The sequence below is a fragment of the Triticum aestivum genome, chromosome 3B (assembly GCF_018294505.1).
Source record: "Triticum aestivum cultivar Chinese Spring chromosome 3B, IWGSC CS RefSeq v2.1, whole genome shotgun sequence".
Lineage (NCBI taxonomy): Eukaryota > Viridiplantae > Streptophyta > Magnoliopsida > Poales > Poaceae > Triticum > Triticum aestivum.
In genome coordinates this window covers 685,081,134-685,153,222 of record NC_057801.1, presented here as the reverse complement: position 1 = coordinate 685,153,222, position 72,089 = coordinate 685,081,134, and the positions used below count along the sequence as shown (strand labels likewise).

The following is a 72,089-nucleotide window of genomic DNA, read 5'->3' as shown; positions in this document are numbered from 1 at the left end:
AAAATACGCAAGAGTAATAAGTGAAATTGAGATAGTGATGAAAGTGATGGAAACTACAATGGAGATAAATGTGTTCTTGGGAGTCCGGAGTTACCACTAGTATTTATGTTTATTTATTTACACGAAAGCACAATTCTTGATGTGGATATGTAATCCTCGTTATACGTATATAGTGTGGGTGAAGCCAATAATAAGAAAGGATGTCACATGAAAGTTTCAGAAGGAGGGCAAATACTTAATGTGAGGAGTGAAACGGGGAAAATGAGCATACTAACCTTGTTCACATGCATTTGGAAATCACTTTCTATACGACACTCCATATGTTAATCAACTATATATGTGTTAAAATTCTTTTAAAAATAACATATATACATGTTTGCAACAACCTATCTATTTTCAGAGTTTGGTGGAAAACATGCTTTCTTGCACCTATGGAAAAGGAGTGATTTAGGAACACATAAGGTTGTTATTTTAGCCATTTGTTTTTGTCTTCTTTCTCATGGGAATTTATAGGTACTTTGTATACTATACATACATGAGTTAAAATCTTCAGCTTTTGTTGAAACTATAAAATGCACATTTTGATTTTATTACTAAAGAGTGTTGACAAGCTTGGAAAAAGAGACCATTATGGTTCAGATATTGTAGGACTCGGATAAGCGCAGAGCGCACTTCTGCCACAACACATCATATTGTGAGGGCATCAATAAGACATATGTTATTAACAAAACGGTGGGGGACTCTTTAGCGCTTTCCCCTCTCCCTCCTAGGCCTCTCATGCGGGGGGCTTCGGAGGAGCAAACCCTAGTTCCATGAGCCCCTCCTCCCTCCAATTCCACGGTCACCGCCACCGGCAGTGGTGGCGGCGGGCGAGAGCGGCGCGCCCTGATGGGCCTCCCTCCTGCGGGGGAGCGATGTCAAGCGGGCGACACGGGGTGGTCTATTCCGGGGCGGTGAGACGTGCACATGGTGAGGCAGAGGACGACCTCGAGCTTGCAGTGGAGGCTCTCTGGTGGCGCCGGCATCGGAGGTGGTGGATGCATCATGACCCGACCATGGTGGCGACAGAGTAGTGGATCTCGGCCAGGAGCTACGGCTGGGAGCCGCTACGGTGGCTGGGCGTGCGGGGTCTCCTATGCTGAAGCTGGCATGGAAGATGGCGTCGGAGCCGTGGGAGATGGAGGGGTGCGCGGATCGGATCTAGACCGGTGGTGCCACAATGGGTGATGGTGTTGGTGGCGCTTGGGGCCGGGAGTGAGGCTTGGTGTGCTCATCTCCGCTTGCAGCGGTGCGTCTGGCCTGCGCATCATGGAGGATCGCTTCTTATGAGTTCCCGGATTGTAGCTGCTGCATGACTGTCCACCAGAGTATTGTGACTAGTTGCTGCTTGTAGTGCCGGCAATTCCTGGTTTTGTCGCAGTTGGAGAGGGGTTGAAGCTACAGTTTTTGGCCGTGCAAGAGGTGGAAGTTTAGTTGTGTGCCCTCGGCCGTGTGGGGGTGTTGGTGTTCTGCAATGTTATGGGCTCGATGGCGAGGTGCTTCCATGGCAGTGGTGTGACCCAAGAAGCCTTGGTCCATGCCGGATTGGCGATGACGGCGTCTTGGCGTCGTTACTCTGTTCGGAGCATCGCGTGTGGAGAGCTGCCTCGGAGTATGTGTGTTATGGTTCTCCGGTGCTCGCTGCTGGCCCACCAAGTTGATCTTCATGGACGCTATGTACGCAACTGCCGGGGAGTCCAAGACGGTGGCTTTCTCGGGATAAACGGGATAAACCGATTCCCGCCATCCACCCATCGCCTCCTCTTAGGCATTCAAGGGTGATGGTGTGCTGGCAAGGAAAATCCAGTTGAAGATGTTGCTCTTCGAGGTGATCGGTGCTTTTCGAGACGCGGCTTGAGGATTGGTTTAGGGCAGGCCCTTTATGTTGTGTTATTAATAGTTGTGATGGCTAATCATTTGGTTAGTTGGGTGTGGTGTTTGTGGTCTTCAAACTACACTTGTTGTTCGCAACAAGTCGTAGTGTTTTGTACTTATCTTCTGCCTTTTATAAAAATATGATACGTTATTGACGTACTCTGAAAAAAACAACCCAACACGCAAAGAGGAAACAATGCATCTGCGTCCGTACTAACAAAGCAATATGAGCCGTAAACTCATGGAAAAAATGCACTGCAATTAAGGCAGTATATTTACAGCACACAAGGCAGTATGATAAAAATAGCAATTACATTAATATAAAATGTCATCGAAATTCACCGGAACCTATCAACTATGGATCTAGTTATGTAAAGCTCGTCATGAGAAACACAACGGACTGTAATTTAAGCATTCGGGTCAACAATTTGTGTAGTCTTAAAAATTCAATCTACCAAAAATTCGAATAATTCCACCATGCACGGATGCACCCTTGAACGAGGGCCCTCTGCTCGGCATGAGACTTGTCTTATGGGGAGGTTCCCAACTCCCGCGGAGAAGGCGGTCACTCGAGGCACTTCACTTGCCACAAGGAGAGGATCCAAAAGTTGAGCTTAGAAAAGCGTCATTTTCAAACAAATCGCAATTTCAAGGTTGTGCTCTTTGTTTGATTCTTTTTCAACAAAATGAAGTTGAGCTTAGAAAAGCGTCATTTTCAAACAAATCCCAATTTCAAGGTTGTGCTCTTGGTTTGATTCTTTTTCAACAAAATGCTCTTAGCGCTGATTGGGGCAAAACACTGTTGAGCTTGTTCACATAGCAGAGCCTCAAGAACTTAACCATTCTTCTCCGGGGCAGTTGGGGCATCTAATGTCAAACTCTTTTTTAGTGGAATCTAATACCCAACTTGGTATTTCTCCTCGCCAATTCGGTTCCAATGCCATACTTGCGCAGCCGACACGCCTAGCATGAATCTTCTTTTCATGGGTCTTCATTTTATCTGGGGCTATAATTTGAGCCATCCCTCGTGTTCTTCAGGAGAAGGTGCTGAAGTTCCACCATTGCAGTCCCGGTGAACAACACAACACCTCCTGGCTTTATATGCTGATTTATCTATCTTTGACGAAAAAGCAACGGCATTGCGCTTCATCGATGAATTGCAAACTGTGCAAGCCCAGAAGGAGCGAAAAGAAGCATTTCAAACTCATCAGAGTTTGTAAAAAGGCCAAGCTTGGCGCTTGAGCTAAAAACAACAGTAGGAACTAGACTAGAATGTGAGCTCAGCCTGGGCCCTCTGCATCTGATCTGAGATTTCAGCTGCCGCTCTACCCTTGATGTTTCTAGAGGCAGGCAGATGAGGAGGTTCAGTTTCTTTTCTGCTGAAACAGAGATTACAGGCGGGGCGGCAGCCTCTCTTGTCTCAAACGCCTCTGCCCTCTGTTTTCCCGCTCCTCAGCCCAGATCATCCCCTCCCTCATAAACCTCTCCCCAGTTGGCTTCTCCTCCATCCACCTCCAGCCCTCCCCCAAATCAACTCGCCCGAATCCCCGGCCCTCCCCGAACCGCACACATCCCGTCCCCAAATCGCATCCGCCCGCCTGCTTCTCCTCGCTCGCTCTCGGAGGCGATGGACAGCGACGCCGACGAGAGCAAGCCGCTGCTCCACCGCTCGCCCGCCTCCACCTCGCCGACGCGGGATGGCCCCTCCGGCAACGACGACCTATCCGGCGATCGGACTCGGCGCTACTCGCCCCCTCGCTCTCCTTCTCCTCCGACCCCGTCGCCGCTCGCCAAGGGGCGGTCGACCTCGCCCTCCTCGACCTCGCCGCTCGCCAAGAACCCGATGGCCTCCGACGCCGACAAGCCCTCCAACGGCAACAGCACCAGGGGCGCGGCCTCGCCTCGTCGTTCTCCGACGCCATCGTCGTCCGCCGACATAGGGAAGCAAGGACATGAGCCGCAACCGGCTCCCAAGGCGGAAGAGGAGGCGGCGGCCGACTCCAGGTCCAAGAACCACAAAGAAGAGCGAGATAAGGCATCTCCTGGCGAGGAGAAGGAGAAGACGGCGGAGGCACCCGCTGCTCTCAGCGAGAAGGAGAAGGCGGCGGCGGCACCCGCTGTTCTCAGCGAGAAGGGGAAGGCGGCGGCGGCACCCGCTGCTCCCAGCGAGAAGGAGAAGGCGGCGGCAGCACCCGCTGCTCTGAGCGAGAAGGAGAAGGCGGCATCCGCCCGCAAGAAGGCGGAAATCGCCGGCTGCTTTCCATCCCCCTTCCCCGGGGTGAGCCGTGAGCACCAGGGAGGAGGGAGGTTGCTCCAAGGGCCAGAGCGTTTCCAATGGCGTCAACCACGTCGTCGATGTCGATGGCCCGTCGGTCGATAACTCGGAAGCGGAGGGGAGGGACTTGACGGCTCTGATCCGCCGCGCCGAGGAGCTGTCCCACTACTTCGTCGGGCATCACATCCTCGCCGATCCATCGGCGGAGGTTACCGTGGCGCTACGTACCTTCGCCGCAGCTGCAGACGCGACAACAGCGGCCGCGCGGTGGCTGGAGGAGGCCGCCGCCGCATTGGATAAGGTATCTACGAACCCAGAGCTCGACGTGGTTTTTGCAAGCGCTGCGAAGCTGCTGGCCTTGGAAGCGGCGGGGGCATTGGCGGCCCACCGGCGGGGGCAGGAGCCCGGCGTCTCCGGTTCAGCAGCACCGGCGGCCGGTCAAGCGCCGGTTTCGGGCACCTCGAATGAGCTGCTATGGGCTGCAGTCGGAGGTTCGCTCGGACTCCTCCCCTACTTGCACGACCTAGTTCCGAAGGACAGTCACTTGGTGGTTGCCGGTCTCTTTGGAGCGGTATTTTGTGCAGCTTCAATTGGAGCAACGATGACCGTCAGGGATGTTCACTATGCCACCATTGTAGGAGCCTTCTCTTTTACTGCATTTTCAGTCTTAGTCGTAGCTTTCCTCTCATTTGCTCTTGCACAGGGGAACATTTGGTTGACCTGTGCGTGCACAGCGATTCCATCTCGTGGTTTTTTGGATGAGCAGGAAGTGAGTCCATTTGTTTTGGTATTCATCGTGAATGGTGCAATGGAAGGACATCATTTGTAAAATGTAATCCAAATTCTGCTTTGGATAGATGGTAGTGTTGAATTGCAAATTTTGGAGTATGAACATTATACTTTGATGTACATTGTTCAAGTTGAATTCTCCATAGAATGGTTTATCACTTTACAGTAAATACAACATTCAGACAAACGTGGAAAATTAGTCTGAAAAATTGCCTAAACAGCAGCACTTTGTGTAATCAAAATGTGACAGATAAAACTAATCAGAGCCTGAACTTCCTCCATTCAGCAAAAAAGTCTTGGGCTCTCAAGTTTGACAAGTACTCCATATAGCTTACACGGGCGCTGAGATGCAAACTCCATACAACCTAGTTGCTTTTAACATGACATATTCCAACTGTTAATACAAGAAGGCCTACATCAGTACATCATCATCTCGGAGTCAGAGCACTCCTGTCAAGCTGTAGATCGAGTTCATAATCCACACCGCCCATCAACTCCTCAAAGGCTTCACAGTTAAATGCCTTACAATTAGTGCACACAGGAGGAAATAAAGGTTTGAGTGAAGATGGCAGTTGTTGCCATCGGTGAGGGCACTTAGGATTACTACTGATCAGCAAGTTGAATATGATTGTTACTAATCAGCAAGTTGAATAGGATCATTACCGATCAGCAAGTTAAACGATTCTCTGATACACATTTGGGTAATCTTCAGCAATTATCTTCAATCGGCAGAGCTACCAATACCTCAAATACCTTGTAAGGAGCAAGAGACATAAATCAAAATTCGTGGTGGTGCGTTGGCATGTATATAGTAAAAGACTACCTCGTTACAAGCTAGGGTTACAAAAACTATCACTTTTTTATTTTTCAAAATACTACCACTATTTTGGTTTGTTGTTCCAAAAAACCCAAATGACCATGTGATTTAGAATTAATCCGGTTAGCAATTCGGAACGCAAATTGCGTTCTAATACGTCTGACTATTCTAATTTTTTAGAAGAAATGGCTTTTATTATTTCTTTTTTATGGGGTTAATAAATATTAACCAAATTTAATTTAATAAATGAGGTCGGGCTGCTCCTGAACAAACCGTTTGTTGTTAACTTACATATGGGTCCCACATGTCAACGCTCTCCTCCCCTTATCTTTCTTCTCTCCCTCTTCTTCCTTGATCTCTCTCCCGACCCATCGCCGGGCAGCAGCACGGCTGCCGCAACCAGTACCACGCCCAGTGCAGCCACGGCCGCCGCCGCCAGGGCCAGCCACCACCACGACCGCCACCGCCAGGGTCGGCCACCACCACGCCATGGACACCGAGAAGAGGGCGGCGGATTGGCAGCTCGAAGCGGCTCGCCGGTGGTCGGAGTCGAGCTCGTACTCAGCCATGGCAGCACCAACGGGAGGACAGCGGGGGCGATGGGGATCTGCAGGAGAGAGGAGGAGGAGCTCCGCGCCATGGTGAGGCCCGCACCGCGGCCTGCTTAGCCCCGCGCCCGTTGACGCCTGAGCCAGACGCCACCAGGATGCGCCGCCAGCCGTCGCAGCCGTCGACCAAACCCAGCTTGGCCACGAGCTCGAGCACAGGCGGTTCCGGCCCGCCGCCGTTGCTGCTTCCCGCCGGCCATGACTAGAGCAACGCTACCGGCCAACAAAGGTCCCTTCGTTACAGCGACTCACCGCTCGACACGCCTCATCGAGCATCTCTCTCTATGCTGATGACGTGGTCATCTTCTGCCATCCCTCAACCCGCGATCTCCGGGTCATTCGGGAGCTGCTACGTGTCTTTGGCAAGGCGTCTGGGCTCTGCACGAACTTTGCTAAGTGTTCGGCAACCCCAATCCGCTGCGACAACCCCATGCGAGCTACCATCGGGAACGAGCTCGCATGCGCTGTCGTTGACTTCCCTATCACCTACCTGGGAATCCCTCTCTCGCTCCGGAAGCCGTCCGCCTCATCGCTCCGGCCGATTGTGGAGAAACTTGCCAAGAAGCTTTCCTCTTGGCGCGCGATGCTTCTGTCCCGCGGCGAGCGCCTTGCCCTCGTCCACCATGTGTTGTGTGCGATCCCCTCCCACATCATGGTCGTCATCGCTCTCTGCCCGACGATTCTCAAGCAGGTGAACCAGACCATTGGAGAGTTCCTTTGGCACGGCAATAAGGAGACCCGCGCTGGCCACGGACCGGTAAACTGGCAGCGCGTCTGTCGGCCCCTCCATCTTGGCGGACTCGGCATCCTGGACCTTCACCGACAAGGGATCTCGCTCCGTGTTTGCTGGTTATGGCTGCAGCGCACCGACACGGCCAGGCCATGGACACACCTGCACCTCCCCTCCGACACCGACTCCTCCTCCATCTTCCATGCGCCCACTTCTTGGGTACTCGGGGATGACAGGACCCGTCGATTCTGGAAGGATGCTTGGATTCCGGCCATATTGGATATCGCCCCTGCCCTTCTTCCCTCAGTACCCCGTCAACGGCGCAAGCGCTCCGTGGCAGATGGTCTCCAAGGCCGCAGCTGGATCGTGGATCTGCATGGCGCCCTCACGCCCACTGCGATGGTGGAGTACGTCCAGCTCTGGACAAGGCTCTGTCACCTTCACCTATCCGGCTCCCCCGAGTGTCTTATCTGGCACTAGACCGCGGATGGGAAGCACTCCGCTAGGTCATGCTGCCGAGCCCTCTTTGCTGGATCCACGTCCGCTCCCTTCTGGCGCCTGACTTGGAAGTGTTGGGTGTTGGAAATATGCCCTAGAGGCAATAATAAAATGGTTATTATTATATTTCCTTGTTCATGATAATTGTCTATTGTTCATGCTATAATTGTATTGATCGGAAATCGTAATACATGTGTGAATACATAGACCACACCATGTCCCTAGTGAGCCTCTAGTTGACTAGCTCGTTGATCAACAGATGGTCATGGTTTCCTAACTATGGACATTGGATGTCATTGATAACGGGATCACATCATTAGGAGAATGATGTGATGGACAAGACCCAATCCTAAGCATAGCACAAGATCGTGTAGTTGGTTTGCTAGAGATTTTCTAATGTTAAGTATCATTTCCTTAGACCATGAGATTGTGTAACTCCCAGATACCATAGGAGTGCTTTGGGTGTACCAAACGTCACAACGTAATTGGGTGACTATAAAGGTGCTCTACATGTATCTCCGAAAGTGTCTGTTGGGTTGGCACGAATCGAGACTGGGATTTGTCACTCCGTATGACGGAGAGGTATCTCTGGGCCCACTCGATAATGCATCATCATAATGAGCTCAAAGTGACCAAGTGGTTGGTCACGGGATCATACATTGCGGATCGAGTAAAGTGACTTGCCGGTAACGAGATTGAACGAGGTATTGGGATACTGACGATCGAATCTCGGGCAAGTAACGTACCGATTGACAAAGGGAATTGTATACGGGATTGCTTGAATCCTCGACATCGTGGTTCATCCGATAAGATCATCGTGAAACATGTGGGAGCCAACATGGGTATCCAGATCCCGCTGTTGGTTATTGGCCGGAAAGCTGTGTCGGTCATGTCTGCGTGATTCCCGAACCCGTAGGGTCTACACACTTAAGGTTCGATGACGCTAGGGTTATTAGGAAGATTTGTATGTGATTACCGAATGTTGTTCGGAGTCCCTGATGAGATCCCGGACATCACGAGGAGTTCTGGAATGGTCCAGAGGTGAAGATTTATATATGGGAAGTTGTAATGTTCGGGGGCATACCGGTATTATACCGGGGCCACCGGAGGGGTTCCGGGGGTCCACCGGGAGGGGTCACCTGTCCCGGAGGGCCACATGGGCTGTAGAGGGAAGGGAACCAGCCCCTTGGAGGGTTGGGCGCCACACCCCCCCTTGGGCCCATGCGCCTTGGGTTGGGGGGAAACCCTAAAGGGGGCGCCCCCCTTGTTTGGGGGGCAAGACCCCTCCCCTTGGCCCCCCTCTAGATCTCATCTAGAGGGGGCCGGCCCCCTCCCCCTTCTCCTTATAAATAGAGGGGCAAGGGGAGGGCTGCAACACTACATCCAAGGCGCAGCCCCTCCCCTCCCCAACACCTCTCCTCCTCCGCAAGAGCTTGGCAAAGCCATGCCCGAGAACTGCCACTCCATCACCACCACGCCATCGTGCTGCTGCTAGAGCCCTCTTCCTCAACCTATCCCTACTCCTTGCTAGATCAAGGTGCAGAGACGTCACCGGGCTGCACGTGTGTTGAACGCGGAGGTGCCGTTGTTCGGCGCTTAGATCGGAGTCCACCGCGATCTGAATCGCTTCGAGTACAACTCCTTCATCCACGTTCTTGCAACGCTTCCGACTCGCGATCTTCAAGGGTATGAAGATGCACTCCCCTCTCTCTCGTTGCTAGTTACTCCATAGATTGATCTTGGTGATGCGTAGAATTTTTTTTAATTTCTGCAACGATCCCCAACAGTGGCATCATGAGCTAGGTCTATGCATAGTTTCTATGCACGAGTAGAACACAAGTTTGTTGTGGGCGTCGATATTGTCAATTTACTTGCCACTACTAGTCTTATCTTGTTTCGGCGACATCGTGGGATGAAGCGGCCCAGACCGACCTTACACGTACGCTTACGTGAGACAGGTTCGACCGACTGACATGCACTAGTTGCATAAGGTGGCTAGCGGGTGTCTGTCTCTCCCACTTTAGTCGTATCGGATTTCATGAGAAGGGTCCTTATGAAGGGTAAATAGAAATTGGCATATCACGTTGTGGTTTTGTCGTAGGTAAGAAACATTCTTGCTAGAAACCTATAGCAGCCACGTAAAAACTTGCAACAACAATTAGAGGACGTCTAACTTGTTTTTGCAGCTTATGCCATGTGATGTGATATGGCCAAAAGGATGTGATGAATGATATATATGTGATGTATGAGATTGATCATGTTCTTGTAATAGGAATCACGACTTGCATGTCGATGAGTATGACAACCGGCAGGAGCCATAGGAGTTGTCTTAATTTATTGTATGACCTGCGTGTCAGTGAATAATGCCATGTAATTACTTTACTTTATTGCTAAACCGTGAGCCATAGTAGTAGAAGTAATAGTTGGCGAGACAACTTCATGAAGACATGCTGATGGAGATCATGATGATGGAGATCATGGTGTCATGCCGGTGACGATGATGATCATGGCGCCCCGAAGATGGAGATCAAAAGGAGCAAAATGATATTGGCCATATCATGTCATTATTTGATTGCATGTGATGTTTATCATGTTTTTGCATCTTATTTGCTTAGAACGACGGTAGCATTAATAACATGATCCCTCATAATAATTTCAAGAAAGTGTTCCCCCTAACTGTGCGCCGTTGCGAAAGTTCGTTGTTTCGAAGCACCACGTGATGATTGGGTGTGATAGATTCTAACGTTCACATACAACAGGTGTAAGCCAGATTTACACATGCAAAAACACTTAGGTTGACTTGACGAGCCTAGCATGTACAAACATGGCCTCAGAACACAAGAGACTGAAAGGTCGAACACGAGTTGTATAGAAGATATGATCAACATGAAGATGTTCACGGATGATGACTAGTCCGTATCACGTGATGATCGGACACGGCCAAGTTGACTCGGATCGTGTATCACTTAGATGACTAGAGGGATGTCTATCTAAGTGGGAGTTCATTAAATAATTTGATTAGATGAACTTAATTGTCATGAACTTAGTCTAAAAATCTTTACAATATGTCTTGTAGATCAAATGGCCCACGCGAATGTTGTCCTCAACTTCAACGCGCTCCTAGGGAAAACCAAGCTGAAAGACGATGGTAGAAACTATACGGACTGGGTCCGGAACTTGAGGATCATCCTCATAGCTGCCAAGAAAGCATATGTCCTTGAAGCACCGCTAGGTGAAGCACCTGTCCCAGCGAACCAAGACGTTATGAACGCTTGGCAGTCGCTTGTTGATGATTACTCCCTGGTTCAGTGCGACATGCTTTACAGCTTAGAACCGGGGCTCCAAAAGCGTTTCGAGCAGCACAGAGCATATGAGATGTTCCAAGAGCTGAGAATGGTTTTCCAAGCTCATGCCCGGGTCAAGAGATATGAAGTCTCCAACAAGTTCTACAGTTGTAAGATGGAGGAAAATAGTTCCGTCAGCGAGCACATACTCAAAATGTCTGGGTTGCACAACCGCTTGTCTCAGCTGGGAGTTAATCTCCCGGATGACGCGGTCGTTGACAGAATCCTTCAGTCACTTCCACCGAGCTACAAGAACTTTGTGATGAACTTCAATATGCAGGGGATGGAGAAAACCATTCCTGAAGTATATTCAATGCTGAAATCAGCGGAGGTGGAAATCAAAAGGAACATCAAGTGTTGATGGTGAATAAAACCACTGAGTTCAAGAAGGGCAAGGGTAAAAAGGGTTTCAAGAAAGACGGCAAGGGAGGTGCCACGCCCGGCAAGCAAGCTGCCGGGAAGAAGCCAAAGAATAGACCCAAGCCTGAGACTAAGTGTTTTTATTGCAAGGGAAGTGGTCACTGGAAGCGGAACTGCCCCTAGTACTTAGCGGACAAGAAGACCGGCAACACCAAAGGTATATGTGATATACATGTTATTGATGTGTACCTTACCAGTACTCATAGTACCTCCTGGGTATTTGATACCGGTGCGGTTGCTCATATTTGTAACTCAAAACAGGAGCTGCGGAATAAGCGGAGACTGGTGAAGGACGAGGTGACGATGCGCGTCGGGAATGGTTCCAAGGTCGATGTGATCATCGTCGGCACGCTACCTCTACATTTACCTAGGGGATTAGTTTTAAACCTCAATAATTGTTATTTAGTGCCAGCTTTGAGCATGAACATTGTATTGGGATCTCGTTTAATGTGAGATGGCTACTCATTTAAATCCGAGAATAATGGTTGCTCTATTTATATGAGAGATATGTTTTATGGTCATGCCTCGCTGGTCAATGGTTTATTCCTAAAGAATCTCGAACGTGATGTTACACATATTCATAGTGTGAATACCAAAAGATGTAAGGTTGATAATGATAGTCCCACATACTTGTGGCACTGCCGCCTTGGTCACATTGGTGTCAAACACATGAAGAAGCTCCATGCAGATGGACTTTTGGAGTCTCTTGATTATGAATCATTTGACACGTGCGAACCATGCCTCATGGGCAAAATGACCAAGGCTCCGTTCTCTGGAACAATGGAGCAAGCAACCAACTTATTGGAAATCATACATACTGATGTGTGCGGTCCAATGAGCGTTGAGTCATGCGGTGGCTATCATTATGTTCTCACCCTCACTAATGACTTAAGTAGATATGTGTATGTCTACTTAATGAAACACAAGTCTGAGACCTTTGAAAAGTTCAAGGAATTTCAGAGTGAGGTCGAAAATCAACGTGACAAAGAATATTTAAGTCACGAATTTGGCACACACTTAAGGAAATGTGGAATCATTTCACAACTCACGCCGCCTGGAACACCTCAGCATAATGGTGTGTCGAACGTCGTAATCGCACTCTCTTGGATATGGTGCGATCTATGATGTCTCTTACAGATCTACCGCTCTCATTTTGGGGCTATGCTTTAGAGATTGCCGCATTCACTTTAAATAGGGCTCCGTCGAAATCCGTTGAGACGACATCGTATGAATTATGGTTTGGGAAGAAACCTAAGCTGTCGTTTCTAAAAGTTTGGGGATGCGATGCTTATGTCAAGAAACTTCAACCTGAAAAGCTCAAACCCAAGTCGGAAAAATGCGTCTTCATAGGATACCCTAAGGAAACCATTGGGTATACCTTCTACCTCAGATCCGAAGGCAAGATCTTTGTTGCCAAGAACGGGTCCTTGCTACCTCTTGAGCAAAGCGTTGGATTTCGCCGAAGAGGAGAGGATGATGCAGCAAAGTAGCGTAAGTATTTCCCTCAGTTTTTGAGAACCAAGGTATCAATCCAGTAGGAGACCACACACAAGTCCCTCATACGTACACAAAATGATAGCTACTCGCAACCAACGCGATTAGGGGTTGTCAATCCCTTCACGGTCACTTACGAGGGTGAGATCTGATAGAGATGATAAATAATATTTTTGGTATTTTTGATAGATAGATGCAAAGTAAAAAGTAAAAATCAAAGTAAAAGCAAAGCAAGTAAATAAAGCGATAGAGATTGATATGATGAGAATAGACCCGAGGGGCATAGGTTTCACTAGTGGCTTCTCTCAAGAGCATAAGTATTCTACGGTGGGTGAACAAATTACTGTTCAGCAATTGACAGAATTGAGCATAGTTATGAGTATATCTAGGCAATGATCATGTCTATAGGCATCACGTCCAAGACAAGTAGATCGAAACGATTCTACATCTACTACTAATACTCCACTCATCGACCGCTATCCAGCGTGCATCTAGAGTATTAAGTTAAAAACAGAGTAACGCCTTAAGCAAGATGACATGATGTCGAGGGGTAAATTCATGCAATATGATAAAAACCCCATCTTGTTATCCTCAATGGCAACAATACAATACGTGTCTTGCAACCCTTTCTGTCACTTGGTAAGAACACCGCAAGATTGAACCCAAAGCTAAGCACTTCTCCCATTGCAAGAACTACCAATCTAGTTGGGAAAACCAAAAAGGATAATTCAAAGAGACTTGTAAAGATAACTCAATCATCCATAAAAGAATTCAGAGAAGATTCAAATATTTTCCATAGATAAGTTGGATCATAAACCCACAATTCATCGGTCTCAACAAACACACCGCAAAAAGAAGATTACATCGAATAGTTCTCCACGAGAGAGGGGGAGAAAATTGTATTGAGATCCAAAAAGAGAGAAGAAGCCATCTAGCTACTAGCTATGGACCCGAAGGTCTAAAGTAAACTACTCACACTTCATCGGAGGGGCTATGGTGTTGATGTAGAAGCCCTCCGTGGTGGATGCCCCCTCCGGCGGAGCTCCGGAACAGGCCCCAAGATGGGATCTCGTGGATACAAAAGGTTGCGGCGGTGGAATTAGGTTTATGGCTCCTGTTCTGATCGTTTCGGGATAGGTAGGTATATATAGGAGGAAGGAGTACGTCGGTGGAGCAATAGGGGGCCCATGACGAAGGGGGGCGCGCCCTCCACCCTCGTGACCACCTCTGCCACTTCTTGGAGTAGGGTCCAAGTCTCCTGGATCACGTTCGGTGAGAGAATCATGTTCCCGAAGGTTTTATTCCGTTTGGACTCCATTTGATATTCCGTTTCTTCAAAATACTGAAATAGGAAAAAAACAACAATTCTGGGCTGGGCCTCCGGTTAATAGGTTCATCCCAAAAATAATATAAAAGTGGAAAATAAAGCCCAATATAGTCCAAAACAGTAGATAAAGTAGCATGGAGCAATCAAAAATTATAGCTACATTGGAGACGTATCAGGCATCCCCAAGCTTAACTCCTGCTCGTCCTCGAGTAGGTAAATGATAAAAAAAGAATTTTTGATGCGGAGTGATACTTTGGCATAATTTCAATGTAAATCTTCTTAATTGTGAAATGAATATTCAGATCCGAAAGATTCAAGACAAAAGTTCATATTGACATAAAAATAATAATACGTCAAGCATACTAATCAAAGCAATCATGTCTTCTCAAAATAACATGGCCAAAGAAAGTTATCCCTACAAAATCATATAGTCTGGCTATGCTCCATCTTCCCCACACAAAATATTTAAATCATGCACAACCCCAATGACAAGACAAGCAATTGTTTCATACTTTAACATTTTCAAAACTTTTTTAATCTTCACGCAATACATGAGCGTGAGCCATGGATATAACACTATGTGGAATAGAAGGGTGGTTGTGGAGAAGACAAAAAGAGGGAAGATAGTCTCACATCAACAAGGCGTATCAACGGGCTATGGAGATGCCCATCAATAGATATCAATGTGAGTGAGTAGGGATTGCCATGCAACGGATGCACTAGAGCTATAAGTATATGAAAGCTCTACAAAAGAAACTAAGTGGGTGTGTGAGGGAGTCCTGGACTAGGGGGTGTCCAGATAGCCGGACTATCATTATCGGCCAGACTCCAAGACTATGAAGATACAAGATTGAAGACTTCGTCCCGTGTCCGGACGGGACTTTCCTTGGCGTCGAAGGCAAGCTTGGCAATACGGATATGTAGATCTCCTACCATTGTAACCGACTCTGTGTAACCCTAGCCCTCTCCGGTGTCTATATAAACCGGAGGGTTTTAGTCCGTAGGACGAACAACCATTACAACAATCATACCATAGGCTAGCTTCTAGGGTTTAGCCTCCTTGATCTCGTGGTAGATCCACTCTTGTATTACCCATATCATCAATATCAATCAAGCAAGAGTAGGGTTTTACCTCCATCGAGAGGGCCCGAACCTGGGTAAAAACATCGTGTCCCTTGTCTCCTGTTACCATCCGCCTAGATGCACAGTTCGGGACCCCCTACCCGAGATCCGCCGGTTTTGACACCGACATTGGTGCTTTCATTGAGAGTTCCTCTGTGTCTTCACCGATAGGCTTGATGGCTCCTTTGATCATCAACAATGACGCAGTCTAGGGTGAGACTTTTCTCCCCGGACAGATCTTCGTGTTCGGCGGCTTTGCGCTGCGGGCCAACTCGCTTGGCCATCTGGAGCAGATCGAAAGCTACGCCCCTGGCCATCAGGTCATATTTGGAAGCCTAAACTTCACGGCTGACATCCGCGGACACTTGATCTTCGACGGATTCGAGCCACAGCCGAGCGCACCGCACTGTCGCAATGGGCATGATTTAGCTCTGCTGCCGGACAGTCCCCTGGAGGCCGCACATGAGTCCGCTCCGACCCTTAGTTCGGAGCCGACCGCGCAGATCGAGGACGGGTGGCTAGACACCGCCTCGGGGGCTGCAACTTCTATGACGATGGAGCCAAATACTGACCTTGTCCCTTGTAAGGCTCGTGACTCCGAGGTGCCGGACTCCTCGCCGGACTCCGAACCTCTTGCGCCCCTACCAATCGAATCCGATTGGGCGCCGATCATGGAGTTCACCGCCGCGGACATCTTTCAGCACTCACCCTTTGGCGACATCCTGAATTCGCTAAAATGTCTCTCGTTGTCAGGAGAGCCCTGGCCGGACTACGGTCAGGACGGTTGGGATGTGGACGACGAAGAAATTCAAAGCCCACCCACCACCCACTTTGTAGCCACTATCGACGATCTAACCGACATGCTAGACTACGACTCCGAAGACATTGACAGTATGGACGACGAGGCCGGAGACGACCAACAACCAGCGCCTACGGGGCACTGGAAGACCACCTCAACTCATGACATATACATGGTGGACACACCAAAAGGAAGCAATAACGAGGAACAACGGGACACGGCGAAGGATAATTCCCCCGAAAAACAACCAAAACAGAGACGCAAGCGCCGCCTGAAGTCCCGCCTCGACAACAACAGCACCCATAATGACCCAGCTGTAGAGCAGGGCAAACTAGTGGACGACAAACATGCAACCACGCAACCATCCGAACAGGATGAATCGGACAACCAACCTATCCTCGGCGAAATAACAGTCCAGACGATCTTGCGCCGGACACACCACCGGAGCATAAGAACCTTCACGAAAGGCTTGTCGCCACTGCAAGAAGTTTGAAGAAGCAGAAACGGAAGCTCAAAACAGCGGAAGACATACTCAGAATGAGGTGGAGTAAAGTACTCAAGACCGCGGACAAATACGGCAATAGCCACCAAGCAAAGAGCTACCCGAAGCGCAAGCTGCTGCCCGAATTCGACGAGGAGGCCATAGAGCCCCCACAATCAAAAAGCAAAGAGGCTGCCTGGCCGGATAGACGACCAGATGACAGGCCAAGAGCGGCAAGCGGAGCCGCACACAAGCCGGCACATGACACACATGAAGATCCTCGCAAAAAGGATGGCCCGGTCAGGTCCATTTACGGGCCAAAGAAGAGGGCCCTAGGAAGCAACACAACACGCCGAGTGTTCAAAGATAACGGCACACATAAATACAGGGGCGCCGCACACCCACTATGTTTCACCGATGAGGTGCTGGATCATGAATTTCCAGCGGGATTCAAGCCCGTAAACATAGAAGCATACGACGGAACAACAGACCCCGGAGTCTGGATTGAGGATTACATCCTACACATACACATGGCTAGAGGAGACGATCTCCACGCCATAAAATATCTACCCCTCAAGCTCAAAGGGCCAGCTCAGCATTGGCTCAAAAAGCCTCCCAGAAAATACCATTGGAAGTTGGGAAGAGCTCGAGGACGCGTTTAGAGCAAACTTTCAGGGGACTTATGTCCGCCCTCCAGATGCAGACGATTGAAGTCACATAACTCAACAGCCTGGAGAGTCAGCGCGCAAATTCTGGAACAGGTTCCTCACCAAAAAGAACCAAATAGTCGATTGTCCGGACGCCAAAGCCTTAGCAGCTTTTAAACATAACGTCCGAGACGAATGGCTCGCCAGACACCTAGGCCAGGAAAAGCCAAGAACAATGGCCGCGCTAACGAGACTCATGACCCGCTTTTGCGCGGGGGAAGATAGCTGGCTGGCAAGATGCAGCACCAGCGACCCGAGTACATGTAAGATCAGAGATGGAAATGGAAAATCACGGTGCAGAAAGGATCAGCGCCGAAATAAAGAAAATGGCCCAAAGAACACGGCGGCCAACACCGGATTCAAAAGCTTGCGGCCGAACAACAAAACACTGCCTCTTAAGGACAACAGTGACGAGCTATCCAACCTCAACAAAATTTTGGATCGGATATGTCAAATCCACAGTACCCCCGGGAAGCCCGCAAACCACACCCACAGAGATTGTTGGGTCTTCAAACAGTCTGGCCGACTCAACGCCGAACACAAGGGGCTCGACACACCGAGCGAGGACGATGACGAACCGCACAAGCAGAGCGCCGGACAACAAAAGAACTTCCCGCAACAGGTCAAAACAGTGAATTCACTTCAAGTGATAACAAGGAAAAATAGGACAGCACCTGCCAAAGTGCATACCGCACGGTCCACCCCAGCGGAATCCCGAGATTGGATGTCAAAACCAATTACTTTCGACCACCTGGATTACTCCAGAAGTATTTGAAACACAGGCTGGACTGCTTTGATATTGGATCCTATAATCGACGAACTACAATTTACACAAGTCCTAATTGATGGCGGCAGCGATTTAAACCTGCTATATCCGGACACAATCCGCAAGTTGGGGATAGACCCTACTAAAATTCGCCACAGCCGCACTTCCTTCAAAGGAGTGACGCCAGGCCCTTACGCCAAGACCACGGGCTCCTTACTACTAGAAGTTGTGTTCGGTTCACCCGACAACTTTTTTCGCGAAAAGCTAATCTTCCACGTCGCCCCATTTAAAAGTAGCCATCAAGCACTATTGGGACGTGAAGCTTTCGCCCGCTTTAACGCAATACCGCACTATGTGTCTCTTACACTTAAAATGCCCGGTCCACGCAGCATCATCTCCTTACAAGGTCGCTCAAGACCCCAGACACGGCTAGGTGAGTCCGGCACAAATAAACCAGGGGCTTCCTAGCCGCACACCCCTTCACAAGGGGCTATGTGTATGAATGATAAGAGCCAATAAAAGCTCAACTTTATTCATTTATTCATACTCCGTTTTAAATACATTTTTTGCATGATTTCTTTCCAAGCTAAGTTCCTCTCTTTTACAGATGAACAGCGTGTACACCCGTCCAGGATACGGCACAACGGAGACACAGGCGCAGACGTGCAGCAGGGACCCGTGGCAAGGATTCTTTTCAGATTAAGACCCTGCGTAACCCTTTCTTACTGTCTCTTGTTGATTCACATCCCCCGGTTTTTTACCATAACCGACGAGGAGGCTGGCGTTTTGGCATCGGCCGCGTCAAAAATTTTCACCCGTACCTAGACACTAGGGGCTTAGGGCATTGTTCTGCCTGTTATCATAAAGACCGAATACCTTAGGGAGTGTTCGGCGTCTCGAGTTAGGCCTCATATGCATCAGCTCCGAATCATGTCTTTGGTCAAATGTTGGGTTTGCCCGGCTCCTGTGTTTTGCTGCCTTACGTTCCGTATCATCGGCTAACGCGGCACCAGGAGAACTACTGCGATTGTGCCCCGGTTCAGCCGGGCGAGCACCTCAGTAGAGAAAGCCGAAAACTGACTGTCATGATACAGCGAGAGACTGGTCAACCACTCGATCGACTACCGAAATGTCTAGAATTCCTCCGCTTTGATGAAGGACCGTTTCCCGGTCAGGCACATACACGCCCCGAATTCGGAGAGCATGGTGCCCCTAGGGGCTATATCGTAGCCCCACCTTCGAACTCCTATGGCTAAGTGAAAGTGATAAAGCATCATAGTCCGGTTGCCTCGTTTGCTATGCTACCACCTCCTTCACAGGACCAAGACGTTGGATTAAGTGTGAAAATGCGCTATTTTGCAAACACCCCCGCACCATGTGTGTGGGGGCTTGTCGGTGTACTAAAGTAGGGGTACCTTAGTATCCCGAACTTGTGCACGGGCAGTCGCAGCGCCCCGCGGCAGGGCTTGCCGGACGTCCGCCAAGATCCTCCGTAGCTCTCATTGGTGCCATTCAAGAACAAAGTGTTTTAACTAAGAAGACAAGGCCCCGGCAAGAGGAGCTTGCCGGGAAGGAAAAGGCCCCGGCAAGAGGAGCTTGCCGGGAAGGCCAACCAAGGCATTTCAAGAAACTTGCCGCGACGCGCCGCGCGTCTCGGCAAGACCCGGCGAGCGACAAGCTTCCGGGCGCGACAAGACAACGACCGTGGCAAGGCACTTGCCGCGGCGAAGCCACCACTCTGTGCCTACGCTCCAGCGCATCCGTCGACGTGTCGCCGCAGGACCGTTCCAGGCGCACGTGGCGGGAAGCTGTGCAGCCAAGCGGTGCGAGGTGGCGAGCGGAGATGACGAGAAGGCCATCGTGGCAAGCGGTGGCGCCCCAAACGGTCGTTTTCTGCACTGTTTGGGCGACCGGACGGGCATTAAATGCCCTTGTCCCCTGCCGTCAGAGTTAGGTAGGGTGCACTGTAGATAGCAGTTGTACCAACCCCTCTTTTTACATTTGTACCCCTGTCTGCGTTGCCACCTGTCGGTGACCCCTTTAGCCTATAAAAGGAGGCCCATGCGCAACGTAGAGGGGGTTCGACTCATTCGAAACTACAGAACGCTCACGCTCTCGAGCAAGAACACAATACAAACACAAAGCAGCAGTAGGAGTTTTATCTCTCCGGAGAGCTCCGAAGCTGGGTAAAATCCCTCGCGTGCTTCGCCTCGATCTGCTCTTCGTGCGCCCTCCGCTCCCTGCCGGACCGAGAAGGGGCCCTGCCCCATAGGTGTTCGTTTCCCACGACATCTTTGGCGCGCCAGGTAGGGGGCGTCGAGGTTGTGCGAACCTGATCCGGAGTTCGCGCGCGCTACATCATCATCTTCATCGACATGCCACCGAAGAAGAAGGCTTCGGAGGTGGTTGGTCCGTCTGCGTCGATTCCACCGCCACCGGAGCAAACGGGCGGTGGGGTAGACGCCGGCGGAGGAACGGGCGCCGACGGGGGAGCTCACATTGTCACCAGATCCAAGGACAAGGCCCCGGAAACTTCGGCGTCCGTACATGCACCACGCCCCTCTCAGGAGGTGCGGGATCGACAACGCCATGGTGCTCCTAGCACCGTGCTCGCGTTAGAACAAGGCCAAGCTGGTGGATCGCGGGACGCTCAAGGCCAACATGCACGCCAACATGTTGGCGCGAGCGCGGCACGGTCGCCTGGACGAGATGTTGCTCCTTCTAACACTGTTAGAAGTTTGAGCATATCCCGCTCCTCGCGTCGTTCGCCCCCGCCGCCGAAAACCCCAGAAGAAGCGTTGGCTCGAGCCCAACTGCTCCTAGACTACCCTCCAGCGCCGGACAAGATCGACGACTGGAGGATCACCATTCAGAGCCTCATCGGCTTCGCCAACGGCGACACTCCCCGGCAACCGAGCACTTCGAAGCCGCGGCAAGACGCCCAGGCGCAAGCCGGTGGCGACAAGACCGGTGGGGGTGCCACCACCGTGCACTCCCCGCCCCGAAGGCCAAGATCGCCGACTCGCCGGGTCAACCTCGACACCGACTCCACGGCGTCGTCAGATCCACGAGTTCGTCGTGATCAGCGCCAAGTTCTTCAAGAACGGCAGCAAGAGGACGCTCGTACTCGAATCGAGCGTCGAAGAGAAGCGCGGCGTCAATCAGAACAGCGCGCTGGACCCACTGTCGACATGCATGCGCCAGGGGAACCAGGCGACTTGCCGTACGCGGTAGGTTGCCCTGCGTTCACCCGTGAGCTGCGGCAAGTCCAGTGGCCCAGTACCAAGAACTTCAAGCCAGATGTACCCGAGAAGTACGATGGCAGGATACATCCGTCGGAGTTCCTCAGCGTCTACACCATCGCGGTGCAGGCTGCCGGGGGGCGCGACGAGAAGATCCTCGCCAACTACTTCCCGCTGGTGCTCAAGCCCAACGTCAGATCGTGGCTCATGCACTTGCCGGACAACTCCATCTCCTCATGGGCGGATCTGTGCCATCAGTTTGTCGGCGCCTTCACAGGCGGCCACAAGCCCCATGGCCAGGAAAGCGATCTTCATCTGCTCGCCCAGAAGGAAGGAGAACCCCTGCGCAAGTACATTCAGAGATTCAGCCAAGTGCAGCGCAACATCCCAGACGTCCACCCTGCCGCGGTCATCAGCGCGTTCCATCAGAACGTGCGAAACCGCAGGATGAGGGAGGAGATGGCGATGTGCAAAATTAGAGACGTCAGTGAGCTATATGCCCTGGCCGACAAGTGTGCACGTGCTGAAGAGGGGAGGAAACTCCCCGGAGAGAATGCAGGAGCAGAAGGGTCTGACAGTGAGGATGCCGCCCCGGCAAAGAAAAACCGGCGGCGGAACAATAGAAAGAGGAAAGCTAAAGATGTGCTAGTCGTCGAGCAGTCCGGCAACGGAGGTGGCGCCGAGAAGGCCAAAGCTGGTGACTCCGGCGAGGCTGTGGTGGCCGCCGACAAGCAGGACGGCTCCGGCAAGCAGTACTGCAAGATCCACCGCACCAAGGGCCATGATCTCCAGACCTGCAAGAAAGTTGACCAGCTTGTAGAACTGCAGAAAGCTGAATACGAGCGACGCGACAAGGAGAAGGCCCAAGAAGGTGGTGGAGGATCCGGCAAGAAGCGTCCCGGCCGGGGAGGGCGCCGCGGCAAGGCCAAGCAGCGGCAAGGAGACAGGCCTCCCCGCGGCCGCGACAAGGACGAAGACGAAGACGAAGATGAAGAGATGGATGAGGATGAGGCCGACGAGCAGGAGTTTCAGAAAGCAACAGAGGTTTTGTGCGTCGACGGCGGTGCTTCTCTGCATACTTCGCACCGCCAGCTCAAACAGTGGGTGCGGGAAGTTAATGCAGCAGAACCGTCAGTTGAGTCGCGCAAGCCTCTGAAGTGGTCCAGCACGCCCATCATCTTTGATGTTGAGGATCACCCTGATCGCATAACTGCGGTCGGGTGCTTGCCGATGTTGGTTTCACCAACTATCCGCAACCTCAAGGTCACAAAGATGCTGGTTGACGGCGGGGCTGGCTTGAATCTGATCTCCTCCGCGGTGCTCAAGAAGCTCCAGATCCCCGACAGCGAGCTCGAAGAGACCGGCACTTTCCAAGGAATCAACCCGGGAAGGAGCAAGCCGAAGGGGAAGATCACACTGCCAGTGACATTTGGCAGCGAGCTGAACTTCAGGACAGAGAAAGTCACCTTTGACGTTGCTGATTTCCCATTGCCCTACAATGGGATACTCGGCCGTCCAGCGCTCGCCAAGTTCATGGCAGCCTCTCACTACGCCTACAACGTGCTCAAGATGCCCGGTCCGATAAGTGTCATTTCTGTCCCTGGCGACAAGAAAGATGCCCTTATCTGTACCGACAAGATCTACCGGGAAGCAGCAGCCGCAGCAGATCGCAAGACACTTGCCGCTGAAGCTCCCGGGGGGAAGAAGAAGACCAAGTCCGGCAAGAACAGCTCTGATGCCCACTCCGGCAAGTGCACCTCTTCGGAGTGCTGCGCTACCGTCGAGGACGCACCATCGAGCTCCACCGGCAAGTGCAAGAAGGCAAAGACAGCTTCACCAGAGACCAAGAAAGTGGCCGCCAAGGAGGACGGCACTGGTGGTACCTTCACCATCAGTGCCACGCTTGACCCTAAATAGGAAAGCGCGCTCGTTGCTTTCCTGCGGGCGAATGTCGATGTGTTTGCATGGCAACCATCTGACATCCCCGGTGTTCCCAGGAAAGTAATTGAGCACCACCTTGCCGTCTGCCCTCACGCGCGGCCCGTCAAGCAGAGAGTCAGGAAACAAGTAGTGGAGCGACAAGAATTCATTGCAGAAGAGATCAAGAAGTTGGAAGCAGCAGGCCTTGTCAGAGGAGTACTCCATCCCACGTGGTTAGCCAATCCTGTAGTCGTGCGCAAGGCGAACGGGAAGTGGAGGCTTTGTATTGACTTCACTGATGTTAATAAAGCTTGTCCCAAGGATCCATTTCCCTTGCCGCACATTGACCAGATTGTCGACTCCACGGCAGGATGTGATTTGCTTTCATTTCTTGATGCATACTCATGATATCATCAGATCTTCATGGCAGAAGAGGATGAAGAGAAGACCGCATTCATTACTCCATGTGGCACGTACTGCTTTGTACGGATGCCTTTCGGACTAAAGAATGCTGGTTCAACATTTGCAAGAGTAGTCAGTCATGCTTTTGAGCCACAGTTGCACAGAAATGTAGAAGCTTACATGGATGACATAGTGGTCAAGAGCAAGGACAAAGCAACTTTGATCCAAGATTTGGACGAGACCTTTGCAAATCTGCGCAAGATCAATCTCAAGTTGAACCCCGAGAAGTGCGTGTTTGGAGTTCCCTCCGGCAAGCTTCTCGGGTTCTTTGTATCTCAGCGGGGGATTGAAGCCAATCCCGACAAGATCAAGGCCATTGAGCAGATCGAAGCACCGAAGCGCGTCAAGGATGTGCGAAGGCTTGCCGGCTGCGTTGCTGCTCTCAGCAGGTTCATCTCTAAGTCTGTTGAGCGCGCCCTGCCATTTTTCAAAATTTTGAAAAAGGCAGGTCCAATGAAATGGACTCCGGAAGCGGAGGCTGCGCTGCAGGACTTGAAGAGATACCTGTCCTCCACTCCAATACTTGTCGCACCTAAGCCACAAGAGAAGTTGCTGCTGTATCTAGCGGCAACCAATCAAGTGGTTAGTGCTGCGTTAGTAGCGGAAAGGGAGGCGGATGATGAGCCAGCGACCACGGCAAGCGAATCCAGCGACAAGCAGGGGGCTTCCCCGACAAGCTCTGGTCCCGACAAGGATAGATCTGTGCAGCCACAGGAAGAGAAACAAAAGAAGATGGTGCAGCGCCCAGTTTATTTTGTCAGTTCCCTTCTGCAGGGGGCTAGGTCAAGGTACTCTGGTGTGCAGAAGTTGCTTTTCGGCCTTCTCATGGCCTCGAGGAAGCTGCGCCATTACTTTCAAGCACATGAGATCACAGTTGTCACTCGCTTTCCGTTGAAGAGGATATTGCAGAACCCAGAAGCAACAGGCAGGATCGTCGAGTGGGCACTGGAATTGTCAAGCTTTGGCCTCAAGTTTGAGAGTACTTCAACTATCCAGAGCCGAGCATTGGCAGAATTCATAGCAGAATGGACGCCAACACCTGATGAAGAAACTCCAAAGACGAGCATCCCCGTCAAGGAAGCAAGCAAAGAATGGATCATGTACTTTGATGGTGCCTTCTCGCTGCAAGGCGCCGGTGCGGGCGTGTTACTTGTCGCACCCACCGGAGAGCACCTCAAGTACGTGGTCCAGATGCACTTTCCCAAGGAGCAAGCAACAAACAATACTGCAGAGTATGAAGGCTTGCTTGCGGGACTCAGGATCGCTGCAGACCTTGGGATCAAGAAGCTCATTGTCAGGGGTGACTCGCAACTTGTCGTCCGCCAAGTGAACAAAGATTATCAGAGTCCGTTGATGGAAGCTTACATTGATGAAGTGAGAAAGTTGGAAGAGCATTTTGACGGCCTGCAGATGGAACATGTTCCAAGAGCCCAGAACGATATTGCAGACGGCCTGTCAAAGTGCGCCGCACTCAAGTTACCTGTGGAACCAGGAATTTTGTGCTCAAGCTGACTCAACCATCTGTAACACCATCAACTGGACAGAGCAAGAAGAGGAAGTTGATTTCTGGTGACTATTTTCCGGCAGAGCTCCCCGAAGCCGCCGCCAAGAAGGTCCCCAAAATCAACACAAAGAGTGCTGAGGGGCAGTCTGCTCCAACAAGCCCTAGGGTTTGTTCCGTTGAAGCAGACGCCCCCGACAAGTTTTGCTCCGGCAAGCTTGCCGGGGAACATCAAGCTCCGGCTGAACCGCAGATTCTTGCCGTGGAAGCAGATGTTCCCGTAGCAGGATTTGCGCCTTTAGTCCTTGTCGTCGAGCCACAAGCTCCGGCATGGGCGCAGCAGATCGTCCGTTTCCTTCAAACAGGAGAACTCCCCGAAGAGCAAGAAGAAGCGGAAAGAGTAGCCCGGCAATCAAGTATGTACCAGTTTGTCGATGACATACTGTACAGAAGAAGATTCAACGGAGTGAAATTGAAGTGCATTCCCCGGGAAGATGGACAGGAGCTGTTGGCGGAGATACATGGAGGCATATGTGGTCACCATATTGGCGCAAGAGCACTTGCCAGCAAGGCATTTCGGCAAGGTTTCTTTTGGCCCACAGCCCTCCAGGATGCAACTGCACAAGTAACCAAGTGTGAAGCGTGCCAGTTCCACTCCAAGCAGATACATCAACCAGCTCAAGCTCTCCAGACGATCCCTTTATCCTGGCCATTTTTGGTCTGGGGGCTCGACATCCTCGGCCCCTTTCCCCGAGCTGTCGGGGGCTTTGAGTACTTGTACGTGGCAATCGACAAGTTCACAAAGTGGCCGGAAGTGGAAGCAGTGAGGAAGGTGACAGCACAGTCAGCAGTCAAGTTCTTCAGGTCGATTGTTTGCCGTTTCGGAGTCCCTAACAGGATCATCACCGACAATGGCACACAATTCACGAGCCGCACCTTCATGCAGTACGTCCAAGATCTTGGCGCCAAGATCTGCTTCGCTTCTGTTGCTCACCCGAGAAGCAACGGTCAAGCGGAGAGGGCAAACGCTGAAGTGCTGCGCGGGCTCAAGACCAGAACTTTCGACAGGCTGCACAAGTGCGGAAGAAATTGGATCGAGGAGCTGCCAGTGGTTCTTTGGTCGATCAGGACGACGCCAAATCGAGCCACTGGCCAGACACCTTTTGCTCTTGTCTATGGAGCAGAGGCAGTTCTCCCCACGGAACTCGTATACGGATCGCCTCGAGTGCTCGCTTATGATGAGCTTGAGCAAGAGCAGCTGCGGCAAGATGACGCGCTGCTCCTTGAGGAAGATCGTCTTCAGGCTGCTGTACGAGCTGCTCGCTACCAGCAAGCTTTGCGTCGCTACCATAGCCGCAAAGTTAATGCCAGAAGTTTCGAGGAAGGCGACCTTGTTCTTCGGCGCGTTCAATCCGCCAAGAATTCCAACAAGTTGACGCCGAAGTGGGAAGGCCCTTATCGGGTGAAGCGAGTCACTAGGCCCGGCGCTGTCCGCCTTGAGACCGAAGATGGCTTTCCGGTGAGCAACTCCTGGAACATAGAGCATCTTCGTAAGTTTTACCCATAAGGCGCGGTTGCCGGAACCTGCTGTCCGGCAACCACCTTTTGTACAAGCCTTGCCGCTGTTGCATGTAACCCTTTGTACAAAGCCGGGCGCAGATCCCATGCATAAATAAAGATCATATGCTCTGCAAAAGATGTCAAATTTCATGCCTTTTTCTTTTTTGCATGTATTATCTGACACTTTGTGCAGCACTTACCCCCGGTAAGCAATAACGAGCCTTAAGGCTCCATATCTTTATTTTCTCTTCTTTCTTTTTCTCAAAAAGAAGGTTCCTTCGCCCACAAGTTCACCGGGGGGGAAGGAGAAGATAATGGTGTGGACCAGGCGTCGTTCAAAGAAGTATAGCCTTGCCGGGAAGCAGACCACAGAAAAGCTAAGTTGCCAAAGTTTGAGCACAATCAGTTTTAAATTTTTAAGTTATCTTCCTTGAACGACCGTGCTTTGTATGGAAAACCTGTGCGCGGAGGAACCAACTCGTGGCTAGTTGCGCCCTTACTTTGTTTCGAGTCCGCTCAACAACGTAAGTGTGCTGCGACTAGTTCCGACAAGGTTTCTTGCCGGAGGCAACACCGCCAGCAGGCTGCTGATGTTCTGCACTCAGCGCTCGCGGCAAGGGTGCCTGCGCCGGCAAGTTCCCTAAAAGCGTAGGGTAAAAACATACAAGGGAGGGAATCAAGTAAAGGAAATAACATAGCAAATACTACCCAGAATAAAGTTATGTTACAATAATAACTTGCCGTGCTTTAATAAGTTGTTCCCATAACATGTCTAGCAGCGGCAAGAAAAAGGAGAAAACACGCGGCCTAATCTACACGATCGCCGTCAACCCTCCTGACTTCATTCACCTTGTCCACAATGGGTGCGACAAGGGCCTTGAGTTCTTCAAGATCAGCACCCGCCGGCAGCTTCTTGAGGACGTTGGTGAGGTTGAGGCCCGGATTGCGGAAGAGCACCTTCACCAACACCTTCTCCAGGACTCTGGCGCAGATTGCGCGCGACTCGTCAGCCAGCTGCTTTGGGATCCTTTCCCGGAGCTGCTGGAGAGCCGTCACCACGCCCTTGAAGAACAGAGTAAGCTTGGCGCTGGGCTAGAGGTTCTCGTCGGAGGAGTACCCGAAGCCCGCCAAGTCTAGTTGCGCCAACTCCTCATCGATGATTGCAGCAATGTTGACGAGGCCCTCCGTCCAGAGCTCCACCGTAGCCCTGAAGGTGTTTTGAGTCTCGGCGGCCCTCGTTAGCAGCTCCTCGTTGTCCTTGATCTCTTTCTTCAAGTCATCCTCTCGCTTCTTGGCGCCGTCCAGCGTCTCAGTCAGCGTGACCAGCTTCAGCTCCAGATCAGCATTTGAGTCCTTGACGGCGTTCAGTTCCTTGACCTATCGGCGAGTTGAACTTGCAGATCACCATGAGCGAGGGCATCCTTCTCACGTTCGCGCTAGAGCGCGGCAAGCTCCTCATCCTTCCCTTTCAAATCAGCCTCCAGCTGCGTCATTTTCACCTCCAATTCCTTCTTGGCGGCCTCGGCAGCTGCGGCAGCATCCTTCGCTTCCTTGAGCGCCCCGCCAAGTGATTGCTCGCGTGCGGCGAGCTCCTCCTCGTAGCTGTCCAGATTGACTTTCCGCTGTGTCAGTTCACCTTCCCGGGTGGACATCTCTTCAGCGGCAAGCCTCTGTTGCTCCTCAGCTTCTGCCTTCTCGAGGAGGAAGGCCTTCCGCGCCTCGACAAGCTGCGCCCTCTCCTCCGCAATGGACCGAAGGGCCTCTTGGTTGCGGCTCTGGAGCTCCTCCGCATGTTTCTCTATGTCAACTCCCGCCTGCGCGACAAGCGCTTCCCGGGACTCCAGCTTCGCTTGTCGGGCGCGGTAGAGCGACACCAACTTCCGGAGCAGCTGCTCCTCTTCAGACTCGCCGCTGCTGCTGCTTGGCGCGTCAACCACTATCATCCCAGCAGAGGCGAGCACTTCCCCATCAAATGCCTCTCCTTCGATTGGCGCCCTGGAGCTCGACGCCCAGGGAAGCTTGATGAAGACACCCTCGCCGGCCTTCAAGTAGGCGCCGGGCTGGGGCTCTTCGGAGCCCGGTGCTGCATCAGCAGCGGAGGGGTCGGCGGTCGGTGTAGCGCTTGCGCTCCTGCGCCCTCAGGGTCGTCAGTGCGATCGCCGGACCCCTCACCAGCTCCTGCGCCAGCAGCCTTGGCGGCCTCTTCGCCGGCGGGATCGTCAGCGCCGGCCTCTTCCTCGGTGGCGGCGGCATCATCAGTGTTGCCGCGTACATCCTCCTCGCCGGTGGCCTCAGTATCCATCGGATCTGTGGAAGGGGGATCTGAAGACAGGAAGAGGAAGAAAAAGTCAAGCAAATATCCAAAAAGAAGATCAGAAGAAGAAAAACCCAAGGGAAAAATTTCCGACAAGGAGGGTTACCTGTGCTGGGCTCTGTGATCATGGGCTCCGCCACTGAAGGATCGCTGGTCCCGTCCCTTGCCGGGGAACTGCCCCTGGCTGGGGACCGCTCCCTTGCTGGAGAGCGCTCCCTTGTCGGAGAATCGCCCCTTGGCGGCGTAGTTGAAGCAGATTGCACCTCTGGAGCGGCTTCTGGTTGCTCCTGATGGGCCTGTTCTGCTCCTACACAAGCAAGTCAACAATCAAGATATTAGCAAAGAAAGAGCACCCATGCGCGCCCCATAACAGGAAGTGAACAAATACTTACGCTGGGGGCTGTGCTAGGGGCTGCTTCGAGGAGAGGTTGCCAGGTCGTCAAGGTGGTCTCGGACGCGTCCTCTACCGTCACAGCAGGATCGTCCTTGATGACAACCACGAGGACCTTGACCCTCTTCGCCGCTCTCTCGGCCAGAGTCCTGAAATGGAACGAGGTTCAGAGGGAAGCAGATCCGATACAAGACAGGAAACAGCAAGAATCGAAGAAACATAAGTACAACAGGAAGAAAGTCTTACTCCTCCTCCTCTTCTTCCTCCTCGTCGGAGCTGAGCGCGGAAAGGTCGAAATCCGGTACCCTTTCTTCGCGACGAGGCAGAGGAGTAGGCTCCCTTGGACGCTTGGCAGGAGCTGCGGCAGGATCAGGAGCAGCGGCTCGAGAAGACCCCGCTCTAGTTGCCGGCGCAGCATGAGATACTCCCGCGGCAACGGTGCTTGTCGCGGTGGAGCGTGTTCCGCGGCGCTGCGGCTATTGGCCTGCCTGCCGCCCTGCTGTGTCTCCAGTCCTACGGAGGCGCCTTCTTGGTTGAGCTGGGGGCTGCGCTGGGGGCTCCGCCCGCGGCAAGCTGCTCGAAGAAGGCTGGCCGCTTGCGCCCCCGGCGGGCTCGCTTGCTTCGGCTTCGGGCTCTCCTTCGCCAACGACCTCCCCGCGAAGGTCCTCTCGGTCGGCAAGGCTTGCCGCCTCGGCCGCCTCTGACTCCTCCAACGTGAAACCAAACTCGCCCGCGGCGGCGGCTGCTGCCGCTTCTTCCGCCCTGGTGGCGATGTACCGCATCTCGTCATCAGTGGTGTCGCGGGTGAGGAGCCTCTGCTCGTCGGCACGGACCGCTACCTCCACCAAGCCGTCGAAGAATTGCCGCACGACGTCGTCGGAGGGCTCCTGCCAAGTTGGGATAATCCCGTGCGAGTCGCACTCCGGCATCATTGCGCGGATGCGATCAAGCTGGGAGTTGTTGCACAGCGGGACGACGCCCTGCGGCAGCCTGAACCACTCCGGATGGTTGGGGTCGTGCTTGAACAGCTCCTTGAGCATCCCATCCAACTCCAAGACAGTGAAATTAAAATTGAGGCCTGGGCGCAGCCTCATGATATCCGCCGGGCCCCCGAACAGCCAGGCGGGCCTCCCCCTCTCCTGCAGAGGGGCGATGCGGCGGCGAAGAAAGTCCGCGCCAACAGCCCCCACAGTGAGCCCGGCAAGCCTGAGCCGCAGGATCCAAGTGGTGGCGATCTTCAGCTTAGCATCATCCGCCGCCAGAGCGCTCCAGTCGCCGCCGCGCACTACTCGGGCTTGGCGCAAATTGGTGAATGGCTGCGGATCTGCGTCAACAATCCAACACCATTCGGCCCTCCATTCATCCCATTTGCTGTGGAGCTCCCCCTCCAGATAGACCTCCTTCTTGCGGTCCTCGAGATCCAGGCGATCCCGCCAGACAAGGGCTCTCCTTTCTCGACCCGGGGCATGAAATAGTGGCGGAAAAGGGCTACGTTGGGGTGGATTCCGACGAAGTTCTCGCAAAGATGCACGAAAACCGCCATTGTCAGAACGGCGTTGGGGGTGAAATCAAGGAGATGGAGCCCGTATGTGTTCATGATGTCGCAGAAGAAATCGGAAAAGGGCGGGCAGAGCCTGCAGTAGAAGAACAATGGGAAGAAGTAGTACCCTTTTGGGCACCGCTTCGAAGTAGAAGCTTTGGCGGAGAGTACCTGTGTGCGCGGATGCGCCCGCGTCTCCGTCGACCAGAAGAGATAGAACTCCTCCCGCAGCGCCTTCACGGTGAGCTCGGGGGGGAAAGTGCTCGCTCCTTGCGCAGCGCCTCAAGCCGCAGCGCCTCGGCCGACTTCGCACTCTTTCCGGTCTTCGGAGCCATGGCGGAAGCGGTGGAGGAGAGCGGCGGCGACGGGCGGCGGAGCGCTGCTCTCTTTCGGCTTGGGAAGCGGAGGGGAGCGGTGGAGCTTTCTGAGGAAGGAACAGCAAGTGGCGAAGGTGGGGGAAGGGCCCCTGTTTCCCCTGCTTATAAAGAGGAGAGGCGAACGTTATGCCTTTTTCGATTAAAGAATCACCCACGATCTCTCCCACGACACCGCATTCGACGGGTGCCGTTACGGGGGGCGCGGTGGATACAGAGTCAGATTTGGTTTAGACCCAGGCCACGTGTGCCCGTGCCCTGTTTTGGGCCTGGCCCAACAGCGCTCGGCACCGTGTGTGACCCAGGTCCGGGGGCTCCTGTCGGTGTACTAAAGTAGGGGTACCTTAGTTTCCCGAACTTGTGCACGGGCAGTCGCAGCGCCCCGCGGCAGGGCTTGCCGGACGTCCGCCAAGATCCTCCGTAGCTCTCATTGGTGCCATTCAAGAACAAAGTGTTTTAACTAAGAAGACAAGGCCCCGACAAGAGGAGCTTGCCGGGAAGGAAAAGGCCCCGGCAAGAGGAGCTTGCCGGGAAGGCCAACCAAGGCATTTCAAGAAACTTGCCGCGACGCGCCGCGCGTCCCGGCAAGACCCGGCGAGCGACAAGCTTCCGGGCGCGACAAGACAACGACCGCGGCAAGGCGCTTGCCGCGGCGAAGCCACCACTCTATGCCTACGCTCCAGCGCATTCGTCGACGTGTCGCCGCAGGACCGTTCCAGGCGCACGTGGCGGGAAGCTGTGCAGCCAAGCGGTGCGAGGTGGCGAGTGGAGATGATGAGAAGGCCATCGTGGCAAGCGGTGGCGCCCCAAACGGTCGTTTTCTGCACTGTTTGGGCGACCGGACGGGCATTAAATGCCCTTGTCCCCTGACGTCAGAGTTAGGTAGGATACGCTGTAGCAGCAGTTGTACCAACCCCTCTTTTTACATTTCTACCCCTGACTGCGTTGCCACCTGTGGGTGACCCCTTTAGCCTATAAAAGGAGGCCCATGCGCAACGTAGAGAGGGTTCGACTCATTCGAAACTACAGAATGCTCACGCTATCGAGCAAGAACACAATACAAACCACAAGCAGAAGTAGGAGTTTTATCTCTCCGGAGAGCTCCGAAGCTGGGTAAAATCCCTCGCGTGCCTCGCCTCGATCTGCTCTTCGTGCGCCCTCCGCTCCCTGCCGGACCGAGAAGGGGCCCTGCCCCATAGGTGTTCGTTTCCCACGACAGGGCTGAAGCCGAAGACTGCCATCTTTCAGGTTATACACAAGTATACATTAACGGCCACACAAGAGATATTTCAATACTTGAATGCACAAGTATAAAAAGCACTTATATTATGAACATCATTTTACATATCATAAAGATCATTTGAACATGACATTTTTTGAGCACTGCGACTCTATTACACGAGCACCCCGCAGAACTTCCCCAAAATAGTGCTCGGCGGGTAACCGGCTCTCGTCTGAACCCCCGGTTGCAACATCGGTGGCATCCATCTCCGTCCAGTATGTGTTCACATGGGCGAGAGCCATCCGTGCACCCTCTATGCAGGCCGACCGCTTCATCGCCTTGATATGCGGCACCGCCCCAAGGAATTGTTGCAATAAGCCAAAATAACTCTTCAGCTTGGGCCTATCCGGCCAGATATGAGCCACTACATCCGTCATGGCAAGTCCGGACAATCTATTCAGCTCAACCCACTCAACCAACCGATCGGTCAACGGAAGTGAGCGCTCCGGACTGATGAATTGAGACCAAAAAAGCTCTTCCGTCTCGTGATCCTTCTGACCTCGGAAGTGCACAACAGCATCTGCCGCACTCGCCGCCAAATCCATATAAGGATCCTCCGGACCCCACAGCTGGCCAAGCTGAGCATACTTCGGATCTGTGAACTTCCTGCGCAGCAGAAAGGGCTAGCCAGCCGCAATGTCTCCGGCCTGACGCAGCTCCTCCTTTATAGCCCTCATTGCAGAACGGGCATCCTTGGCCTCAGCGGTGGCCTTCTTCAGGTCTTCTTGCTCTGCTCGGCGTTCTTTTCCAAGAACCTCATAGCGGTCGGTAACATCTTTCAGCTTCACGGCCATTTCGGCCATATCCTCCCTGCTTCGGCAGTGAGCAGCCCTTTCGGCTTCTAGCTCTCCGGCCGCCTTCGAGGCAGCCGCATCACTCCTTCTGGCCTGCTCCTTGGCTCGAGCAAGCTCTGCTCGAAGGTCCTCCACAGCAGCGGCACCATCTGCATTAAGCATACATGTTGTAAGGAGTGAGCATCAGCTCCCTAACTAGGTGACCACGGAGAAACAGCCTACCTTGTGACTCGTCAAGTCGTTTATTGACCAGCACGATGTCCGCATCTGCAACGTCGAGTTGCCGCTTCAGTTCGGCAACTCCATCAGTCCGGCTGGCCACCGGACTATCCGCCACCTGCATAGGAAAGGCGAGGATTAATACCTGAGATTATGATCCTCGGCACGCCGTCGCTTTCGACAACATACCGAGTCTCAGGGGCTACTCTCTATACAGGGCGCACTTTATGTGTAAAACTGTCAAAAGGTATGTCATTTTTATGTACCTCAAACCCCGCCAACAAACTTCTGATGGCATCATGCAACCCGCCCTCGACGGATGAAATTCTTTCAATCACCGTAATCATCAATGTACGTTCATCTTCTGAGATAGACGCCCTCTCAAGCAGATCCTTCAGCTCCCCCGGTCGTACACCAGTTGGTGCCGAACTCTCCGACCCTGCCGGACTCGGGGATACCCTCTGTGACGACACCTCAGGGTCGTCCGCCCCACCTCACGGTGCGGCATATGGAGGCGTCTCGCTCTCCATCATCTCCGGACGAAGGTCCCCCAAAGACGAGCTCAGCTGAGAAGGACGGAGATCCGAACTACAAGGTAAAAACTTCGGTTATCCTCAGAAGCAAAAATAGGGATGTTCCTTATCACAAAACTCCCCTTTTCCTACTTACGGCTCGCTGGAGGGCTGATTCCTTGGGGGAGATAGTGCGGCCGGGGCCTCCCCCGGCGTAGGACCCTCTGGCGAAGATCTCTTCCCCCGCTTTGAGGCCTTAGCCTCCGGGTCTTCGGAAGCAGTCCTCTTCTCCCCATGAAGGGAGGGATTCTCGATCCCCCCTTTCTCGGAAGTCTCCTTAGTAGAGGCGGTAGTTTCTCTGTTTTCCCCTTCGCCCTCTCTAGAGGCGCAACCTCCAGCATCTTGACCAACACCGGATCCGGCGTGGTCTCTGGGAGGGGGGCCGGACACCGTATCAGTTTGGCTTGCGCTATCCGCTCCTGTTCAAAGGACGGTTGGTTAAAAGGAAAATCCAAGAATATGCAAACAAACGGTATGTCCGGACACAGGGCTACTTACTTGAGCATCTGGGCGGTTGCAGCTTAGGCCGGCATCCTCGGTCAATTCCGGACACACTTCTTGTGATCCGAGAACAATTTGTACATCTCCACGGGTGTTGCACCCATGAAGTGTTGGAGAGCTCGTGGCCCCTATGGATTGAATTCCCACAGGCGGAGGGGGCGACATTTGCAGGGCAGAAGACGCCGAATCAGCATAACCTGCATCACTACGACCAGATTGATCTCCCTCTCTTGGAGGTCTCGAATCCGGCCCTGCAATAGGGGTACGTCCTTTGACGGCCCCCCAGTTAAGCCCTTGGTTGACCCATGACATCAGCCGTTGTGGAGGGCCTGAGTGAAAGACGGGCGGCGGCTTCTGCCTGCTGCCCCTGGGAGCGGTAATATAGAACCACTCTTGTTGCCACAAGCCGAGCTCCTCCTGTAAAGAGCCCTCGGGCCATGGAGCATCGGCCCTCTTGCTTACAACCGCCCCGCTGCACTCTGCTTGACGCCCCTCGATCATCTTCGGCTCCACGTTGAAGGTTTTGAGCCACAAACCGAAGTGAGGGGTAGTGCGGAGGAAGGCTTCGCAGACGACAATGAATGATGAGATGTGGAGGATGGACTCCGGAGCCAAGTCATGGAATTCCAACCCATAGTAAAACATGAGCCCTCTCACAAAGGGATCCATCGGGAAGCCTAAACCCCGACGGAGGTGGGACACAAACACGACGCTCTCGCCGGGCTCGGGAGTAGGAATGACTTGCCCTTTGGCGGGCAACCTATGTGAAATCTCATAGGTCAGGTACCTGGCTTCTCTCAGCTTTAGCACGTCCTCTTCCGTGATGGAGGAGGGCATCCATCGACCCTGTAGGTCAGAGCCGGACATTGTTGAAGGTCCGAGGCGCTCGAATCTGGGGCTCTGGGTGTTGGAACTCGGGGCGAGGGGCAGATTCGATTGAGGATTGAAGAAAAGAAACAAGCCTTGGTCTCATTATAAAGAGGAAGAATACCAAGAGCCGTCCTTGTGACCGTTTGGGACTCACCTTCGATAGAGGAGGCGTGGCAACGGGCACGGTTGGGTTACCCACGTCCGTATTGATGGGAATCCCGGGATAAGGGGAACACGATCTCTGCTTCGACAAGACGTGCCAAGGAAACCGCTTCGCCAAATACGCTGAGGTGGTATAATAAAAACGATTCAAGTAAAGGCTTGGTAGTGGTGTGATGTTATGCCACAAAATACATTAGCAGATTGAACTTGTGTACATATTATTCTCTCTACGGTGGTATGTGGAATTTATTTTACAGAGCCAGACACTATCCTGGTGTTCGCAATCTTCTATGAATTATTCGGAGGAAGAACCCGCCTTGCAATGCCGAAGACAATATGCGCGCCGGATTCGTCGTCATTGAAGCCTGGTTCAGGAGCTACTGAGGGAGTCCTGGACTAGGGGGTGTTCGGATAGCCGGACTATCATCATCGACCGGACTCCAAGACTATGAAGATACAAGATTGAAGACTTCGTCCCGTGTCCGGACGGGACTTTCCTTGGCGTGGAAGGCAAGCTTGGCAATACGGATATGTAGATCTCCTACCATTGTAACCGACTCTGTGTAACCCTAGCCCTCTCCGGTGTCTATATAAACCGGAGGGTTTTAGTCCGTAGGACGAACAACCATTACAACAATCATACCATAGGCTAGCTTCTAGGGTTTAGCCTCCTTGATCTCGTGGTAGATCCACACTTGTACTACCCATATCATCAATATCGATCAAGCAGGAGTAGGGTTTTACCTCCATCAAGAGGGCCCGAACCTGGGTAAAAACATCGTGTCCCTTGTCTCCTGTTACCATCCGCCTAGACGCACAGTTCGGGACCCCCTACCCGAGATCCGCCGGTTTTGACACCGACAGTGTGCATCCAACTCGCTTGCTCACGAAGACCTAGGGCATTTTGAGGAAGCCCATCATTGGAATATACAAGCCAAGTTCTATAATGAAAAATTCCCACTAGTATATGAAAGTGACAAATTGAGAGACTCTCTATCATGAAGATCTTGGTGCTACTTTGAAGCACAAGTGTGGTAAAAGGATAGTAGCATTGTCCCTTTCTCTCTTTTTCTCTCATTTTTTTTATTTGGGCCTTTCTCTTCTTTTTTTTGGCCTCTTTTTTTTTCTTTTCGTCCGGAGTCTCATCCCGACTTATGGGGGAATCATAGTCTCCATCATCCTTTCCTCACTTGGGACAATGCTCTAATAATGATGATCATCACACTTTTATTTTTCTTACAACTCAACAATTACAACTCGATACTTAGAACAAAGTATGACCCTATATGAATGCCTCTGGCGGTATACCGGGATATGCAATGAATCATGAGTGACATGTATGAAAGAATTATGAACGGTGGCTTTGCCACAAATACAATTTCAACTACATGATCATGCTAGCAATATGACAATGATGGAGCGTGTCATAATAAACGGAACGGTGGAAAGTTGCATGGCAATATATCTCGGAATGGCTATGGAAATGCCATGATAGGTAGGTATGGTGGCTGTTTTGAGGAAGGTATATGGTGGGTGTATGATACCGGCGAAAGGTGGGCGGTATTAGAGAGGCTAGCAAAGGTGGAAGGATGGGAAAAAGTGTGTATAATCCATGGACTCAACATTAGTCATAAAGAACTCATATACTTATTGCAAAAATCTAAAAGTTATCAAAGCAAAGTATTACGCGCATGATCCTAGGGGGATAGATTGGTAGGAAAAGACCATCGCTCGTCCCCGACCGCCACTCATAAGGAAGACAATCAATAAATAAATCATGCTCCGAGTTCATCACATAACGGTTCACCATACGTGCATGCTACGGGAATCACAAACTTCAACACAAGTATTCTTTAAATTCACAACTACTCAACTAGCATGACTTTAATATTATCACCTCCATATCTCAAAACAATTATCAAGCATCAAACTTATCTTAGTATTCAATTCACTCAAAAGAAAGTTTCACATATCTTGAATACCAAGTATATTAACATTAAGCAAATTACCATGCTATTAACGACTCTCAAAATAATCTAAGTGAAGCATGAGAGATCAATAGTTTCTATAAAACAAATCCACCACGCTCAAAAGATATAAGTGAAGCACTATGAGCAAAACTATCAAGCTCAAAAGATATAAGTGAAGCACATAGAGTATTCTATCAAATTCCAGTTCATGTATGGTTCTCTCAAAAGGTGTGTACAGAAAGGATGATTGTGGTAAACTAACAAGCAAAGACACAAATAATACAAGACGCTCCAAGCAAAACACATATCATGTGGTGAATAAAAATATAGCTCCAAGTAAATTACCGATGGAAGTGGACGAAAGAGGGGATGCCTTCCGGGGCATCCCCAAGCTTTGACTTTTTGGTGTCCTTGGATTATCTTCGGGGTGCCATGGGCATCCCCAAGCTTAGGCTCTTGCCACTCCTTGTTCCATAATCCATCAAAAGAATTCACCCAAAACTTGAAAACTTCACAACACAAAACTCAACAGAAATCTCGTGAGCTCCGTTAGAGAAAGAAAACAAAGAACTACTTAAGTTACTGTAATGAACTCATTATATTTATATTGGTGTTAAACCTACTGAATTCCAACTTCTCTATGGTTTATAAACTATTTTACTAGCCATAGATTCATCAAAATAAGCAAACAACACACGTAAAACAGAATCTGTCAAAAACAGAATAGTCTGTAGCAATCTGTAACTAACGCAAACTTCTGGAACTCTAACAATTCTACAAAAATAGGAAGTCCTGTACAATTTGTTTATTGAACAGCAGCAAAAAGAATCAACGCAAAATCACGTTCCTGTGATTTAACAAAATTATATTCGTGCGTGCAAAGTTTCTGTTTTTCAGCAGAATCAAATCAACTATCATCGTAGGTTATCCTATAGGTTCTACTTGGCACAAACACTAATTAAAACATAAAACCACATACAAACATAAGGTAGATGGATTATTTATTCCTAAATAGAAGCAAAAACACAAAACACAAAATAAAATTGGGTTGCCTCCCAACAAGCGCTATCGTTTAACGCCCCTAGCTAGGCATAAAAGCAAGGATAGATCTAGGTATTGCCATCTTTGGTAGGCAATCCATAAGTGGCTCTCATGATAGATTCATATGGTAATTTTATTTTCTTTCTAGGGAAGTGTTCCATACCCTTCTTCAAGGGAAATTGGAATCTAATATTTCCTTCCTTCACATCAATAATTGTACCAATCGTTCTAAGGAAAGGTCTACCAAGAATAATAGGACATGAAGGATTGCAATCTATATCAAGAACGATAAAATCTACGGGCACATAATTCCTATTTGCAAAAATAAGAACATCATTAATTCTTCCCATAGGTTTTTTAATAGTGGAATCCGCAAGATGCAAGTTTAGAGAGCAATCATCAAAATCACGGAAATCTACCAAATCACATAAGGTTTTGGGAATAGTAGAGACACTAGCACCCAAATCACACAAAGCATGAAACTCATAATCTTTAATTTTAATTTTAATAGTAGGTTCCCACTCATCATAGATTTTTCTAGGGATATAAACTTTCAACTCAAGTTTTTCTTCATAAGATTGCATCAAGGCATCAACAATGTGTTCGGTAAAGACCTTATTTTGACTATGAGCATGAGGAGAATCTAGCACGGATTGCAACAAGAAAATACAACCAATCAAAGAGCAATTTTCATAATTAAATTCCTTGAGATCCAAAATTGTGGGTTTAGCAACATCTAGGTTTTTATTTCTTTCAATCCCACTTTCATCAATTTCATCATCAAGATCTAGAAACTCCGAATTCTTAGAACGTCTTCTAGGTAAAGGAAGATCATATTCAGTTTCATCAAGATTCATATTTCAAAACAAAGATTTAATGGGGGACACATCAATAACTTCTAGATCTTCATCTTGATTTTCATAGGAATTCGGTTTAGCGGCCATCTTATTGACTAAGGTGGCTTGCATATCCAAAATTTCAGCGGTCATCTTTTCAAGACGAGCAATTTGGGCCCTTATACCATCAAATTCTTTAGACATATCATCGAGTTCTTTATTCATAAAGCTCATAAAACTTTTTTGATCCTTAAGTTCGTTTCTAAAGAAATTATTGTGCTCAAATTGCAAAACCATAAACTTTCTGACATTGCTTTCGATCTCCTCTAGCCTTTTAAGGTGAAGGTCACCAAATCTAGGTAGAGCCATCGCAACAAATAAGCAAACTAACACACGACCAAACAGAAAGGCAACGAGAAAAGGCAAACGGGGAAGACAGGAGGAGATAGGGAAAAAGAGGGCGAATAAAACGGCAAGGGTGAAGTGGGGGAGAGGAAAACGAGAGGCAAATGGCAAATAATGTAATGCGAGAGATAGGGATTGCGATGGGTACTTGGTATAGTTGATTTGCTTGCGTGAGCCTCCCCGGCAACGGCGCTAGAAATTCTTCTTGCTACCTCTTGAGCACTGCGTTGGATCTCCCCGAATAGGAGAGGATGATGCAGCAAAGTAGCGTAAGTATTTCCCTCAGTTTTTGAGAACCAAGGTATTAATCCAGTAGGAGACCACGCACAAGTCCCTCGTACCTACACAAAATGATAGCTACTCACAACCAACGCGATTAGGGGTTGTCAATCCCTTCACGGTCACTTACGAGGGTGAGATCTGATAGAGATGATAAATAATATTTTTGGTATTTTTGATAGATAGATGCAAAGTAAAAAGTAAAAAAGCAAAGTAAAAGCAAAGCAAGTAAATAAAGCGATAGAGATTGATATGATGAGAATAGACCCGGGGGCCATAGGTTTCGCTAGTGGCTTCTCTCAAGAGCATAAGTATTCTACGGTGGGTGAACAAATTACTGTTGAGCAATTGACAGAATTGAGCATAGTTATGAGTATATCTAGGCAATGATCATGTATATAGGCATCATGTCCAAGACAAGTAGATCCAAACGATTCTGCATCTACTACTATTACTCCACTCATCGACCGCTATCCAGCATGCATCTAGAGTATTAAGTTAAAAACAGAGTAACGCCTTAAGCAAGATGACATGATGTAGAGAGATAAATTCATGCAATATGATAAAAAAACATCTTGTTATCCCCGATGGCAACAATACAATACGTGTCTTGCAACCCTTTCTGTCACTGAGTAAGAACACCGCAAGATTGAACCCAAAGATAAGCACTTCTCCCACTGCAAGAACTACCAATCTAGTTGGCCAAACCAAAAAGGATAATTCGAAGAGACTTGCAAAGATAACTCAATCATGCATAAAAAAATTCAGAGAAGATTCAAATATTTTCCATAGATAAGTTGGATCATAAACCCACAATTCATCAGTCTCAACAAACACACCGCAAAAAGAAGATTACATCAAATAGATCTCCACGAGAGAGGGGGAGAACATTGTATTGAGATCCAAAAAGAGAGAAGAAGCCATCTAGCTACTAGCTATGGACCCGAAGGTCTGAAGTAAACTACTCACACTTCATCGGCGGGGCTATCGTGTTGATGTAGAAGCCCTCCGTGGTGGATGCCCCCTCCGGCGGAGCTCCGGAACAGGCCCCAAGATGGGATCTCGTGGATACAGAAGGTTGCGGCGGTGGAATTAGGTTTTTGGCTCCTGTTCTGATCGTTTGGGGATACATAGGTATATATAGGAGGAAGGAGTACGTCGGTGGAGCAACAGGGGGCCCACGAGGTAGGGGGCGCGCCCTCCACCCTCGTGACCGCCTCTGGAACTTCTTGGAGTAGGGTCCAAGTCTCCTGGATGACGTTCGGTGAGAGAATCACGTTCCCAAAGGTTTTATTCCGTTTGGACTCCGTTTGATATTCCGTTTCTTCGAAATACTGAAATAGGCAAAAAAACAGCAATTCTGGGTTGGGCCTCCGGTTAATAGGTTAGTCCCAAAAATAATATAGAAGTGGAAAATAAAGCCCAATATAGTCCAAAACAGTAGATAAAGTAGCATGGAGCAATCAAAAATTATAGATACGTTGGAGACGTATCAGTCCTTTCTGGAGAAAGAGTTTCTCTCGAAAGAAGTAAGTGGGAGGAAAGTAGAACTTGATGAAGTACTGCCTCTTGAAGCGGAAAGTAGCGCAGCTCAGGAAGATGTTTCTGTGGTGCCTGCACCGGCTAGAGAAGAGGTTAATGATGATGATCAAGGTACTTCGATCAAGTTACTACTGAACTTCGTAGGTCCACGAGGACACGTTCCACACTAGAATGGTATGGCAACCCCGTCCTGGAAATCATGTTGTTAGACAACGGTGAACCTTCGAACTGTGAAGAAGCGATGGCGGGCCCAGATTCCAACAAATGGCTTGAAGCCATGCAATCCGAGATAGGATCCATGTATGAAAACAAAGTATGGACTTTTACAGACTTGCCCGATGATCGGCGAGCGATAGAAAATAAATGGATCTTTAAGAAGAAGACGGATACGGATGGTAATGTTACCATCTATAAAGCTCGACTTGTGCTAAGGGTTATCGACAAGTTCAAGGGGTTGACTATAATGAGACCTTCTCACCCGTAGCGAAGCTTAAGTCTGTCCGAATCATGTTAGCAATTGCCGCATTCTACGATTATGAGATATGGCAAATGGATGTCAAAACGACATTCCTTAACGGCTTTCTTAAGGAAGAATTGTATATGATGCAGCCGGAAGGTTTTGTCGATCCTAAGAATGCTAACAAGGTATGCAAGCTCCAGCGCTCCATCTATGGGCTGGTGCAAGCATCTCGGAGTTGGAATATTCGCTTTGACGAAATGATCAAAGCGTTTGGGTTTATGCAGACTTATGGAGAAGCCTGCGTTTACAAGAAAGTGAGTGGGAGCTCTGTAGCATTTCTCATATTATATGTAGATGACATAATGTTGATGGGAAATGATATAGAACTCTTGGAGAGCATAAAGGCCTACTTGAATAAGTGTTTTTCAATGAAGGACCTTGGAGAAGCTGCTTACATATTAGGCATCAAGATCTATAGAGATATATCAAGACGCCTCATAGGTCTTTCACAAAGCACATACCTTGATAAGATATTGAAGAAGTTCAATATGGATCAGTCCAAGAAAGGGTTCTTGCCTGTATTGCAAGGTGTGAAATTGAGCTCAGCTCAAAGCCCGACCACGGCAGAAGATAGAGAAAAGATGAGTGTCATCCCCTTTGCCTCAGCCATAGGGTCTATTATGTATGCCATGTTGTGTACCAGACCATATGTAAACCTTGCCGTAAGTTTGGTAGGAAGGTACTAAAGTAATCCCGACATGGAACACTGGACAGCGGTCAAGAATATCCTGAAGTACCTGAAAAGGACTAAGGATATGTTTCTCGTTTATGAAGGTGACGAAGAGCTCGTCGTAAAGGGTTACGTTGATGCTAGCTTCGACACAGATCTGGATGACTCCAAGTCACAAACCGGATACGTGTACATTTTGAATGGTGGGCAGTAAGCTGGTGCAGTTGCAAGCAAGGCATTGTGGCGGGATCTACATCTGAAGCGGAGTACATGGCAGCCTCGGAGGCAGCACATGAAGCAATCTGGATAAAGGAGTTCATTACCGACCTAGGAGTTATTCCCAATGCGTCGGGCCCGATGACTCTCTTCTGTGACAACACTGGAGCTATTGCCCTTGCCAAGGAGCTAAGGTTTCACAAGAAGACCAGACACATCAAGCGTCGCTTCAACTCCATTCGTGAAAAAGTTCAAGATGGAGATATAGATATTTGTAAAGTGCATACGGATCTGAATGTCGTAGATCCGTTGACTAAACCTCTTCCGCGAGCAAAACATGATCAACACCAGAACTCTATGGGTGTTCGATTCATCATAATGTAACTAGATTATTGACTCTAGTGCAAGTGGGAGACTGTTGGAAATATGCCCTAGAGGCAATAATAAAATGGTTATTATTATATTCCCTTGTTCATGATAATTGTCTATTGTTCATGCTATAATTGTATTGATCGAAAACCGTAATACATGTGTGAATACATAGAGCACACCATGTCCCTAGTGAGCCTCTAGTTGACTAGCTCGTTGATCAACAGATGGTCATGGTTTCCTGACTATGGACATTGGATGTCATAGATAATGGGATCACATCATTAGGAGAATGATGTGATGGACAAGACCCAATCCTAAGCATAGCACAAGATCGTGTAGTTCGTTTGCTAGAGCTTTTCTAATGTTAAGTATCATTTCCTTCGACCATGAGATTGTGTAACTCCCGGATACCGTAGGAGTGCTTTGGGTGTACCAAACGTCACAACGTAACTGGGTGACTATAAAGGTGCTCTACATGAATCTCCGAAAGTGTCTGTTGGGTTGGCACGAATCGAGACTGGGATTTGTCACTCCATATGACGTAGAGGTATCTCTGGGCCCACTCGGTAATGCATCATCATAATGAGCTCAAAGTGACCAAGTGGTTGGTCACGGGATCATGCATTGCGGATCGAGTAACGTGACTTGCCGGTAACGAGATTGAAGGAGGTATTGGGATACCGACGATCGAATCTCGGGCAAGTAACGTACCGATTGACAAAGGGAATTATATACAGGATTGCTTGAATCCTCGACATTGTAGTTCATCCGATAAGATCATCGTGAAACATGTGGGAGCCAACATGGGTATCCAGATCCCGTTGTTGGTTATTGGCCGGAAAGCTGTCTCGGTCATGTCTGCGTGATTCCCGAACCCGTAGGGTCTACACACATAAGGTTCGATGATGCTAGGGTTATTAGGAAGATTTGTATGTGATTACCGAATGTTCTTCGGAGTCTCGGATGAGATCCCATATATCACGAGGAGTTCCGGAACGGTCCGGAGGTGAAGATTTATATATGGGAAGTTGTCATACGGTCACCGGAAATATTCGGGGGCATACCGGTATTGTACCGGGGCCACCGGAGGGGTTTCAGGGGTCCACCGGGAGGGGTCACCTGTCCCGGAGGGCCACATGGGTTGTAGAGGGAAGGGAACCAGCCCCTTGGAGGGCTGGGTGCCACCCCCCCTTGGGCCCATGCGCGTTGGATTGGGGGGGAACCCTAAAGGGGGCGCCCCCCTTGCTTGGGGGGCAAGCCCCCTCCCCTTGGCTGCCGCCCCCCTCCCCCCCTCTAGATCTCATCTAAAGGGGTCCGGCCCCCTTCCCTCTTCTCCCTATAAATAGAGGGGCGAGGGGAGGGCTACAACACTACATCCAAGGCGCAGCCCCTCCCCTCCCCAACACCTCTCCTCCTCCGCAAGAGCTTGGCGAAGCCCTGCCAGAGAACTGCCACTCCATCACCACCACGCCGTCGTGCTGCTGCTGGAGCCCTCTTCCTCAACCTATCCCTCTTCCTTGCTGGATCAAGGCGCGGGAGACGTCACCGGGCTGCACGTGTGTTGAACGCGGAGGTGTCGTTGTTCGGCGCTTAGATCGGAGTCCACCGCGATCTGAATCGCTTCAAGTACGATTCCTTCATCCATGTTCTTGCAACGCTTCCGACTCACGATCTTCAAGGGTATGAAGATGCACTCCCCTCTCTCTCGTTGCTAGTTACTCCATAGATTGATCTTGGTGATGCGTAGAAAAAAAATTAATTTCTGCAACGATCCCCAACATTGGGCTCCCCTGCGTGTCAAGATGTTCACCTGGCTGGCTGACCTTGACCGCTGTTGGACTGCCACCAGGTTGGCTCACCACGGTCTCCCTCACAACGACAGATGTGTTTTGTGCGACCAGGATGTCGAGACCATGCAACATATAATCATTGACTGCCCCTTCTCCAGGCAGATTTGGCACGATGTTTTGGCATGGGTGCGCGCCACCGTACCCCCTCCCTCCGGCTCCGTAGAGTTCCTCTAGTGGTGCACTTCAATGATCACGAGCTCCCCCATAGGGCAACGCAAGGTATTGGCCACCCTAGCAACCCTGACGGCTGGTCCATCTAGAAGCAGCGCAACCACTGCATTTTCGACGGCGAGTCCCCCTCCGTCTCCCGGCTCCTTGAGCTTATCCAGGACGAAGCCCGCTCTTGGGCTAGGGCTGGAGCACACAGTCTAAATGCATTGCTGGCATAGGTTCTTAGCCGTGTATCCGGGCTGAGCAGCCCGTCACCACTGCTCCCCTTGTCTTACCTGCGTGCTAGACACCGAGCCCCCCCCCCCTTCTCTTGTACTCACTCTTTCTACCTATCAATGAAAAGATACGCACTCAAGCGTATTCGCGAAAAAAGGTCCCTTCGCCAGCTACGGCGACGAGCTCGCCGCCAAGGACCCAATTGCTTGTTTTTTATTTTTCGGGGACCCAATTGCTTTTTATATTTTTTCAGGGACCTGCATGCTTTTAGTTTTTATTGAATGGACCCGATTGCATTTCAAAAAATATTTGGGCCCCACCTGTCATAACCCTATCAATGGTCAACCTAACGGTCAACCTGGCGAGTGGACCCGAGCTATCACAATAACATTTAAAGTTAACCAACATAGTCATCAGTACGACATGGTAGTTTTCGAAACAACGAACCAATATAGTGGTAGTATTTTGGAAAATTAAAATAAGTGTTAGTTTTCCATAACCCTAGCTCGTAACATGGTAGTTTTTTGCTATACACTCTATTGGCATACTTCACATGGAAATGTAACTGCTATACAACATCAATAAACAGTAATATGTGAACAAACCAGTTCTTAAGAATGAGAAGTTGACATTCTAGCTAGTAGTGTGTCGTATGTGGTTTTGATCGGTTTTTCTTAATTAATCGTGCTTGTTTGGTTTTTTTCAGTTTCCCTATTGACTATATCAATTTTTTCTTCTATAATGCAACGCGGGAGCTCCCCGCCCTCTGACGAGGTTCCGTCAAAAAAAGAAGTTGACATTCTTAGCTGCCTTCTACATATCATAGCTTTGCCGAACAATCGATACAACTTTAATAGGATATTTGCTAAAATAAATAGCAACAGTGAGAAAACTTGCTTTTGTCCTTTGCACTCTCACAAGTCAGGCATTCGATGAAAATCCTACAGAGCACGAGATGAGCAATGGTAACCCATTTGCATGGCTCTGAAGTGCAACCCTTCCTAGTCCTTTCCCGGACATGGGAACGGGCATGACATTGCACGAGCTTGCTGAGCGACGGCCGTTGTTAGTCTCGGGGTCGTGTCCTCCCCGGTCCATCGGGACTGGCTGGGGATGCAGGCACGAACGCCTCCTACGGTGGAGGTGTTGACCCGGGCTCTGGACTGATACCGGGCTAGGAGTGAAAGAAGGCCCCTTTCACTCTTTCTACCGTGGTTGGAATGCTGGGTTGAGGATCATTAGCGGTTTCTCGGACATGGATGCCGAAGCGGCGGCTTTAGATGGTGGTCCACATGGATGGCTCTCCGGCAGGCTCCATGGTGGTGATGGTGGCTACCACTCTTGGTCATGTGGACGGCAAGAAGGGTCATAATAAAATCTCTACAGAGACTTATATTTAGTAACGAAGGGAGTAGAAGGGAAAACACGTTTCCAAGTGTCGTGCAGTAAAAATAATATATGTGATACAATGGTGATCTTGCTAAAGAGATGTAATGTTGTATGTTCTTCAGTGGCACACTAATATATTTTCATATTAGTCTTCTGCGGCAACGAACAATCGGCAGAAAAAATGATCTCGCAAAAAAAAACAATCAGCAGCAATGCATCTGCAGCCATGAGTAGTTTACACACATCTTAATCTCCCCGGGTTGCTGAAACTTCGTGCCTGAGCACATGTTGTTAGAATACGTATTAGGATAGAGATATTTCATTCAAATTGTAAACTATCTCTATCTCCTTTTCTCTCTCTTTCTCGTTCTCCCTCCTGTACCAAACTCCTAGAGATCGATCTCTGATCTCTACTTGTACTCCAAGGCATTGCCAATATATAAACATGCGGCCCGATACCAAAGGGTTCAACGCTTCCAACCCAATTTACATGGTATCAGAGCATCTTCCTCTTAGATCGAAGATCGCATCTACCTACCTTCCCGCGGTCGACATCATGTCTTCCTCCGCAGCCCTATCTTCCACCATGAGCGCGCTTTCCACCTCCATGTCCTCCACCTTCGCATCATCATTCAGCAGCAGCTTTGTTCCTCTCGGACTGCCACCACAGGAGAAGCTAACGAGGGGAAACTTCCTCTTATGAAAGGCCGTCGTGCTCCCGCAAATCAGAGGCGCACAGATGGAGCACCACCTCGATGGGAAGAGTCCGGAATCACCGGCCACCCTCACCATCACCAAAGATGGCAAAGAAGAACAGATCGCCAACTTCGCCCGAACCCTCTAGTACGCACAACAGCAACAACTCCATGGGTATCTGATGGGATCTTTGTCCCGTGATATCCTTGCCCAAGTTGCCACACTCCAGACGCCGGCCGAAGTATGGAGCGCCATCAACGCCATGTTCGCCGCCTAGAGCCAAAGTCAGGCCATCAACACCTGCATCGAGCTCACAAACCTAAAAAAAGGTAACATGTCCATGGCAGAATATCTTGCAAAATCAAAACTCTTACAGATGAAGTCGCATGCTGCACCGGAGTCCCTCTTCCCGATCCCGAGATCGTCTCCAAGATCATGGTTGGTCTCGATCTGGATTACAATCCAGTTGTGTCTGTCCTATCTGCTAGGGTCGAGCCAGTCTCGGTTCAGGAGCTGTACAGCCAGCTCTTGAGCTTTGATGCTCGCCTTGCTCTCCTTCACGGCACTAACATCAGACAGTCCTCCGTCAACTCGGCGGCTCATGGGCGCGGTCACCAGGGACAGAGTCGCAACGCCAATGGCGGCGGTCGTTGCCGCGACAACTACCAGGGCGAGGGCGCTCGTTCTGGTGGTGGCAGCAACTCAGGAGGCGGCAGCTTCAACAACAACACGGGAGGTGGCGGCTTCAACAACAACAATAGCCGTTGCGCTTCCTCAAATCGCCGCCCTCGCTGTTAGCTGTGCAAGAATTCAGGCCATGAGGTCATGGACTGTTGGCACAGGTATGACGAAGACTTCGTCCCCGACGTTCGTCATGTTGCTGCAGCCATCCGTGAAGGAGGAGGAGGAGATGGCGTTTGGTACGTGGACTTGGGTGCAACAGATCATGTCACCAGCGAGTTAGAGCAACTTGCGCTCCATGAGAGATACCACGGCAACGATCAGATTCACACCGCGGCAAGTGGTGGAGGTATGGATATTTGTCACATTGGACAAGCTTTTATTAATTCCCCTAATCTCAAACATGATCTAGTCCTTAAAGACGTCCTTAATGTTCCACAAGCTGATAAGAACCTTTCATCTATGTCTCGTCTAGCCACTGATAATAATGTCTTCTTTGAAACTCACCCTTGTTACTTTTTTATAAAGGACCGGGCAACGAGGGAACTTCTGCATCACGGTAGATGCATTGGAGGGCTCTACCCCATCACATCCGGAGCACTTAGTCGCAAGAGTCGTCAAGTTTATTCCGCCATCAAACCCTCCTTGGCAAGGTGGCATCAAAGATTAGGACATCCATCATCGATCATATTTAAGCAAGTAGTCAATAAAGAAAAACTTTCTTTGTCACATAGTCAAAATAGTGAGTCGGTTTGTGAAGCTTGTCAGTGTGCCAAGAGCCACCAACTTCCTTATCCCAAGTCAAATAGTGTGTCTCATGCTCCTTTAGAGCTTATTTTCAGTGATGTATGGGGTCATGCAAGAGATTCCTTTGGAAGAAATAAATACTATGTTAGTTTTATTGACGACTATAGCAAGTTCACTTGGATTTATTTACTCAAATATAAATCTGAAGTCTTCTCTATCTTCCAAGAATTTCATAAACTTGTTGAAAGCCACTTTAACAGAAAAATTCTGACAGTTCAAAGTGACTAGGGAAGGGAGTACGAAAAACTCAACTCTTTCTTCCGTAGCATAGGCATTTAACATCATATTTCTTGCCCACATGCTCATCAACAGAATGGTTCTGCCGAGCGCAAACACCATCACATTGTTGAAGTTGGCCTCTCCCTACTTGCTCATGCGTCTATGCCACTAAAATATTGGGATGAAGTGTTTATTACAGCAACATATCTCATTAATCATCTTCCTAGTAAAGTCATTGGCAACTTCTACTCCATTGAAACGTCTCTATCATCAAAAATCCGACTACAACTCTCTCAAAATCTTTGGGTGTGCTTGCTACCCCAATTTACATCCATATAATCACCATAAACTTGAGTTCCGTTCCACTCAATGTGTTTTTCTTGGCTATAGTAATCTACACAAGGGATACAAGTGCCTAGAAATTGCAACTGGACGTATATATATTTCTTGAGATGTAGTTTTTGATGAAACCCTCTTTCCTTTTGCCAAACTTCATCCCAATGCAGGCGCGCTTCTTCATGCTGAAATAGAACTTCTTCCGGACTTTGACACAATATCTGATCACGGGGGTGAATTATCTTAAGCTGACCATGTGAACAAATCCACACAAAATTGCACCTCTAATGATGTTTGTATGGGTGCAGCTCATGATTTTATGTGTCCAGAAACAGCCAACGCAGCCGTCGCTAGCCCCGAGGAGGATCCCGCCAGCAGCAGGCGATCTGGCGCATGATCCTAGGAAAATCCTGGCGCCAGCCCAATCATTGGCGCACGATCCAAGGAGGATCCCTTCCAGCTGCAGGCGGAGGAGGCTCGTGAGCTGGTGGCCGACAGCGATAGCATGGAGCCCACCAGCCCAGGCGGGGGTGGGGGCGAGTCTTCGCTCGCCATGAGTTCACGGCCCGAGGGAATGGCCGACCAGTCGCCCGACCGGGCGACCGCGACTAGGCCCAGCCCACGGGCCCCGACGCGCACGTCCACCTGCACGGGATCAGCGGGCGACACGCAGAGCGCTTCGGCTGGCGTATCGATCCCGAGGCTGATTTCGTCCGCAGGAGATCTGGCGCGCGATCCCGCGGCGGCTGGATATGATCAGGTGGCCGGATCTTCTGTGGCGGTTTCCTCTGCTGCACAAATAATTCCTCGGCGTCACACAAGGTCTCAGTCAGGTATTATTAAGGAAAAGGAATACAAAGATGGTACCACCAGGTATGATAAAAAATGTGCTTTCCTCACTACTGCTGGTGAACCAGTTAATCTAGTTGATGCTCTTGCTCACAAAGATTGGAAAGAAGCCATGAATAGTGAGTATGACGCACTTATGAAAAATAAAACGTGGCACCTAGTACCATCAAAAAGTGGAATGAATGTCATTGACTATAAATGGGTGTACAAGATAAAAAGAAACTCTGATGGAAGTATAGACAGGTACAAGGCTAGATTAGTTGCTAAGGGTTTTAAACAAAGGTTTGGCATTGACTATGAGGATACCTTTAGCCCAGTTGTTAAACCAGCTACTATTCAACTTGTCTTGTCTATTGTTGTTTCCAGAGGTTGGAGCTTAAGACAGCTAAATGTTCAGAACGCGTTCCTTCATGGTGTTCTTGAGAAAGAGGTATTCATGCGGCAGCCGCCAGGTTATGAAAACCATTGTACACCACATTATGTTTGTAAGTTGGATAAAGCCTTATATGGTTTAAAACAGGCCCCAAGAGCTTGGTATTCACGATTGAGTATGCAACTACAACAACTTGGATTTGTACCATCCAAGGCAGACACATCCTTGTTCTTTTATAATAAAGGAAATGTCACTATTTTTGTGCTAGTTTATCTTGATGATATTATTGTTGTTAGTTCAAGTTCAAATGCCACCACTTGTTTGCTTAAAGATCTTAAGTTGGAATTTGCCCTCAAGGATTTGGGAGATCTTCATTATTTTCTTGGCATAGAGATCAAACAGATAAGAGATGGTATACTTCTGACACAGGAAAAATACACAGCTGACATACTCAGGAGAGTAGGTTTGGAAAAATGTAAACCTGTGAGTACACCTATCTCAACTTCTGAAAAACTTTCTGTTGCAAGTGGAGAGGCACTTGGATCAGAGGATGCAACAAATTACAGGAGTGTTGTGTGTGCCTTGCAATATTTAACACTTACACGACCTGACATTTCTTATGCTGTCAACAAGGTATGTCAGTATTTACATGCTCCTAGCACTACTCATTGGACCGCAGTTAAGAGAATTTTGAGGTATCTTAAGTTTTCAGAGGGACTTGGACTTCAGATTACCAAGTCTTCTTCTATGCTTGTTACTGCCTACTCTGATGCAGACTGGGCAGGATGTATTAATGATAGAAGGTCTATTGGTGGATTTACTGTATTTCTGGAATCCAATCTTGTGTCATGGAGTGCAAGAAAGCAGGCTACAGTCTCAGATCGAGTACTGACGATGAATACAAAGCTTTGGCAAATGCCACCGCTGAAGTAATGTGGATACAAACACTACTTTATGAGCTTGGAATTAAGACTCCAAAAGCTGCCAGACTATGCTGTGATAATATTGGTGCAACCTATCTGTCAGCCAAATATGTCTTCCATGCACGCATGAAGCATATTAAAGTTGATTTTCACTTTGTCAGAGAGAGAGTAGCTAGAAAGCTTCTCGAGAATCAGTTTATTCCTACTGGAGATCAACTTCCTGATGGATTCACAAAGCCTCTCACTATGAGGAGGTTAGATGAGTTCAAATACAATCTCAACCTTGGCCGAAGTCCATGAGGTTTAGATTGAGGGGGAGTGTTAGAATATGTATTAGGATAGAGATATTTCATTCAAATTGTAATCTATCTCTATCTCCTTTTCTCTCTCTCTCTCGTTCTCCCTCCTGTACTGAACTCCTAGAGATCGATCTCTGATCTCTACTTGTACTCCAAGGCATTGCCAATATATAAACATGCGGCCCGAGACCAAAGGGTTCAACGCTTCCAAACCAATTTATACATGTAACACGCAATATACAAAGGGGACTGCTACGTGTCGGCCGGCGAACCTTTTTAAAAGATCCGTCGCTTCGCGAGCCATTGGATCTGACACAATCAATCAGTCAAACGACTTCTTCTACTTTATAACAGATGTCTTGTTATGGAGACATTCACAACAAAGATAATGTTGCATTCTTTTTCAAACATATGTTGTGTTTCAGGAAAAAAAATTTGAAACATGAGTTGCATTGCAGAATATATTTTTTTGCAACATGGATCATGTTGCAGGATTTTTTTTTGGCAACATAGGTTGTGTTGCGGGATCTAGCCACTGCGGGATATAGCCCTTAGTCGGTTTGCAACAAGGAGCTAGTTGCAGAATCTCTTTCTGAAACAATGGACCAGTTGCAGAACGTGGACACGAAGGGTTGGCTGCTCATTGTATGATTAAGAGCCCATCCGACAGACATAAACACGGTGGACGCTCGCACAAGATCGATCGGTTGAAAGAAATCATTTCCCATATACAAAATAGCATCTTCAATACTCACATAGCAGCAGCAATAGAGAAAGGGGTCGAATCAGAGTCCATGCCGCCCGCCGGGAGAGATGCGAGATGAATACCTGCTTGAAGCTCGGTGCCGGAGATGATCCGGCGACAGGCAGCATGGCCATCACAAGGCCGATGAAGATCCTGGCCTTAGTGGGAGGAGGCAGCAACAGGCGTCGTGAGGAGGGACGAGCGCTCCACCGTGGCGGCATCGACAGGAGGGTCGACCTGGGCAGCGTAGTGACGTGACGTCGTGAGGAGGGACAAGCTGAGGATGTCTCGGCAGCGTCGAAGGGACTTGAAGGGGCGGCGCGTAAATTTCTTCTCCGGCACGGCGAGGGAGCGGGTGGAGCATGGCAGGGATTTGGACGACGCCTCCTCCACTCTACTTCGGGTGAGAAATTTGATTTAAAACCATGTGTGCATTGAAAATATTTGCATTTTTTAATAACTTTATGTTTGAGCAAGCTGACCATGTCAAACCTAAACCAGGAGTGTTTAAAAAATATTTGACTTTGTTAGCAGAAGTAGATTTTAGCAATTAGCAACCATTTTGATAATTTGAAAATATCCGCTTGTTGGGATAAAAGCAACTAATAAAGAGATCAAATATCAAAAAACATGTATGAACCATAAATCATGAAACCAATCAGAAGACAAAAAACCTCATAAACCAAGGGAAAAGATTTTCACAAAACCTTCTGTAGCTTATTCCTTTTCTTTTCTTTCTCAGAACTGCACACACTATGGCAATGATAAATTCAGATGCACATTTGTAACTACAAAATTATATAAACCACAAATACTTCAGTTTGACACACACTGATTTGATGACAAGTAAGGAAATATAATATGAATGAGCTCTCTTCTTCCAGAATCTCACAAAGTACAGAAAAGTTAGCTCAGCAGCTCCTTCCTTGTAGTAGGCGAACCCCAAGCTGCCATCATCATGCATGCTCTCGCTACAAAGCTGAAACAGATCAAGAGGAGCAGTTTTAGAACTTACGTTGAATGTAATATATTAGTACCACCTTCCCAAAGAAAGTAAGGCCTATAAAGTTTTTCAAAAGCGATTTAAGTTTTATAGAACAAATACCAGCATCTGGAATACCAAAGGAAGAACGAAGTACTAAGGTGTCTCGTCAGATACCAATGAGCACCAAGGCAAACAGAGAATTTATTACTGAAGGTCCTTGAGCTTGCTAAGAAGAAACTTTATGGTAGACTCAATGTTCTTAAATCATTTAGCTCCTCCCTTTCAGACTTGTCAGTGAGGTTCTTGATGTAGCACTTCATGCAAGTGACAAACTGTCTCTTGTCAAAAGCAGGCTGCTCCTACAAAAGGTGCGCTTAGCGCATTGACCAAGTGCATACTGTATAGATAATACGCCAAGAACATCAAAAGGAGTTAGCAACCTGAAGATGGAAGGTGTCAACAATGTCAACCACCTTCACGGTCTGGTCATCGACACCCTCATCGTCATCACCAACTCAGGAGAAGGGTTGGCACCAATGTCCACATCACAGATAACTGGCAAGAAATTCTCAATTCGACAAACAGAAAGTAATATATTTGACGCACACATCACACCAATTAAGTTTTTGTTGCCAAGATTGCGTATTTTGAGAAAATGTTCATATACACCCATGATGTGTTTCATGTGACTGGAATAAAGTTTAAATTACACCTAGCTCACTTTGTTGTCAGTAGACGCACAATCTCACCAAGTTCAGGTTAACACCAATTGAATTCATGCCATATTTCTTTATTTATAATGAACATGTGTTCTCCTACATATCACTTGTAATATCACTGTTGAAGCACGACTAAAAATAAAAATAATAGAGCAGATAGTTTATTTAGTATAGCAGTTTTTCTTTTTGGAGGATTTGGAACAACAGTTAGGACCAACGGAACTCCATTTTACTGATCAACTGTTTGAACTGATATACAAGTTTAAGTGTACATGTTTTGGTCATCGCATCAAGTCATTGAAAAACTGCTATGAAGAAGAGTTAACTTCTTTAATCAACCAATTCTACAGAGCGATGTATTTATCAAGGAAGGAAAAAATATTCAAGCTTCAAGGTGACATCAGCAGAGAGTGAAAAAAAAAAGATAACCAGGAACATGAAGGCATATATTTAACTGCTTTCCAAGAGAAGGCTTTCTTATAGAGATATGTTTAAGCTCCGATGTACACTGAACTATCTTCAAATATTTTACCATCACTATCTGTCATATATATATCTCATGAAAAACATCAATCCTGCAATAGCTATGGCTCGAGTGCATTTTTCCCTAGCTGAAAAGAGCACATACCAAGGGATGGTTCATCTGCATATGTTCAGGATGCCCCTATTGGCCTTGAATTTTATACCCAAGAAAATTAACCATAACTACTTATCGTAAGGAAATACGACCATTAGAATTGCGATAAACGGCCAAACATGAAACATTCTAAGAGCTTGAATCTGGTAGTTTGAAGGCAAAACGTACTACAGACATATAACTTTTAGTAAGAAGAGTTTTGAATAAATATGTTCTTATAGTAGCACCAACGGGCAGTTCAAGTTCAAGTTCTACCCCTGCAAGAACAGATCCATCCTCTGCGACCTCACGTAATTAAGATAGCACCGGTAAAGCACACAGTGCCACCACGATTTTCAAAATAGGTATACATAAACAAATGCACACATCCTGTCAACACGCAAGCACGAAATATAAGCAGCACGATTGCACGACACAAAATAAAACACAACACCTAGCCAAATCCGGAATGTGAAATCATCATGTAACCAAGAAGCACCATAAGAGTATAACATTGAAAACAAATATAACGTAGCAGGTTGTGAGAAAGGGAGGGAACAAACCTTGACCAATAGAGCAGTGGAGCAGTAGCTCTGGAGGTTGTACAAACTGTGAAACAAATAAGAAAGAAACTGGTCAGAGTAAAAAATATACAGCCCATCCCAGCTTGACTGAATATATAGATTCCCAAGGAAAAATTACAAACCTATACTATACTAATCCGGGTCACACAGTTCCCAAACAAATAAATATCCCAGTTACATATGTTTGCCATGAGTAGTTTCTACTCGGTGTCATTAAACCAGCAAACATGGCAGAGCCAGGTCAAAGAAGGGCTGAAGGCAACACCTACTGTAAGGTCCCAGGTCAGACCCAGAGTTATTTGGGAAAAAGTGATTTCCAATGTAGCAATACTTTGTATCCTTTGTAATGCTTTAAATGAGGAGACCAATTTTTAAAATATATAGCGTCATTTTGAATAGCTTGGAAATGGCCTTCTTTTGGTATCACCGACTTCTGTAATGTATCTTATGATAATTGGTTTACTTTTGGAATAAACATATTATGCGATGTTCTATGTAGGTGATACATTGCATTCAACACAGCATTTGATTACATAGGATCGAAGGTCTGGTTTTCCCTTATTAGGGATTCGATACACTGGAGTACATAGAAACATATTACAAAAAACATTTGTAAACATAGCCGATGGATTCAACAAATGAGTAAGTCCGAATAGTCATCAGCACATGTGATAGATTGTAGTTAAGATAGTGCATAATAAGATAGACTTTACTGGATTTAACTGATACACAGCTTCACTATTTATTGTCGTGCGTTATTGTTACACAATGCGCCGAACAACTCCCTCAAAGTTCTTTGACCGGCGATCCTATACATGGTGGTCTGCCAATCAGACCAAGAAGACGAAGAGAGAAACTTGCATCCTACCATGTTGGACCTACAACGAACGGCATCCGCTAAAAGATGTTACTCCACCAGCAACTTAAACACCAATTAGCTTATAACCCACTCCGTCCTAATAATGTTGCCAATTTATTTGGGGATTGGCTTACCCCCTCCCGTGCAACGTGAGGCGGCCATGGCAGCAACGCAGACGCGCACCACGCCGAAGGTCTCCAAAGGCGACGCGCCACAGCCGGCGCTCCCAACAGCGTCACTCAGCCACGCACCATGCCGACTCCCATCTGCGGGGAGGGCTCTCGCAGTGAGACGGCAACAGCCGGCGCTCCGAACAGCTCGCGCCGACGACACCGGCTGCAGAGATGAAGCTCCCCTCGATGGGGAGGGGCCCCGAGGTGACACGGCCATAGCCGGAGCTCCCAAACTATGGAGACGGAGCTCCCCTCGGTGGGAGGCGTCTTTAGGTGAGGCGGCTACAGCCAGAGCACCCAATGACGGGGGCGCAGCGACGCACCGCGCCGAAGGACCCATTCGCTGGGAGGACTCGCAAGGTGAGGCGGCCACGGCCGACGACATCAGCCGCGGAGAGGAAGTCGAGCGGCACCGGTGGTTATGTCATCCCAGGAGCTGCGTCCAACAATGTGTTTTTCTACTCAAAAAAAAAAAAACAATGTGTTTGGCTGCAATTTTTGTTTGTAAATTTCCGTGTGAAGTTGTAGCTTCGGCAATCTCTGATTCAATGTGCATCATCCTCATATTGCCTTGCTAGAATTGTCTGATGCGCACATTGTTGAGAAAACTGTACTGCATATTTTTATCCTCTCATGAGCAAACATACATATGATGCACACATTGTTTCTAATTTTCTGTTCTACTTCTCAGATTGTGCCTTGCTCAGATTGTTCTACTTCTCATGCACACACCTTTGAGCAAACTATGCTCTAACTTTATCACTTTTCATAGAAGAATAAAGTTTATGATTTCAGAAGCAATGTTGCTAGATTCATTCAGAATGTGTGAGATCACCACATTCAGGTATATATTCAGTGTTTTTCCCAATCGATTCAGATAAAAGGCACACAACCGTGTCAACCACAAAGCTAACTAATTCAGATACACGTGCAGTTCTTATTAATGTGCATTGAATCAATTAGAACCCAATTATTTCTTCTTTTCTTAGTCATACACATGGCATGGTAAGAATTAGGGATGCAAGCGGGCATCCCACATATCCCGCATAAGTAGGGAAATAATTGAAACTAAGCTAAATCTGGGTGGGAAATTATAGCTAAAGTGATCTATTTTGACTACGGAGCGGGGCGGATCGGACGCTGCTCTGCACCCCTAGTAAGAATGCACTGCAGCAAACACAGCACATCAACTACTGCAAACAAAAACTGGAGCTACAACTTTCTGTCATCCAATTTCAGTTAACTACAAATTCTGTACCTTGCAGCGAAGAGATTATGATTTATGAGCCGAAAGAGTTTAGCCTACTGACTATAATAACACAGGCACAAACCGGAGAAACCAACTGAAACTCTTTCTTTCTGGTTTCTTGCAGGCATGTCACAACACACATTCTTTCATTAATTAATTCATAACTGAAACCGAAGAAGACAATAAGCTGACATTTACTTATGACGCTCCTCCATACCGCAGATGAATATATCCAAGTTCAGCCAAAACAGATTTGAAAAGAAATGATATATTTTCTTGGTAGAATTATTATCGTTTGTATTGTCGGCCCTTCAGCCAAACTATTTGATTTACAATATGGCTTTGAACGGTCAGGTAGGAAACCCACTCTCCCAGAGGATGGCACAAGCACTTTGAGATACTTGGTTCATCTATAAACACCTATATAGAAACTACTCTTGCTGAGAAACTAACAGATTCGGAAGTACTGGAGATGCTCCACTCGGATGTTTCGAACCTAACAAAGAACCTTCTAATTTCATCACTACGTCCATTGGTTCTGGATTAAAGAGGCACTAATGCACAATATTTTCGTAAAGCACAAACTGCCTTTCCCTGGTGTTATTTGCCAGTGCAAAATTGCAGGCTCTGTGGTTCAGAAAACCAAATCCAAGGAATGGCATTCTAAAATAAACTTAGGTCTAAATTTTTCTTACCATAGATTGGAATTGGATGGCTAGCAAATTTTATCTGGTCATGCTAGACAGATCGCAGATGATGATATCAACTTAGGACCAACGGTAAGCGTGCGACAACAAGTGGATGATGTAATCGCACGGCATGCATGTGGATTTGTTATTTAGAAGGATTTGATGCATAGTAGTTTTTTTATGAGATTCTCCTACCTTTAAAAAACAGACAGAGCTCAAAACTGAGGCACGGAACACGAACCTTGACAGCAAGACGAGCAGCCAGCAAGCCAACAGTGCAGCAGACGACAAAGCAACGGACAGCAACAACAACAGGATCTGCAAAACAAAATGAATCAGGGACCTACATGAGAGGCAGTGTCTAAGAGATAGCTCCGAAGAGCAAGCACAAACTTTGGTAAGCAAATCAGCAGACAATAAGCTGACCAGAGGAGACAAGGCAACCCACCACTCCCAGGCATTCGAACAACCTAGAGGCAAACATAGTTAAAATCTGAGGGTTACAATGGAATAATGCTTCTTCGCTACATGCAACTTTTATCCACTCGTATTTCAGCAACCTGTCAAAGCAATAGAGATGGCTAAAGAAAGCAAGAACACATGCCACCATTTTCAGGAACTCAAGATTGCCCATCATAACTGAAGTAATGTAATGTGTCAACAGAAACTCAGCTAAATACTGCACGCAAGATGAGAACCATAACTCTGACAATTCTTCAACCACACCACCAAAGGCAGGAGGCAGACCACCAAACAACGAAGGCATGCACCAGACCAGCGACAGCCAGACCAACTCTCAAATTAACTATCGTGCCATGGAGAAACCCCAGCCCCACCAGGAAAAATAGTTTGATTCATGTATGCTTGTAAACGTCATTGCCATTTTCTAATGAATAAAGTCATTTCCTGAAATAAAAAGGCAAAGGAAAAAGAGGAACAGCCAAGGAGTATCAAACAAACCACCTCAATCCCTAGACCTACCCAGGTGTCTCGCCTCAATCAACTCCCACAAAAGCTTGTCGAGTCCTTGATGCCAAGCATCCTCTCAATATTGTCACCTGCTCTCTCCTCGCTCGCTGGAAACAATCTGCAATATCGCCGTGGCAAGGCTTAGGCCAACTCCAACCCGCGACCCCATCCTGTCTGCCCGCGTCCGTTTGGTGGGAGTCCCTAGATGGTGGATTCAGACACATTGTTGTAATACTTTGTATGGTTATCGAGAATAATAAATAAAGTGGCCGTATGCATCTCCCAGATGCAGAGGCCGGGGGTCATCCTCCTTTTCTAAAAAAAAAAAAAAAAAGAAGAACAGAGAAACTGAATTAAGAAGAGAGAATTTGTAAAGAGCTAAATAGTCATGCAAGAGCTATAATTCCAAACATGTCAAAGATCATCTCATCATCTCGGCAGTTTTGTTAAATATACAACAATATTAGCTGCAGTCTATTAGCAGAACTTATTGCAAGGAACATGCTGGATAGCACCATATCAAATTGTATTCAATTTTGTGCATAGCATAGCAATGTGGATACTTATGAAACATGTGTAGCTAGAAATTAGAAATTGTACGAGGCTACTAAACTGTTGTGGCACAATTGACTATTATATGCATGATTCTGGTTTTATTAAGCTAGGAAGATGGAAAATATTTTCTTCCAAACATACATTAACACCATGGCCATAATAGATACAGAACATTCATGTTGTAGAAACGGTAATAGAAATCCCACTTCCAATAGCAAAATTTACTCTGAAATTACTATTTGAAATGAGCCATGGGTGGCAGCCATAGGATTCCAACTTACAGTAGCCTCATGATATTTAGCTGGTGCGAAGAAAAAGCCTACATCTACCAACAATATTATCCTACGCGCAAAGACAATGGCTAGATACACTAAACCATGAATGGAGATCACACATAAAATTGTTCAATACCCCAAAAACCATTAACTCGCAGGTCATGGTGTGTCTTTTCCTACTTCAATCCTACCTCTGCTCAGTTCACCCCTGTCACGATTTCTCCTACCAACCTGCTGGAACCACCACAAGCTCTTTCAAGTTTCATCGATCCACCATAAAGATGTTCACTATAATAACTGAGATGTGCAATCTATTTGGGAGCATCGTATTTTACACCTTTCAATAATTCTATTAGGCCTACGCAACAACAGCGGCGCCGATCGCCTCCACTAATTCATCCTTAACAGCAAACCCATGAGGAAGACATGGAAAATGCAAAGGTCATATCTTATGGCCGGTGCTACAAATCAGCCGGATGATTTCCGCCTGCCCAGCCGTCAGATGAGCGCTCTGGGGCCGTTCGATGCAGCAACGCCACGGCAGCAGACCAGCTTCAACGCAACGGGGCGCCGCTCCACTGCAGCACGGCGTGGCGCGACCATAGCTCCAACGCAGTGTCAACGACATCCGGTGAAGCTCCATTGCAACTCCCGCGAAGTTGCATTGCAGCGCTGGCTATGCTTCCAGCGGCCCGGCGTTGCTCCATTGCAACACCAGCGGCGCTCCCAACAGCTTCAACGCAACATCACCGGAGTTTCAGTGCCTCCATCGGCCACTCGGCGCGGTCACCGTCGGCGGTGCTCCCAACAGCTTCAGGGAGAATCCCCTCGGACGCGGACCTCTCCACAACATCGGCGCTCCCGCGAAGCCGACGATGCTGCATCGGTATGCTCTGCAACACCGGGCACTCGCCGGCAGCACCGCCACACTTCTCAACACCGGCAGCGGCAAGGCCGCGCCGGGAACTGCAGGTTCGACGCAGGTGCTACAGCCTGCAGGCCGTAGCGGTGTGCTGCAGGCAGCTTGCTCCGACGAGGGCTAATGGCGAAGATGTGGGGCGGCTTGCTCCGACGAGGGTAAGGGCATCTCCAGCCGTTGGCCCCCCGGGAGGGGCAAAAAATCGCCCCCTGGGGGCGCACCGGCGCTAAACCGCGCACTGGGGGCGTGATGCCCCCCAGTCGCGGCGCCCACGGTTAGTCAAAAAAGTCAAATACGGCGCAAAAACGACTCAAATTTAACGCAAACATCGGCGAGTTCGTTCAAACTTAAACATATTTTGCAAAAAAAGAAAAAAACTACCGCGGGCTACCCCCGCCGTCTCCCTCGCCGCCCGCCTCGCCGCCCGCCCACGCGGTTCTACATGCCGAGGAGGCTGTAGAACCGCGTGTAGTCACCGCCGTCGTCGTCATCGTCGTCGTCGTCGTCGTCGCCGCCCCCGCCTACGCCTCCGCCGTCCCTGCTGCATCCCTCCCCCGGTTGGCGCGGCGGGTTGGACGGTCCGGGGGCGGCGTCGTCGTCGTCGTCGTCGCTGTCGAGGACCACGACGCCGTGCTCGTCCTCGCGCCCACGCTTGCGGGCGGCGATCTCCTCCAGGGCCCGGCGCTGCCGGACCATCTCGTCGCGGAGGTAGTCGTCCCGCGCCCACCGCATGGCGTCCTCGTCGGAGAAGCCGCGCCGGGATATCTCCTCGTACTCTGCGGGGAGGCCGGGCTCCGGCTTGGGCTCGACGAGGACGAAGCGGCCGGTGGGTGGAGAGGCGTTGGCGCCGCTGCGGACGCCGGAACTGCGGGTGCGCGCGCTGACCGGCGTGCCCTGGGGCTCCGGCTTGAGGGGGCGGAGGCAGGGCGAGCCGCCGGACGAGGAGGAGGACCCCCCGGTCTCCATGCGCCTCGGGGTCCAGGAGCTTCCCCGGCGGCGTGAGAAGGAAGGGGGAGCGGGGTACTCGAGGCGCAGCGTGTTGCCGCCCTCGATGTACTCGAGGACGGCCTCCAACGTGCGCCCGGGCACGCCCCACCACCGACGCCGGCCAGCGGCGTTGAGCCTGCCGGAGGGCACGACGCCGTTGGTGGCCTCGAGCTGCTGGGCGTGACGGCGGCGGAAGTAAGGGTCCCAGAGCGGGCTGTCGGGGACGTACCGTGGCCCCTCCCTCGCCGCACGCGGCAGGTTCGAGCGGATGCGTGCGATCTCCGCACGCCGCGCCGCGCCGGTGGGTACCGGGGGCACCGGCACGCCGCCCGCGCTGATCCTCCACGCCCCGAGCACCCGCATGTCCGGCGGGACCGGGTACTCGGCCTCGTAAAGGAGGCAAGCCTCGTCTTCATGAAGATGGCGGCGGCCGAAGCCGTTCGCCGCCGCGCCGTCGCCTGGGAAGCGCTCGGCCATGGGTGTGAACTGGAGACGGCGAAAGAGAGGAGAGGAGAGGGAGGAACGACGACGGCGGGAGAGTGTGAGTCGCCGAGTGCGCCGGGGCGCGTCATATATAGGCCGAGGCACCGCACGCGCGCGTGCCACCGTGTGTACGCGTGGCGGGCGAGGGAGGGCGAGGGACGCGCGTCGTCCGGTCTTCACTGCGCCGCCCGTGAGGCATCAATGGCGCAGGCTGACTGGCGCGGCAGCGCGCGGCAGCTTTGGCATTGATTCGCCGCGGGAAACGAGGCGATGAGGACGACGAAGGGCCGAGAAGAGAGCCGTGTCGCTGACGTGGCGGGCCCGCGGCTTTTTCGCGCCAAAACAGTTCGCCCGGCGCCCCCGGGCGCCCCCCAGCGCGCCGGGTTCGGGCTGGGTCTGCCGGCGCTGTTTTCGGCCCAAGCCGGCGAAAATCGGGCTCCTGGGGGCGCGACTGGACCTTTTTTCGGCGCCGGCGCGAAAAACGCCTGGGGAGGCCTTCCTGGGGGCGCGGCTGGAGATGCCCTAATGGCGAAGTGGGGGACGGGCGGTGCGTCAAGACCAAGGTAGGAGAGGATAGAGAGAAAGGGGATCTCGCTCCGTTCACGCTAGAGATAAGGGACTGCGCGGGTGCATGACTTGGCCCACGAGGACGCGTGGCGCCCGGGCGACACGGCTGAATTCTGGAGAAATCAGCCGGATGTTTTAGATCGTTTTCCATATTCTTATTCTTATAAGAGCAACTCCAACGGGCCGACCCAAATGAACGGCGCTTTTGTCCGTTTGGGTCGGTCGGACACGGATGTCCGCTTTCGCTTTTGGGTCGGCGCGTGCGCCCAACGCTAGCCGACCCATTTTGATGGCGCTAAAAAAATAACGCATGCATATTTAAAAAGAAAAACAACATTAATTAAACATAAAGCCGGCCACGAAGGCCGGCGAGAGTCCACGCGTCCACATTTGCATTTAAAAAAACCTAAACTACGAGGCAGCACGCTGCCCTAGGCGGCGGCGGCGGCGGCCTCGGGGTCCGTGAGGTCGATGAGCGTCGGCGTCGGCGCCGGCCCGGCCTAGGAGAACGATGTGTTCCAGAGCGCAGCCATGTCGGGCGCAGGCTGTGCCGGCGCGGGGGCCTGTGCGGCCGCGGCCTGGTGCGCCTCCTCCTCGGCCTCACGCTGCTCCTCCTCGAGGTCGCGCTCGAGCATCTCGAGGTACTCGACGTCGCAGCGCTTCTTGGCCACCCGAATCTGGCGCCAGTGCTCGAGGTACGCCGCCTCCTGCACCGGCGTCGCCCCCATCCAGACCGGCGGCGCGCGTACCCACTCGCGCACTACTCCCGTCCAGGAGTAGCGCTCGATGGGGGACGGCTTCGGCTCGGGTTCCGGCTGCTTCTCCGGCTTGATGAGGCATCGGGGAGGGGACGGCGGGGCCACCGGCAGCACCACGCAGTCGCCCGCCGCGGAGAGGGCAAGTGCATGCGCCATTGCCGCCTCGTAGCGAGCCTCCTCTTCCTCCGCCACCTCCGCCCTGCGCTGCTCGTCCTCCTCGCTCTCCCGGTAGACGGCCGCAAGGGCCGCCTGGTAGGCGTCCTCGGCCGCCTGGTCCTCCTCGCGGACGATGAGCGGCATCGGCGGCTCGCTCCGGTCGACCTCGCGCACGTCCCGTCGCCTCGCCTCCTCGTGCTCAAAGGCGAACCACCTCGCCCAGTAGGCGGGCTCGCGGCGCTGCTCCGGCGTCAGCAGCGCCCACCGACGCCGCACCTCCTCCGCGTGAGCCCTAGCCGTCCGCGGCGCCGCCGGCACTGGGATCCTATCTGGATCCAGATGTCAGTCGTGCGACAGGGTCACGTCCGGGTACGGCAGAGGCTGGCGGTGCCGCCAGTGCCACTCCGCCTGGTGCACTGGCACGTTCACGCGCTGCCTCTGCCGACGAGGCGCCGACGGAGGCGGGAGGAACTCTAAGGGGAAAGGGGTGGCGGGGGTCTTGCCCTTGGCCTTGCTGCTGCCGGCGCCGGAGAAGAGCCCCATCTCGCTGTGGTTCTGGTGGCTAGGGCTTGCCGGTGACGGGGGAGCAAAGCTTGCTAGATTTGGACGGCGAGTTTGGATGAGGACGGCCCCGCCGCACGGTCGGCTTAAAAAAGGACGAGCGTCGTCGCTGACGCGTGGGCCCATGGTCATAAATTAAGCTGACCGCATGGGCAGCAGGTAGTTGGACAGCCGCCAGGTGGGGACGCAGCGGACAGCGAGAAGGCGCGCGTGGCGTCCGTGCCGACGCATTTGGGGTGCAAATTTGGGCCGCAAATGCGTCGGCACGGACGTGATTTGGGTTTGGGTCGGCGCTTTGGACCGCCACTTTTGTCCGCGCCGACCCAAACGGACGGCAGCAGACGAAATGGGTCGGCCCTTTGGAGTTGCTCTAACTGCCTGGCACGCTAATCTGTTTATAAGGGGGAATAAAAAGTTAATTAGACTCATGTTGCTCAATAGTTATACAATTAAACATCTGTAAGGATTATTTAAGCTGAAATGAAAAACTTTGAACATAAACTATTTTACCTGTAGCTAAAAAAATGAAAATCCTCTTGCTGTTCCCTTTTATATCCACCTGGCAAGGAAAAACAATGTCTATTTCATAAATAACAGGGAGACAATTCAATCTGTTTTCATCAGGATAAAGAGATGTCACAAGATGTCAGGTTTTCTGGGAGAATGGCGTTTTGGAGGCCGAGCTCCATGAAGGCCTTTATTTTTGAAAAATTCAAATTCAAACTTTTATGTTTCAAAATATTCTAAAAACAAATATGTGAGTATGTAAAGATGTAGCCCACATGTGTGTAAATTCATGATGAAATACGTTAAATTCATGGTCTGGGAGGATGAATAGTATCTTGTGTTAAACAGCCTTAGATTTGTCTTTTTTTTCACAGCCCTTAGTTCAACATGTTTTGCCCTGAAAATTTACACACATGTGTGTTATGCCTTCATGTATATCTATACATTTTTCAGAATTTTTTGAAATGTAAAAATATGAATTTCAATGAAATTTGAATTTTGAATCCGGAGACCCCCAGTGAGCTCGGTCACCAAAGGCAGTTTCCGGTTTTCTAGAGTATACATATATCAGATAAAGAGAGAGAAGCCCAGAAGAGCAAGCGAAATAGTTGTTCTTACCAAAGCATTTTAGTTTGACTATGGCTACTTTTAGTTTTGCATAAAGCAGACAATTAACCCAAAATTCATCCGAGGCATGAAAGGGGAGAAGGATTGTGAGAAGCTCACCTTGGCACCATCCATCCCTCAATGGGAGTGCCACTCTGAGCTCCTCCCGTCCCGTAAGCACCATCCTCAGCCGTCGAGACATCCCCTTCCCTGCAGATCCATGATCCATGACACTGCTGCTCCTTGCCACAATCCCCGGCCTCTCCTCCACCCCGTGGGGGGTCCACCACTTGGTTCGCCGGCTTCGCTGCTCGGTCCCACACCGCTGGCCCCTTGGCCCTCCCCCTGCTCCTCCACCCTCAGTATGAAGACCCGGCCATCCCTGCTTTTCCACGGTGACCGGCGGGAGGCGCCATCTAGCCTTGGAGGGGATGTTGAAGGTGAACGCGAGGCTGGAAGCCGGGCGAGGGGAGCCAACGGGACGAAAGAACGGCGCAGAAGAGGGATAGGAGGAGAAGAGCGGGTGCGGCGGCGGACGAGGGACGGACGTGGTGTTTGTGGATTGGGGGCTGAAAGGCTCACCCAAACAAGGAAAAAGCTCATTTTAAACCCTGAATTTATAAAGGTTCGGCGAAACAAATCTTCAAATCGAAATTCCGGTCGATTGCACCCTGAACTATGCATTCTTGGTCGAAACTGAACCCGGGGTCGTTTGGCAAACCAGGATCGTCGATGTGTCATAGGATGGCCGGGTTTGGTGTCATTTCGCACAGTTTCCCGTTGGGCCGGCCCGCTTTAGTTTTTTTCTCCTTTTTTAAAAGGTGCAGTTTTTTTATCGTTTATAAAGGCAAAAAAGAGCACATAGTGTGACATGAACCCGAGACCTCCTGCTGCTGGTTGACAGAAGCTACCACCAGGACAGCACGTCATTGTTCACTTCCTCCCTGTTTCTTCTTTTTCTTCTTTCTTTTTCTTTTCTTTTTCTGTTCTTTTTATTTTTATTTTTCGTTTTTAATTTTTTACTAAATCCGTGGTCATCTTAGTAGGAAATACCAAACGAAAAAAAACCTCGTGAACCAAATTTTCAAAAGGAAAAAAGGTCACGATGTTTTTAAAAAAAATCACGGATTTAGAAAAGGTCCAATTTTTTTGAAAAGAAGTTCACAAATTTTCAAAAGAAAAGTTCATGGATTTTGGAAAAAAGTTGTAAAAATAAAAAGAGTTCATGGATTTGAAAAAAAGTTCACGGATTCAAAAAAGTCCATGAGTTTTGTAAAAAGTTTCACGCATTAGATAAAAACAGAAAAAACTAAGAAATTGGAATAAATTATTCACAAGAGGTGAGGCGGCGTGCTTGGTAGACAGTTTTTGCACCAACAAGGGGAGGTTGCGAGTTCAAAACACCTTATGTGTGCACCTTTTTTTTAGCAGTGTAACAAAAGAAAAGACATTTTTAATAGACAAAAAAAATACAAATGGGTTGGCTGGGATTCTACCAAAGCTCCGACAGCTTAAGACTTGATGCAAAAAACCAATGGACTGAGAATACTTTGCTGATTACAATCCGAAAACAGTGCTATTTAACAATTGTTTTAGTACAAAATTTCATCATTTTGGAAACAAGTTCATTGAATTTGAAAAAAGTTCACGAATTCAAAAGATTCAAAAAAAAGATCACGAAAACGAAAAAAGTTCATAAACTCGAGAAAAGTTCACGAAATTGAAAATAGAAGAAAAACAGAAGAAAACCGGCCAAAAAAAACAAGCTGGAATCTAGCACAAAAAATGATCGTTATTTAAAGAAAATAAATTAGTAAACTATCGCAAAGTGGGTCTTGTCCCGGATGGCTAGCGCGTTCGTACCTTGCCTGTAAGGTGCGGTGTTCGAAACATCACGACGCACGTTGTTTGAAAGTTTTTGCAGAAAAACGTAAAAAAAAATTACGATGGGCCGGCCCAGTAGTCAATATTCAAAACATCACGACGCACATTTTTTGAAAGTTTTTGCAGAAAAACGTAAAAAAAAATACGATGGGCCGGCCCAATGCGCGCCGTAGTCAATATTACCGTTGCTTGGCCCATGAGTCATACGAATCCCTGCCACGTCAGCATTTTTATGCCTCAAACGATATCAAGGTTTGATTTAGACCGGGATTGCATAGTTCAGGGTGCAATCGACCGGGATTTCGACTTGAGGGTTCATTTCGCCAAACCTCTACGAGTTCAGGGTTTAAAATAGACTTTTCCCCCAAACAATAGGAAGACAAACGAGCCCACCAGTCATCTCTGTTGGGGAACGTTGCAGAAAATTAAAATTTTTCCTACGGTTTCACCAAGATCCATCTATGAGTTCATCTAAGCAACGAGTCATGGGAGAGAGTTTGCATCTACATACCACTTGTAGATCGCGTGCGGAAGCTTTCAAGGGGATGGTGATGATGGAGTCGTACTCGACGTGATTCAGATCACTGATGTCCAAGTGCTGAACGGACAGCACCTCCGCGTTCAACACACGTACGGGACGGGAGACGTCTCCTCCTTCTTGATTCAGCAAGGGGGAAGGAGAGGTTGATGATGATCCAGCAGCACGACGGCGTGGTGGTGGATGCAGCAGAACTCCAGCAGGGCTTCGCCAAGCGACTACGGGAGGAGGACGAGGTGTTGCAGGGGGAGGGAGGCGCCAAGCACAAGGGTGCTGCTGCCCTCCCCCCTGCCCTCCTTTATATAGGCCCCCAGGGGGGGCGCCGGCCCTGGGAGATTGGATCTCCCAAGGGGGGCGGCGGCCAAGGGGGGAGGAGTGCCCCCCAAGGCATGTGGTGCGCCCCCCCACCCTAGGGTTTCAACCCTAGGCGCAGGAGGTGGGCCTAGGGGGGCGCACCAGCCCACTCTGGGCTGGCTCCCCTCCCACTTCAGCCCATGGGGCCCTCCGGGATGGGTGGCCCCAACCGGTGGACCCCCGCGACCCTTCCGGTGGTCCCGGTACAATACCGGGTGACCCCGAAACTTTCCCGATGGCCGAAATACCACTTCCTATATATTATTCTTTACCTCCGGACCATTCCGAAACTCCTCGTGACGTCCGGGATCTCATCCGGGACTCCGAACAACATTCGGTATGCTGCATACTCATATTCATACAACCCTAGCGTCACTGAACCTTAAGTGTGTAGACCCTACGGGTTCGGGAGACACGCAGACATGACCGAGACGACTCTCGGGCAATAACCAATAGTGGGATCTGGATACCCATGTTGGCTCCCACATGCTCCTCGATGATTTCATCGGTTGAACCATGATGTCAAGGATTCGATCAAACCCCGTATACAATTCCCTTTGTCAATCGGTACGTTACTTGCCCGAGACTCGATCGTTGGTATCCCAATACCTTGTTCAGTCTCGTTACCGGCAAGTCACTTTACTCGTACCGTAATGCATGATCCCGTGGCCAACACCTTGGTCACCTTGAGCTCATTATGATGATGCATTACCGAGTGGGCCCAGAGATACCTCTCCGTCATACGGAGTGACAAATCCCAGTCTCGATCCGTGTCAACCCAACAGACACTTTCGGAGATACCTGTAGTGCACCTTTATAGTCACCCAGTTACGTTGTGACGTTTGATACACCCAAAGAACTCCTACGGTATCCGAGAGTTACACGATCTCATGGTCTAAGGAAGAGATACTTGACATTAGAAAAGCTCTAGCAAACGAACTACACGATCTTTGTGCTATGCTTAGGATTGGGTCTCGTCCATGTTGGGGAACGTAGTAATTTCAAAAAAATTCCTACGCACACGCAAGATCATGGTGATGCATAGCAACGAGAGGGGAGAGTGTTGTCTACGTACCCTCGTAGACCAAAGCGGAAGCGTTGACGCAATGTAGATGAAGTAGTCGTACGTCTTCCCGGTCCAACCAATCCAAGCACCGTTACTCCGGCACCTCCGAGTTCTTGACACACGTACAGCTCGATGACGCACCCCGAACTCCAATCCAGCAGAGGTACGGGGAGGAGTTCCGTCAGCACGACGGCGTGGTGACGATCTTGATGTTCAACTATCGCAGGGCTTCGCCTAAGCACCGCTACAATATGACTGAGGTGTAATATCGTGGAGGGGGGCACCGCACACGGCTAAGGAACAATCACGAAGATCAACTTGTGTGTCTATGGGGTGCCCCCTGCCCCCGTATATAAAGGAGTGGAGGAGGGGAGGGCCGGCCCTCTCTATGGCGCGCCCTAGGGGAGTCCTACTCCCACCGGGAGTAGGATTCCCCCTTTCCTAGTCCAACTAGGAGCCCTTCCATGTAGTAGGAGTAGGAGAGAAGGAAAGGGAAGAGAGAAGGAGAAGGAAGGAAGGGGGCGCCCCCCCTCCCTAGTCCAATTCGGACTAGTCCATGGGGAGGGGTGCGGCCACCCTTTTGGCCCTTTCTCTCCTTTCCCGTATGGCCCATTAAGGCCCAATACGAATTCCCGTAACTCTTCGGTACTCCAAAAAATACCCGAATCACTCGGAACCTTTCCGAACTCCGAATATAGTCGTCCAATATATCGATCTTTACGTCTCGACCATTTCGAGACTCCTCATCATGTCCCCGATCTCATCCGGGACTCCGAACTCCTTCGGTACATCAAAACTCATAAACTCATAATATAACTGTCATCGAATACTTAAGCGTGCTGACCCTACGGTTCGAGAACAATGTAGACATGACCGAGACACGTCTCCGGCCAATAACCAATAGCGGGACCTGGATGCCCATATTGGTTCCTACATATTCTATGAAGATCTTTATCGGTCAAACCGCATAACAACATACGTTGTTCCCTTTGTCATCGGTATGTTACTTGCCCGAGATTCGATCGTCGGTATCCAATACCTAGTTCAATCTCGTTACCGGCAAGTCTCTTTACTCGTTCCGTAATACATCATCTCACAACTAACTCATTAGTTGCAATGCTTGCAAGGCTTAAGTGATGTGCATTACCGAGAGGGCCCAGAGATACCTCTCCGACATTCGGAGTGACAAATCCTAATCTCGAAATACGCCAACCCAACAAGTACCTTTGGAGACACCTGTAGAGCACCTTTATAATCACCCAGTTACGTTGTGACGTTTGGTAGCACACAAAGTGTTCCTCCGGTAAACGGGAGTTGCATAATCTCATAGTCATAGGAACATGTATAAGTCATGGAGAGAGCAATAGCAACATACTAAATGATTGGGTGCTAAGCTAACGGAATGGGTCATGTCAATCAGATCATTCAACTAATGATGTGATCCCGTTAATCAAATAACAACTCTTTGTCCATGGTTAGGAAACATAACCATCTTTGATTAACAAGCTAGTCAAGTAGAGGCATACTAGTGACACTCTGTTTGTCTATATATTCACACATGTATTATGTTTCCGGTTAATACAATTCTAGCATGAATAATAAACATTTATCATGATATAAGGAAATAAATAATAACTTTATTATTGCCTCTAGGGCATCTTTCCTTCAGTCTCCCACTTGCACTAGAGTCAATAATCTAGATCACATCACCATGTGATTAACATCGATAATTCACATCATCATGTGATTAACACCCATAGTTCACATCGCCATGTGACCAACACCCAAAGGGTTTACTAGATTCAGTAATCTAGTTCACATCGCTATGTG

The 72,089-nt window shown here is 49.6% G+C and overlaps 1 protein-coding gene and 2 pseudogenes across 1 annotated transcript; 1 reads left to right on the top strand and 2 right to left on the bottom strand.

Moving 5' to 3' along the window:
- Positions 1–18,058: 18,058 nt before the first annotated feature.
- LOC123067693 (uncharacterized) lies at positions 18,059–18,559 on the top strand (annotated as a pseudogene).
- Positions 18,560–53,359: 34,800 nt separating this feature from the next.
- Positions 53,360–62,160, bottom strand: LOC123067692 (uncharacterized; annotated as a pseudogene).
- A 1,801-nt stretch (positions 62,161–63,961) lies between these two features.
- On the bottom strand, positions 63,962–66,935 carry LOC123066063 (uncharacterized). The gene is made up of 3 exons (XM_044489223.1): positions 66,538–66,935; positions 65,815–65,863; positions 63,962–65,695 (listed from the first exon to the last, which is right to left on the bottom strand). Exon 3 carries the CDS (start codon positions 64,885–64,887, stop codon positions 64,330–64,332), a length of 558 nt encoding a protein of 185 aa, XP_044345158.1. The 5' UTR covers positions 64,888–65,695; positions 65,815–65,863; positions 66,538–66,935; the 3' UTR covers positions 63,962–64,329.
- Positions 66,936–72,089: the final 5,154 nt, after the last annotated feature.

Coding starts and splice junctions, on each gene's coding strand:
- LOC123066063 (XM_044489223.1), bottom strand. CDS start 64,887: ATGCCGCTCATCGTCCGCGAGGAGGACCAGGCGGCCGAGGACGCCTAC.